Source organism: Spea bombifrons, chromosome 5 (genome assembly GCF_027358695.1).
Source record: "Spea bombifrons isolate aSpeBom1 chromosome 5, aSpeBom1.2.pri, whole genome shotgun sequence".
Taxonomy (NCBI): domain Eukaryota; kingdom Metazoa; phylum Chordata; class Amphibia; order Anura; family Pelobatidae; genus Spea; species Spea bombifrons.
Window position 1 is genome coordinate 29,582,881 of NC_071091.1, and position 53,348 is coordinate 29,636,228.

A 53,348-nucleotide genomic window follows, 5' to 3' on the forward strand; every position below is an offset into this window, starting at 1 on the left:
TGGACCCTTACGTTTGGTGGGCATACCCAAGCCCATAATACGCATATACAGCAAGCGGGAGGATCTTTAAACCCCCAAATTAACTTCTTTCACCCCTTTGTGACGGCAAATCCTTCGATGGGGCGTCAAGCACAGACCGTGAGTCAGAGGTAGTTGAAAACAATTTTAATAAAATCAATGTGGACCGTTCGGTATTTCAAATAGTGACCACTCTTCCGTGACCTGTTTGGGGAGATCATCTTATCACCCCAAGTCCAGCCCAGGGAGCTGTAAAATTGATGGTCTTCAGTGTTGTTGCAGCCCAGACATCCATCACTGCTCCCACGTGGCCACCTAGCAACACTCTTGAGTTCCGGCGAAGTTGCTCTTCAGTTATGGTAGACGGGAAGTCCTATCCTTGTCCTGCCTCCGGTCACACCTGCTAATTATAGTGCACCAGTTTAGCTATCTGAGATGTTGGGCGAGTACGATGTAGCTCCTTCATAACTTAGAGCTTCTTGCACTGCCTCCTGTTCTACCGGGGGTCTCATTACATATACTCCCCCTCGTCAAATGAGACATCACATACCATTCAGCTATCATATCCATTAAAGAACATATGATGGTTGGAGTAACCATATTAAAGATGGCCCTGCACTAGATTTATCCTACCATACCTTTCCCATCCTGCCTACATTATTGGAATTCAATCTAAATCAAGTTACCTTTTAAACTAAAATACGTGCCATTTTTGTGTATAATAACACAATTTCCCTGAGCATGTTTATGCTGCATAAATAGATAGCATGAATCACTTTGGCTGCAGTTGCTGGCAGCTGCTTTTGTTATATCGTTTCATGATTTCAAACAAATCCTGGAAGAGAAATATGTTTTGCTGAAAGTAAGGTTATGTAACAACATAAGAATTGTGTTTTTATATATTTTATACTGCTAATTTAAACTCGAACCCATGCTTTATTAAAGCTGGGGATGTGGAACATGTGTAACAGAATTTGACGTTGAAAGGTGGATCATCAATGCTGATTTAAATAATTTGCAAAAAAAAATTGTGGGTTCCTAATTCACTTCATAAAGGGAGAGCAAATCATCTTTAATGTCAATATTACTGTCACATCCACTCTGGATCAACAATATGTCAGTAATTACATCAAGAGATTAGTAAACTATCATCAGAGACACATTCACAGTGGGCTATTTGCCCAGGGCCACTGGGGGCAAAGGACTCCCACTTGCTATTTCACTATGTGTGGACAGTCACTTGGCTGATTAACATTCATGCAGCTTTGTGGAAACAAAAACTTGCTTTGTATGATAGTCAGCCTGGCTTTGTCTGCGGCCCCCATTTTGACCCTAAAATATGATTTCTGGGGATGCTAGTGATTATGGCTTGCTAATGCACTATATATTTATATATATCTATATAGATATATATATATATATATATATATATATATATATATATATATATATATATATATATATATATATATATATATATATATTGTGGTAAAGTGTATGGGAGAGTGGTTGATGGGATATATATCTCACCTGGTTACCTCAGCCAGGCATGGTAGCAAACCCAGGTGCTCTCAGGTGAGGCTTCCTAAGCTCGTTACTGGGGAGGAAGCCTTAAAAGAGAGGGCTGTTAGGTTTGCAGGGGGAGGAGAAACTGAATGAAGGAGCAGCTACAGCCAGCGCTGCAGCCCACCAGGTATGAAGCTTTACCCCATGCAAAACTTGTTACTTTGCTTTGCGCCAGACCTTAGGCTGCTAGAGAGGTATCCTGCTGTTTAGTTAGAGCCGGACAGGCTTATAGTTTGTTTTGTTTACAAGGTGCTCTGTGACTACAACATCTAAATAAACACGCTTTACGTTTGAAACCTGTGTGAATACTGTCATTGCTGCCCCATGCGTGAGCTGTCCCCTACAATATATATATATATATATATATATATATATATATATATATATATATATATATATATATATATATATATATGTGTCCACTGAATGCTTGTGCAAATATTAACCTGAAATTTTTTTAAGATAATTTTGGTACAGCCTCTCTCTATCTTTCATGGCTAATAAGAATGTATTGCCATGTTTTAATATACCATGTTTTAATATATTTGCTCGATTATAAGACGAGGTTTTTTTCAGAGCAAATGCTCTGAAAAATACCCCTCGTCTTCTAATCGGGGTCATCTTCTAATCAGACCTCAAATAGAGGTATGATTATGAGACTAAGATCCAGATCCCCCGCACCGCTGCAGGGGACCTGGATCCTCCTGTCTCCCCCCCATTTAACACCCCCCACACACACTTACCGGTGCTTCCTGCTGTATTTGCCGGGGCAGCGGGTTGACGTCTACGCGATCCGCGTAGACAACGTCCGCTGCAGCCGGAAGGAGGTGTGGCTAGCAGCGGGGGTTGTCTGCGTCCGTCACGCATACCTTCCCCGACTGTCAGAGATCAGAGTTCTCTGCGGCACCGGTGCGGGGAACTCTGATCTCTGACAGCCGGGGAAGGTATGCGCGACGGACGCAGACAAACTCCCGCTGCCAACTCCACCTCCTTCCGGCTGCAGCGGAAGGAGACGTCAACCCGCTGCCCCGGCAATACAGCAGTAAAATGGAAGCACCGGTAAGTGTGTGTGTGTGTGTGTGTGTGTTAAATGGGGGCATAGGGCATTTCTGGAATGCCTTATACCCCTATATGCCACTCTGGCACTTAGGGGGTTAAAAGGCATATTATGGGACAGAGTGGCATATAGGGAGGTATAAGGCATTTCAGGAGGCAGAGTGGCGTTAAGGGGGCATTTAATAGAGCACTCTGCCTCCTGAAATGCCTTATACCTCCCTATATGCCACACTGCCCCATAATATGCCTTTTAACCCCCTAAATGCCAGAGTGGCATATAGGGGTATAAGGCATTTCTGGAGGCAGAGTGCTCTATACAATGCCTTTTAACTCCCTTAATGTCACTCTGCCTCCTAGAATGCCTTATACCTCCCTATATGCCACTCTGCCCCATAATATGCATTTTAACCCCCTAAATGCCAGAAAGGGATATAGGGGTATAAGGCATTTCTGGAGGCAGAGTGGCACATAGGGGGTCAAAAGGCATACCATGGGGCACAGTGGAATATAGAGGGTTAAAAGGCATATCATGGGCCACAGTGCCATATTGGTGTGGCAAACCTGGGGGCAGATGTGCGTAACTGGGGGACAGGTTGGAAAATACAAGGAAATAAAAACAAAAACAATATTTTATTAAAAAAATAGTTTACATGAATTAACATTTACTGGTAAAACTTCTTTCCTTTAGGGTCGTCTTATATTCAGGCTTTTTCTTTTTTTCCTAAGTTAATATTCAGATTTTGGGTGGGTCATCTTATAATCAGAGTCGTCTTATAATCGAGCAAATACGGTAATACAAAGGATAGTGAGGACGAGAGACATATATATATACGTCTTAGATCAAAAAATGTCACCACAATCACAAAAACACTGCCGTTTCTGTTTGATGGACACATTAAAGTCCCATGCTAAACCTTTTTTCCCTATCTTAGGTAAAATGCAGGCCACAGAAGAGTACTTGAATAGTAGAATCACAAACTTTTCATCCAGCTAACCCAATTTTCATGATAATATGTAGTTTTCTTCTTAGTAATTGCTTTCTGTTCTTTCTCTCATTTTCAATCTGATCCTGTCAAGAATCCCAATTATCCTTGGCATCCACGCCTCTTGTACTTGGCATCATGCTTGCATTTTGTATAAATATGGTTATGATTTTGCTAGAACGTGAAGGCATTGCAAGGAAGATTGAAAAATGTAATAATCAGAGTTATATTTGGAAGAACTCAGCCTTTACGTGCCTAATCTTTGAGCAATGACAAATGCCTGTGTAAAGGAAGGAATCTAGACTGGGGATGTAATAAAGTCCTTGCTCAAACATAATGGCTTTATGTAAATTAACCTAGGATATAAAAATTCCTACAATACAAAATGTAGCACTATGTGCTCCTCCAAAAGATTCTTACAGCTATATAGCTGCCAATAGTTCAAAATCTCTTCAACATTCCTGAAACTCAGACTTACAACCCATAATCAGGTTGTTTCCGTGTACAATAATTATTAAAGAGTTGTTACTATGATATGTTCACACATAGGAACAACTCAACTTCCTTCATATTGGACTGACTGCACCAATTATAGTAGCCAGAACCAAAATAATAGACATTTTCTTAAATTTGATTCAAAGATGGAACATGCATGTTATACATAAGGCAAGCTGCAATACATCTTGAGTACCGTGTGCTTCAAGTACATATGAGGGCAGAAATGTATCTTAAAGCGCTGCCCATTGTTGATTGTTGAGGTCCAAATAAATAGGGTCAGTTGCAGTTAGTTCCCGGTAGTACAGATGTCAGTGTTAATTGTGGCTCTTGGTGAGCCTTCCAAATTCCATCTTTCCTCATTTCAAAATTAAGTATTTCTATTATAGCATCATGTCTCAGTATGCTTTCCATGCCATCCCTCTATTTCTGTGCCCCTTGATGTTTTGGCAGGTAGTGCTCTCCCAACCTACCTAAAGCCAATGGCATTCCAATACTCTTTTCCAACAAAATAGCAGGAGACCATATGGTAGTAGTTACTGTAGACCTTTCTTGAGACTTTGGAATCTGAACAGCGTGTTGGACCAAGTCCCCACTGAACATATTGTGGACTCAATGAAGCACTCTCAGCGACTCGAGAAAATAATTTACTAAAGAAAATCCCCAATAGGTTTCGTTGTGAGGTAGGTCCATGTTTACCCAGTTCAGCCATATGTCTTTTGCTGGAACAGCTGCCAAGGGTCCTTTAGTAATCATCAAATCTTAATGTTGTTTTGTAACAATTAGTCAATCGCCCCCTTATATTCCAAATGCTGTTACTGATTAAGTAAATGTTCATCCTCATTTATCGAGGGAATAGTCTAGAAGGTTTAACCCTTTTTACACTAGTAAAAAAAAAACAAATGCCTTCTAAAAGTTAAATAGCTGAATCTGGCTTGCTGGTTTGCTAACGTGTCACTGCATGAGACATTTTGTCTCAAAGCCAAAGCATTTAAAACTTAGACATATAAAAATGCTTCTTCCTTGGAGGTCTCACAGACATATACGCAGACTCACAAGAAAGCATGTATATCCTAATCGTTTTGGCTAGAGCAGCAAATCCCCAGACGTCCGCAGTGGTGCCATGCATGGATGATGGAACATCGACTGGAGAGTTATATTTATAATGTGTTGGAGCAAATTCATTAACAACAACTTGCCTGAAATAATGAGTCACTTATCTCTCCCACCAAATAAATAAATAAATGCATACTTTAATAAAAAAAGATACAGAGCTGAGAAACATTTACAGAAATTTCATATTAAAATGACATGTTTTCACATGCTAAAATGAATCCCACAGCATAGAAGTGTAAACAAAATTCTGTAATGCAAGCTAGCTCATTTCTGTAGCCAAATATATTTGTCAGTTCACCTATTTTTCCAGCGTAGTCTCATCAAGCTCATAAATGTTACACCCCATTCACCTTGTAGACTTCACCAGCGACTAAAGCTTCTATCTCTGTGTCCACATACAGTGCCTTGCAAAAGTACTCACCGTCCATTGGCATTTTTCCCATTTGTTGCCTAATCTGGAATTAAATGGCTTTGTAGAGCCACATTTTGAAGCAATTACAGCTTTATTATTTTATTTTTGTTCTTTAAGCAATGTCTTTTTTCTGTCCACTCTTCTGTAAAGCCCAGCTCTATGGAGTGTACGGCTAAAAATGGTCCTATGGACAGATACTCCAATCTCCGCTGAGGAGCTTTGCAGAATTGTCTTTGGTCTCTTCGTTGCCTCTCTAATTAATGCCCTCCTTGCCTGGTCCATGCGTCTTGGTGGGCCAAGAATATGGTACCACAACAAACCTTTTTAGCTATGAAGAATTAAACAATATTTTATGATGAGCTCATGTATGTCCTTGGAATACTGCTAAGCCCCTATTTGCATAGGGGGTTACACTATTTCTTGTCAAATATCTCTTTTTCCCTATGTGGATGTGCGCCCCATTTGGAAGAGTTGTATAGAGTATTAAGTATTGGAGGAAAGCTTATTTGGGTGCTGCTGCCTAATTAGGGAAAGTATTATTTATTCATTAACACCAGTGGTGCGTGTTTGCTTTTCTTGTGTTATTGAAATGTACATTAAGAAAATGTTTGACAATTATTACAATTTTAAAATCATGATAGGCTCTTTGTATGGCATGTTAACTATTTTTTGTAACTAAGTGCCAAAGATTATTATTAAAATTATAAAATTATAATTAAAATATGATACAACTAAAATTGCAGATCTCTATAGTAGCATAGGATTGGTAGGGCATAGAATAGTGTTTATTGGTCCTTCATTTCCTACTTTATAATGGATGAGAAGGTGATAGATAAATCTGAGAGGATGGCAGATGAATGGAACAGCCTCCCATCAGAAGTCATAGCGGCTAACACATTCAGGTAGGGTGACCTTATTTTATTTCTGCCATTCAGGGACACAGTATGGAGTGGATTACACACACAGATGTATAATAGTAATATATATATATATATATATATATTAGCCCATTTCCATTATTATAATTTACATAGTCATTACCAGACATGAGCAATTTCAGAGAATTAACCCCTCTATTATCAGACATTAGCAGTTTCAGAGAATTAACCCATTACCAAGCATGAATAGTTTCAAACAATTATCCCCTCTATTACCAGACATAAGCACTTTCAGAGAATTAACCAATCTGTTACCAGACATGAGCAGTTTCAGATAATGTGCCCCTTAATTACCAGATATGAGCAGTTTCAGAGAATTGATCTCTCTATTGCTGGATGTGAGCAGTTTTAGAGAATTAACCACACTATTACCAGACATCACACACACAGTAACACAAACAGACAATCACTCACACACACAATGGGGTTCTTACCTGGTGCCGGCTGCAGATTACACTGAACTCTGTGTGAATGAGGTACTCAACCAATCAGAAGACTCTATAGCGCTCATGTCATGTCTCCATTGTCACGGAGGCTGTCCAGGACTAGGCAGGACCGTCCTGGGCAATCAAGAACATGTGCTTACCATGCAGTAAGGGAGTTCAAACATGCACGGGGAATGCATAAAGCTATCCTTAATCTAAGACACCAGCAAGGACTGATTAAGACCCGAGTCTCACTTTAGGAAAAATGGGCAGAATGGATGGGCCAAAGGGTTCTTATCTGCTGTTTATTAAAAGAACTCCACCCCCTAGTGGTTCAATTGAGTCTTTTCAAAGACGGAACATACATTTCATCCACAAGGCATGCTGAACACATACATCAACAGCTTTACCAAGTCTATACATGCATAATGTGTGTACATTCAGTCAAATTGAAATTATTTAAGCTAGAATAACTCATGGGTACGGGGTGGGAGGTTTTATATGGAAGGAGATATCGCAAAAGTCCAAAGAGTTGAGGGGATCAGGTAAGAGGTGGTGGGGGGGTTAGTCCTCCTCCAGACTGCCATTGATGAAGTAGTCTTTTTGAAAAGACAATGACTTTACCAATTTACACAGGGTTATGTATGGTGAGCAAAACCTGGCTGATTCAGTCACTGATTCATTACACAGTTTTTTATAGGCTTCCTACAAATGTGAGTGGCAGAGAGAGAGCAACAGATTCAGAATGTCATGTGAACAAAAGTGCAAAACTACACAACATATGTAATGGCAATATGTCCATGGCTATAAACAATCAAGCTTTCAATGCAGTTTCCAAAGGAAACTCCAGGTGCACTAAAGAGATCTAACTAGATCAAAACATATAGGTGGAAAGTTTAAGGTCATGCAATTCCATGCATGTGCAATCTTTTTCACAGGGTCAACTGAGTTTATTGAAAGACAGAAGATACATTTCATATATCAATCAAATCAATAATCAACACACCTGGGAACTCTCCAGGTTTGACCCGGAGATTGCCGGGTGAGCGTTGCTCCTCCGGTTCGTGGGAGCAGGGTCTTGACACGCCCCGCTCCCCACCCATTTTTTTCTTTAAATGGGGGTGTTTCCCGCTGCCGTCAGCGGGAAGGCCCCCCCCCCCCCCGACGTCAGTGGGACCGCCTAACCCCTGTTTCCGTATCAGGATTAGGGGGTTCCTGCCAAACCACAAATATTCCTTAACATTATACATTAGGAACCAAGATTCTTCAAAGGTACCCTATGGGAATTCCTGGAAAAAGTCTATATATAACATAATATTTTATCTGGTTTTCCAGGGATCTCAACAAAGCCTGTGCTAAAGGACACTCTCGGAACAAATCTAGTCTTGTCTGTACTTCATTTTACAGGGGATTTTTTTCATTTGTGTTTTGTCTTAAGCAGTGTACATTTTGTAAATTTTTTGATGAATGAGTCATTGGCAAGGCCTAGAACCAGTAGTAAACCTATAGTATAGTAGAACCAACTCAAATCACAGATGTACGCACAGAAGGAAACAAGCTTGCAGTACTTAGAAGATGAATGCCAAATCTAAAAGCCGTTTACTTTTTATTTTTTAAAACCAAAATCTTTTCAGCACAATATTTTTGAAAACATATCTGTAATCGTATACTAGTGATAAAAATATCTAAAAAAAACCTCACCGTAAGTAAAGAAAAAAAACCAACATATATATTTATGTATATTTTTAGAATACTTTATCAAAATAGTCTATGGCCTAAATAAGGAACAAGAATAGAACTCAGGGACTGTGTTTATGTACTACATAAAGAGTGGCGCAGAATATGTGGAAACGTGTTCTGTGGAGTGACTAATCACGCTTCTCTGTTTGGCAGTATGATTGGCCAGTCTGGGTTTGGCAGATGCCAGGAGAACGTTACTCACCAGACTGCACTGTGCCATTTGGTGGAGGAGGGATAATGGTCTTGGGCTGTATTTCAGGGTAGGGCCACTTACTTCCATTGAAGGGAAATCTAAAAGCTTCAGCATCCTCAGACATTTTGGACAATGCTATCCAAGTTTGCAGGAACAGTTTGGGGAAAGCTCTTTCCTATTCCAGCATGACTGTGTCCCAGTGCACAAAGGAGATCCATCAAGACACGGTTGGATGAGTTTGGCGTAGAAGACCTTGGCCCTCACCTCAGCCCCATTGAATACCATTGGGATGAACTGGAACGGAGATTGCGAGCCAGGCCTTCTCATCCGACATCATGCTCTGCTGGATGAATGGGCAAAATATCCCGCAGAAACACTAAAATCTTGCAGAAAGCCTTCCCAGAAGAGCGGAAGCTGTTATTGTTGCAAAAGGGGAACCAACTACATATTAATGTCTATGTATTTAGAATGCAATAAAAATCCCTGTTGGTGTAATGGTCAGGAATCAATAATTTTGTCCATAGAGTGCATATCAGTTGAGGCCCAGCGGTAACTATGCCCTAGAGAGTAGGTAAATGTAATAAGCATCCACCTACTAAGGAACAGGAAAGTTTGCGCTAGTTTGTTTTCTCTTTCTACATTAGATAGGCAGGGGTTCTTTCTCACCCATTGTTTGTTAGAAGCACACACTTCAGTAGAAGGATGTTATTTTATGCAGACTTGATAACCCATTTGACCTAATTTTCTTCAAACCTTGAAAACCAACTTTCCATTTAATGTACCAGCCATTCCCATAACTTTGCATATAAAACAGTATCAACACATCTTTAAAATGTAGCAGTAGCGTCCAAGTGAATGAAATGGTCCATGAGGGAAACTAGTAATCAAATATCCATTTGTAATCCATACAAATTGTTTGACTAGACATAAAAACTGTCATGCTATCATGCTGAGCTATTATATATATATATATACACATTTAATGAACTGCAATAGGTACAATTTGAGAAAGGCGATATAAGTACCCATAGCACAATATAGAAACCTGTCAAACTTGCACCATTACACATAAACAGCTACTATGTGTAAAATTTTATTGCAATCACAGGTACCCAGCCCCACAAGGTAGTAGTGGTAAATTGACCTGATGTAAAGCTGTAAACTTGGCTTTTAAATCCACAGGAGATGGAAAATGTCCTCTAGTGTGTGGTAGTCTGATATAATCCCAGTTAAACTATACAAAAAAAATACCCAATAATAATAAAAAAAGTATTAAAACACACACGATGGTCTATAAACAGGTTTTTATTCATTGTCCATAAGAAAAAAATTCTTATGCTTTCTGAGTAGCCTGCTTTTGGAGTTTCTTCATTTCATGTCTGATGATCTTGTTTCTCTGTAAAAAGAGGAAGGAAAGTTCATACAAACCATAAATATTACAGACAATCTCTTAACAAGTAAGAAATTTAACTAATTCACATTTTTCTAGATTATAAAATCAGGAGATAGAGCCCCAAACCCTCCTAGCTGCAGCTCGTATTACTTGCAGCAACACAAGGATGAAAACCCAAAGGATATTTGAAGTGCACTCAGATTACTAAGCTCTGATACACATACCCAAGAGATCTATATAAATACAGTTAAAAATGGAAACTACCCTGGCTAACCCACCTTTCCATGAAATAGACCCAAATAATATAAACCGAGACTTACCATTTTCTTTGCCTTCATGACCTTGAAGCGGTCAAAGTCTGTCATCTTTGATTTCTGTAAAGGGGAAAAAATTAACACCACTTCAATTATCCTCTTTTGCCTCTGAAGTATGGTTGTCACTGTGTTCTTTATTATCACTAATAGAGATCAGTTATCTGCAAGACTCAATATAGAATCACTGACTGGTATAGCCTTGAAACAAATTTAGCAAAGCATGTTCTTCAAATATATATATATATATCGTATTGGCTCGGATATAGGCCGCCCCCCAAATATAGGCCGCACCCTAAAAGTTTGGTGCTTTTTAAAAGAAAAAGTTTTTTAATAGACATGCTGCCCCCCCCCCCGAGATATGCTGCCACTGTGTCCCCCCCCCCCCCGACTTACCAGAGCAGACTCCCATGTGTCTTGCGGGGGACACATGAAGTTGTATACGCGTATTGCGTAAATGTCCCCCGCAAGACACCCAGGAGTCTGCTCTGGTAAGTCTTGGGGGCAGAGGTAAAACGCATCGTGCGGACGGTCACCGGCTGCGGCGATGCGGGTAAACAGCCTCCGCTGCCGGGACATCTGCACGATGTGCTTTAACAACCTCCCGTGGAAAGTGCTGGCAGGGGAGGCTGTCTGAGCGTATCAGAGAGTAGCATACAGGTCCCCTGCACCGCTGCAGGGGATCTGTATCCTAACCCCGCTGCCTGCGTGTCCCGGGCGTCGGGCGCTAGACCCCGAAAGTGCGGCCTATATTCGAGCCAATACAGTATACACACATATGCACATACATACACACATATACTAGGACCACAGGTCCATACAGGTATTTTTTGTATGGCATCAGATCTGATCACCAACTCCTTAGAGTATTTGGCATTCTACATATAAGGGAATCATTACTGAAATGGGTCAAGATACATTCCACGTGAATTTCTGTGACACCACATCCAATAAAACAAACGACGGTTTGAGTGAATCAATCTGGCATTAATTAGCAAGCTTGTTTATCCTGTTACATTATTAGTCTATGTACATATAAGAGTTCACACAGTTAAGAACAATCCATTGTGGGTAGAAGCAATCCACTTAATATTTTGAACCAACAGACTACCTTCTCTCTGGCTTCAATTTTCTTTGCCCAGTTAGTTGCTGCCCATTTCTCGTTAATCTTTTCCTTCTCCCAAGCAACACGAACACACTTTTGACGAGCACTAAAATAGAAAAAAAACAAATTACGTTTTTGTGGCAAAATAAGTACAATGCTACCGTGAAATAAATTGCAGAACACAAAAGATTATTAAATGGGTCTAATAATCTACCGCTTATATAGCTATACTTAGATAACTGACCAATGCAATTCCAGTAACCTCAAGCTTGTGTCTATGGAAGAGCCAACATGACTGCATTTAAAAATGGATTTGTACGAAAAAGACAGATATCCTAGTAAGACCACATATACTCAGACTATAAGATGTTAGGAATAGATCACACATTGCTACAGGGAAAAAGATGCCAAAATTGGAACAATGCAACCCTCCCAAGATATCTGCCAGTAAGAGAAAGCCATATAACATACAATGTTTTCATTTAAAGAAAAATCTTTATAAAACTTAGGGGGGGTGTTACAAACCTCTTAAATTCTGATCCCCAATAAACACAACCTGCATTCTAAAGAAACCATCTGTCATTCCTACCTTTACAATCTTGATTTCTATATACCCCTGACAGAGATCTCCCCTCCTACTACCCCATTTGCCATTCAACCAACACCACTATATCAAACTGGTAAGTTATTGCCTATTAGATATTTTCACTGGCCCCTATAGTAACAGTGCTACATAATCTGCTGGCGCTATAAAACATACAGCTGCCTAAAGCTGCTCCCCTGTTCACAGGGACACGCTCACAAGCAGTCCCATCATACTTTCTTACCTGTGTGGAAACTTAATTACAAAGTCGGTAAGCTGCATGCACTTGAAAGGCATGGCCTGTCTTTTCACACCACTGCAGGGGCCATCTACCAGGGCCTGCAAGGAAAATCATAAGCAATTAGACTCATATTTCCAAATCTGAAAAGGGTAGTTTTACTTTAAGAGGCCAAGAGATCAGAGATTTGAACAACAACATTAGAGTTAAACTGTTGGTCATACAAAGAAAACAAAAGATACTAAGATGAGTCTGAAGACAGTTAACACTAACCCTATTTTGGTCGATGACATCAACGATGGCCACTAGTTTGCCAGCATGGGGACCAAAGGAGACATAGGCTATACGGCCAATCTGGACGTAGCGCTTGAACACCTGCAAGACAAGAGTTTACATGCTGTCACAGATCAAATAGAAAGAAGAGTGCCAAGACCATCACATTTAGACAAAGTATTCCGATAACATTTCCACCAGTGTCACAACACTTGAGAATCATGTTAATATATAAAAACCCAGGAAATTAGGACATTTATCTAATTCTGTATGGTTACTTTACTAAGCACATTCCAGAGCTGATGTCATTTGAATGATTAAAAACTTTATTTAGAATGAACAAGTCTCTAACCTCTGAGTCAGACTAAAGAGGCGCGTAGAAGAAAGCCCTCAAAGCTTAAATCTGCACTTTTCTGCTAATGAGGCAGAACAGTAATTCGCATTAATTGAGAGCTGTATATAACAAACCTCGGCATCTACAGAGATGGCGATATTAATGCTGTATATCCATCATCGCAGGGGGCACGACCACAGGATATACCGCTCATGGCAGCCCTGAGCAGCAGCCAGGACACGGAATGGGCAGTGCAAGGCTGCATACAGTGGCCTAAACACACCATGCTGTGATTGCCTCAAGTTGGCTGAGAGCGCCGTGTCCATCTCTCCATGTTTGGACTGCTATAGCTAGCGATGCTCTACGTATAGAGGAGGTCCCGCCGGCTCCATTCTCAGCCAGTCTCATAGGCCTGGAGCTGAGCACGGCTCCACGCGGCCCTGGTTGCCAATACCCGTGCAGGCACGTCGGCACTCTGCTAACTCTCGGAGCGCGACGGATGGCTAATGTAGTGTAAGCGCGATTTTAGCAGCTTTCTAAACGCGTTCCCTCCGCCGACGATGGAAAGCAGTTTCCCAAGCCTTACGGAGCCCGCTCTCACGCTACTCACCATGATGGCGTCGGCGAGCAGAAAGGAAGGAGCAGCTGTAGCGCTTTCCGGATAATCCTGTATGTGTGGCCAATGAGCGCGCGGGGATAGTTCACGTCACACCCCTCGGAGACTAATGGCAGAGAAGGAAAAGGAAAGGCTGAATAGAACCTCGGCAAAATGATTGGCGAAAAGGTGGAGACAGACTCCGGACACTAAACACAAGAGACTTAATGTATATCCTTGTCGCAATGGTAGGATGTAGATAGGCAGGTTTAGTTGAGTAAAAAAATGAAGCTAATTTTCTGTTAGTCTTATTTATGGCGCATTTTCATAAAATACATTCGTGTTAGGTTTGTCTATCTCTTTAGAATTGTGGAAAAAAACATTTTCAAAGCTTGTAGTCAGCTGCAGTCATTATTGATGAGGGCAAACTTGTTACATTCTCGCAATTAAAAATGCATTTCAGACACTTTAGCAGGTTCCTAACCTAGGGTGATTCTTCTATTTAGGATTATTACATTTATTTATGTAGTGCCAGCAGATTCCGTATACACATAACTTATACTATTTATATATCATTGGCATTACTGAACTGTAGAACAACACGGTGGTTCCTTCATTCCCACCAAGGATTTCGAGCTCCTAGACAGGAGAAGAAATAGGAGTGTAAAATAATGGTGACCACGCACCCAGTGAACAACATAACAAAATAAACGGATGGAAGATATTAAATATATATATATATATATATATATATATATATATATATATATATATATATATATATATATATAAGCTTGGGAGCAGGGCTCTCTCCACCTAATGTATCTATTTGTCTTAGTCTGTCAATTCTCGTCTTGTCATACCCCTTGAATATATGTATTGTATTAAGCGCTGCGTAAATTGTTGGCACTATATAACTAAAAGATAATTTTTATATATATATGCCTTCTTGATGTAAACTTTTCCTCAAATTCTCAAACGATGTGCAGCATAGAAATAAAACACAAATAAAATTGTCTAAACAATCTCATATAAGGAGTAGGAGAGCAGTTTGCTGTGTGTACAGCAAACCCTGCTCTGGTGATTATGTCTCTATTGCTGAGTATCTGCAACCCCTTGTTGATGAGCTTCCAAAAGTGGTGAGTTCAGGCAGACATTTCTTCCAATTATCATGCAGGATGCTGACCAACCCGGGGTTACAGATACTTAGCAATAGACACCTAATCACCAGAGCAGGGTTTGCTCTATGCACAATAAGCGGTATTCCTTATATGAGATTGACACATTTGCAGTGACAATATCATACTATTGGTTTTATTTGTATATGTGTTTTATTTCTATGCTAACACATTCTTTAAGAATTTGAGGAAAAGTTTACATCAAGAAGACATTTTTGAAAAAGGAAGTATATATATATATATATATATATATATATATATATATATATTTTCCATCTATTTACTTGGTTAAGTTGTTACTTAGGTGCGCGATCACCATTATTTTTCACTGTTTTATGAGATATTATAAGCTTGTAAGCTCGTTTGAGCAGGGCCCTCCTCACCTGTTGTCTCTGTAAATCAAACTGTTTTGTTACATACTACTTGTTATGTCCTGTCTACCCATTGTACAGTGCTACGGAATTTGATGGCGCTATATAAAAATTAAGTAATAACAATAAATAAGAATATTATCCCAGGTGAATCGCTGTACTTTCTGTACACCTCTAATCGAGGTTCATCTTTTATTCACTTGCGCTTGTATCACCCAGTCTCAATGAGGTACCTTCCTAGAGAGCTGCCTCATCGTTGCTCTTTTGGCAGTGAAGACCGTGGGCCAGTTGGTGAGATCCTCTGATACCCCTGAAAGGCCTACTGTTGCTACTCCCATGTGGCCAGCCTGCAATGTATTGAGGCTAAGCGCAATGAAGTGGCCAGATGGGTAAATTAGGCATGGTGCCCTGGACATGGCTAAACTCTATTCCCGTCCCCTCAAAAAAGTGTCACAATTTGCACACCTGAAATATACTCCTCCATCTTCCCAACAACAACTGAAGCCCAAGCAATCCTGCAAAATGTTGCTAAAAGATTTCATATATCTCTACTTCCACCGAACCTTCAGCATTCACCCTCCCTCCCAACATTCAAGAAACATCTCAAAACTCACTTCTTCAGAGAAGCCGCACCATCTTAGCTGCTAGAACTTCCCTGTCACTGATACAACCACCTCACTACCTCTCATCCTTTCTATGTGCCTTATACCCCCCCCACACTACCTCTCACCCTTTCTATGTGCCTTATGTTCACCCCATTCCCTCAAGATTGTAAGCTTGTGAGCAGGGCTCTCTCCACCTAATATATCGGTTTGTCTTAGTCTGTCAATTCTCATCTTGTCATACCCTTGAATATATGTATTGTATTATATATAAATAAAAGATAATTATGATAATAAATGTTTGGGAGCATCCTAGCCAGCCCCAACTCTGGCTGCTGCATCATTCTCAACAAAGCCTTTTTTTCCAGGTAAAGAATGCATATTAAAGTAATTACAGAGTACTTTAGTATGCGTTTTTCATGGTGGGTCTGTATGGGTACGGCCATCCTTCACCTGCCCCTGTCACCTAGTTACCTCTGCTTCTTCACGTTTGTGGTCTTGCGCATTCTCTGCGATACTGAGAAGTATGAAGTAGAGTGTTAGCCTCGCTTCTCATTCCTAAAGACAAAGAGACTTCTCCTTTCTCCGGACCCAGCACATCCTCAGGGCTACATTGCGTGTATCATGTGTATGTAGACTGCCATTTGTCGTAAAACTGTTCTGTTTGTTAGAAGCTACTCCCATTTGTACCACTAGGTGTCTCCCTACCCATTCATTTTGATTGTACTCTACAGTTAAGCAATGTATTTGTGTATATAGATGAACAGAATGAAAATACCGTATTGGCTCGGATATAGGCCGCCCCCGTATATAGGCCGCACCCTAAAAGTTTGGTGCTTTTTTAAAGAAAAAGTTTTTTTCTTTAAAAAAGCACCAAAAAAAACATGCTGCCACTCTGTCCTCCCTCCCCGAGATATGCTGCCGCTGTCCTCCCTCCCCGAGATACGCTGCCGCTGTCCTCCCTCCCCGCGATACGCTGCCGCTGTCCTCCCTCCCCAAGATCCGCTGCCGCTGTCCTCCCTCCCCGAGATCCGCTGCCGCTGTCCTCCCTCCCCGAGATCCGCTGCCGCTGTCCTCCCTCCCCGAGATCCGCTGCCGCTGTCCTCCCTCCCCGCGATACGCTGCCGCTGTCCTCCCTCCCCGCGATACGCTGCCGCTGTCCTCCTCTGCCCCCCCTCCTCGACTTACCGGAGCAGACTCCCGGGTGTCTTGCGGGGCCGACGAGGGACATCTACGCAATACCGGAAGTTGCATGCGCGTATTGCGTAAATGTCTCCCGCCGGCCCCGCAAGACACCCGGGAGTCTGCTCCGGTAAGTCGGGGGTGGGCAGAGGTAAAACGCTTAGATAACCTCCCGTGCCGGCACCCCCCCCCCCCCCGTGGGAAGTGCTGGCAGGGGAGGCTGTCTGAGCGTATCGGGGAGAAGGATGCAGGTCCCCTGCACCGCTGCGGGGGATCTGTATCTTAACCCCGCTGCCTGCCCGGCGCCCGGGACTGCATGTCCCGGGCGTCGGGCGCTAGAGCCCGAATATAGGCCGCACCCCCACTTTAAAAACTTAAAGTGGGGGAAAAAAGTGCGGCCTATATTCGAGCCAATACGGTATTTAAATTACTTATTCTCAAAAAAGTTAAAAATAATAGCTGATTATTCACACATTATATGTCCTTCTACAGTATTGTTATTGTTATATTGTCATGGGAACAGGTCTAGTGTTGGGTGACAGCAATGTGTATTAAGGGTTGTATGAAATGACTATGATGTGTTTTTAATGAGCATCCCTAATCATCTTAGTTTTAAAGTATTTCTGTCCACCACTTGCTGTGTTCTGCAACTTGGTGTCCATATTTAATGACGATGACCTCAGGGGCAGATTAACAATGGGCCATTTGCCCAAGGGCCCTTAGTGGAATTTATCTAATTCGGTATGCTTACTTTACTAGGCACATTTAACCCCTGTGTAACCTGACCGTCTTTTAATACCATTCGTGACAATCGTTAAAGTACAAGTACCGTATTGATATTTTATAAGGGAGTAAAATGCCCCCTTAAACAAATGTATTATTGTTCAACTTTTTTTTTTTACATTCTCTTGTAACTGGATAGTTTACAGGAGTCTTTGTGATTTTTATATTTTATTACGTTTTCATTTATTTTTTAACTATTTTTAATTTATGTTTTATATTTACAGGGCTCCATTGCCCTGCATTGCTCATTGTTGTACTGGCAATCAGCCTGCAGAGGTCTTGGAACCTTTTTGCTCTTATCGGTTCCAGGGCGCTGTCATCTTGTTAAAGGCATGCTGCCTTCCAATATGACACTTGTAATAATACATATATGACAAGATTAGAATTGACAAACTAAGACAAACCCATACATTAGGTGAAGAGGGCCCTGCTCACAAGCTTGCAATGTTGAGAGTTGCTGACTTCCTTCCTAAGCTCTTTTCAGCAGCAGATCACAAGGCACCCCTGAAAATTATTTTGCATTGCAGCAACACTTGCTAAACGAAGAAAGTGATCGTCTATCACTTTCTAAGCTCATTTGACCCCATGACATGCCAGGCACATCAGTTGTCCTAAACTGTATGTTTTTCTGTGACATGCATGGCATGTCAATTGTTGTTTTAGGGAGCATTCTGAGCTATCTGTATTGAAGACATTTTAATGATTTTTCTCTGAATTTGTAAAGACAATCTTGTACTAAACATCCTCAGAGGCTCATACATCAATGCCTTTTTTCATTCAGTTTTTCATTGTAAGAACATTATGCTTTTGTATGTCTAATTAGATTATTTGTGCCCGACCTAGCTTGGAAATACATTTATTATTTGTATTGCCCATTTCCTTTTTAAATCTGCAAATATCTAACTGTATCTGACACATGGGAGCTATAAATGAAATGTGCACAGACAATTCTGCTCACAGCAATTCTCAAATTATACCCAATCATATCTTGTGTGTGAAATGCATTAACAATTTTCCTGCTTATCAAAAAAAGCCCTATACGGAAGGTGTCCTACTAGTGAATCACTGGCAGGGATGTAACTAGAAGTCACAGGGCCCCAGTACAAACAATGACCCCCCCAACTTCTCCAAGCAACATGTCCCACAGTGCCAGCATTGTCATCACACCGCTTTTCTGTGCTATTTTAGCCTCAAACAAGTAGCCCCATACAGCTTGCCCCTTCTAACTTAGCCCCCAAACAGCTTGCCTGTGCCATCTTAGCCACTAAACAGCTTACCTGTGCCTTTCTCCCTCTGTGCAGACTGATCCAGCATGCAGGAAATGTATTTTATGTTACTTCCTGCATGCGGGATCAGACTGCGTGCAGGGAGAGAGTGTGGGAGATCATCCAATCCTTGTTAACTGCAACCAGCAGATTTTAAAAGGGTCCCCTAGAGTGGCGGGCCAGGTCATAGTTGCGACCTCTGCAACCATAATAGCCCCGATCACTGGATATTTGTTTTTTAAGTTCTGCTGTCTTCATTAAATGCACATGTAAACATTTTCACACAATGTATCCAAAAATAGATGGGCAGATTGATGGGAAATAAAATAACAAACAATATTACAGTCTGTACTTATGTAACTACTTGGTGAATGCTAGCGTAACATTGCTATTTTTCTTGTAAGTGATAAATAGGCTTTTATTATGAATCATTGTGCATGTCATGTATTGTAAATATGTTAACACAAATAAATATACAGTTTAGTAAGAAATAACCTTTTATTGGCCACATTGTTCCCAATCTTAGAGTGAATCGAATTCTTGATATGGGTCCTTGCTGACTTTGGCTAGGCAAACAGTAAGTACATTTTACGGATACGGCCTAGGGAAAGCTGCAACATATGACATGGTTGCCTGTTCTCTCATGCATGGCTCGTCTTAGCAGGGGGCACTGGGCAAAGGCATATTTTTCCTAGGGGGACAGATGTGAAGTTGTGGCATCTCTGTGCAGTTTTACTAGTGCGAATTGCCCTTTTGTGACAGATATCACTATACCCCCTTTGCTCTATGATGTTCCTCCTTTCTGATTAATCAGAATGTGTTATGTAAACATACTATAATTGTGAACAAAGGGTATTCTTGCCTGGGTGCTATTTTGTCTAGAACAATACCTGCTCTCAAATAAGTCTAATTGTTAACAATAAAAATACACATCAAACCCTCTGTGGAGGAGAGACTCTAGAAGTCCAACGATGAAAACTAAGTACCATCTCAGCTTAGTTTTCTACTATTACAGGTTGCAATTATAGCTTAGAGAGGACTATCTGAACTTTCCCTGTTCTAAGTTAAATACAATTTTCATTCAAGACCATCATATACAATGTCTCATTTGACCCTATTTCACTCTGGAGGCATAGGGGTTTATTCACTAAACTTGGAGTTGACAGCATAGTTAATTTCCTGAATTCCATATGTATTTTAAAGGGATGTCACTGGCAAAGTTCTCTCCAGAAAGGGTTGAGCTGTCTCTGCATTACAGCATCAGTGTTTACAGGCCCATCCACAATATCATGATGCAGAATAGCTCCCAGTAGTTGCAAATTCTACTTCTAACTCATTAGTGAATAAACCCCCTAGGTCCTCTTAAGCGGTTTTTAGCTGGTTAATGAACTTTAACCAATCACCTGAGTTCCTGCCATGTCCAGCCACAAAATAGATTCTTTAAATGAAGATCACTGAACCTGACATAACATTACAGGGATTTCAGTAATTTATCAAATTGTCACAGTGCAAAAGAGCTGCTCACAATCAAAAATTTTATAATATCTTATGGTCTTGTCATTGGGTAATTTGTTATCTAAAACATGAGTACGCTTGTGTTCCCAGGTGAGACATCACCTACCTGATTTTACTGGGTGTATATGTATATGATTGATTATCTCTTTTACTATGCATTCTCAAACTTTAGAACCATGCAGGCTACACTCTCAACACAATGCCTGTTCCACTGCCGTATCTATGGAGATGTTGTGTTCACAATAAAGTCTGTAATGTTTTTATGACATCATAGGATCACAGCTGAACCTGGTCAGTTGGAAGCTTTGGGTGGCTGCGAATGTGTACTTCTGTTAGACCAGCCATGGTGCCAATTTCACTACATGGAAACCGGGATGTTTTTCATGGAAACACTATTCAGAAGAAAATTAGTGGACCATCCATGCTTTTATCCATTAAAAGAATTAGCCAATTAGCCACACCTGACCTTTTAAGCCCAGTAAGCATAATTTCCCAATATCACTACAGTAACTTGATAAAAAAGAGGAAGATGCCAATTGATCATCATTTGGTCGAGTCTTAATAAATATGAGATACCTAGAAAATATTTGAAAATGGGACAAAACCATAACTCACACGCGTATAACTTAATAATAATGAATGTGATACATTTAGAAAATGATATTACCTTTCAAGTGTTACTGCTTGAAGCCAGGTGCTCCCTATGTCATTTATGGCCTGTTTGCTAATTGAAGTAATTTCTGCATTACATTTTTTATGTTTGGCAGCCCTGTAGCTTAATCTATAGCTTTTTTAAATGCTAGGAAACAAGCTATGAACTGCTTATATGAATTATGTTCTGTAGCACTGGACATGAATTCAGGCATTGTACTGGTAACATAGATTTTGTTGTTTGGCAAATAAAGCAGTCTTTGTGGGGCAAATATACATATAGCTAATTTATTAGCAAGTGTATATGTAAAAATGTTCACGGGTGCTGGTGGCTTAGATGTTTAAGTTTTACTTAGTTATATTGTAAGGAGGTTTTACTTTGAGAAGATAGTAGATAAATGGAACATCAGAAATGCTAGAAGCTAATACAGTAATGGAATTTAAACATGCGTTGGGTAGGCATAGATTAGATGGGCCGACTGGTTCTTATCTGCTGTCAAATTCTGTTTCCATGCATATGTTGTCCCCTACTAATTAATTTCTCCCACCATCCTTCATTATATCAACACTCCCCATCCACTATTTGCAGCACCCCTTCAGTTACATAATTCTCATACCTGGGAACTCTCCGTGTTTGATCCAGAGATCTCCGGGTGAAGCACCGATTCTCTGGGTCAACACCCAAATCCTCCGGGTCGCAGGAGCGGGGTCTTGACATGCCCCGCTCCCTGCCTATTTCCCCTTTAAATGGGGGTGTTTCCTGTGATGTCAGCGTTAACACAAACTGACAGGAGTGGGCAGTCCTGGCCGCGTCCCGAAAGGTAGCCAGAGCCTAGAAGTTCCCAGGTATGATAATTCTACTTCCTACAATCAAATTTGATGTTATTCCCCCTTTCCCCCCATCTTCCCTTTTGTGTTAGGTGCAGTTCCTACTCCCCTTTTTCATGTCCATCTTTCATTTTGATCTAACCCATTCCCTTTTAATTTTTATATCCTCCATTTATTTAATTCTGATTAAATAAATAGTCTGATTTGAGCTTCCCTGGCTGCTCAGTCACTCCTTGCGCTGCTGTTCAGCCCATGGTCTGCTTTGGTCTCATTGGTACCTGTTTATTTAATCATCTCCACCATTCTCCACCGCAAGGGTTGCCTAGCAACACTATGAGCTTCAGTTAATGTAGGCCGGCAGTGGAGGTGACAAAACAAACAAGTATAATTAATATAACAAACAGTTATAATTACATAATGGGACTTTCTTGTAAAATTGGTGCAACTATTAGATGCTAACAATTTCAATTGACTATTTAATTTCCCTGAGACTTCACAGGTTATCTTGGTATGATCCGTTGCCATAAAACCATACTGACGCAAACTATTCATTTTTTACAAATAATAGGTAATTTAAAAGGTAATTTACATAGTAAACTGCCTTTAAGAATATAATTGCCAGAAAATATTGCACAAGTTATATTTATAATTATATCTTATATCATATATTTAATTTTAGCTTCCTTTTCTGGTCTTTCTCAGTCACATCTTGCTCAGTTTTGCTGGACTGTTTGTAATTACGGGTATTTAACATCGCACTAAGCCATTTTAAGCAGAATAGTCCATCTCTTAGGATTCCTGAATACAGTAGGGCTGGTTGGGGAAATAAGAGGTCCCCTTACTAACCTGCATACCTCCCTGACCTAGGTTTCCTCACACTCATACATCTGATACTGAGCAGAGCTGGCCTTAGGCGTTGTGGCGCCCTGTGCGGACTACTCCTCTGGCGCCCCCACTCACTACCCCCCCCCTCTGCCCCTTCAAACTACCCGCCCTCTCTGCCCCTTTAAACTACCCCCCCCTCAAACTACCCCTCCCCTCTACCCCTTCAAACTACCCCTCCCCTCTGCCCCTTCAATGATGTTAACATCATCAATGATGTTAAAGTTTAAAAAAAAAACAAAAAAAAAACGATGCTTTAATCTAAGTCCCGGTCAGGCGCCCCTGCAACCATGGCGCCCTGTGCGGTCGCACAGGTCGCACACCCCTAAGGCCGGCCCTGATACTGAGCCCTGGGATGTGATGCAGTTGCTGTAAATAATGTGCCGGAAAGGGGACATGGAAGCCTGTGCCAATGAACGTACAGATTCTCCCTAGACAACTAGGCTAAGCAGGATCTCTATCTAGGTTGTTGTGTCTATCTGGTTCAGAGAAGCACTTAAGATTTTTTACCGCAACCATAAAGAGAGATCATCTGTATGTCTGTGTGGTTTGGCTGTGAAGACAGGAAGAGTACAATGGCTGTATTCTTTCCCTTCATTTATAATCCTAGTAACTAAAGGGCATCTAAAATGTTTCATCATTGGGTTATTTTTTCTACTTAATCATCGTTATAGTTTTCCTTTATGAGAGCAAATATCCCTTTTTTATACTCTTCAGTGAATTGGTATACAACCTGAAAAAGTAATAAAATACATGAATGCAACTAAAAACCATACGTTATGGACAAAATCCCTATTTCACAACACCCTAATACATATTTACCACCAATTCAATCTTAGGAAGAGCCTCTTAAAAGGCACTCATCACTCACTGATCAGGGTGGCCCTTTTTCTCACTACAACGGGGGCACTTAAAGGTTGGTCAGCTGAAATATCTCCAAACAGTATACAATACATAGTTTAATAACTTGTTGTTTTTTTCACATGGATAAACTGGAAAATGTACCATTTCTGAATTCCAATTTTATTGTAATTATTTTTGGCTGCATTAAAACCATCTACCTCCAATGAGTTCAACCCAGCCCTGTCTGAGCAATGTCTGAATATTTGCACTGGATGTCTGGCATTTATGTTTCATTGCTGTTTTCTATCAGCTTGAGCACATTAGCACTGATGGGTTACCTCTTATGAATGTTGACAGCAGAGGGAGGTGTTGCTCACATGAGCAATATTTCTGGAGACAGGAGCGCCTAATAAATATAACTGTTTGATGTAACAGCCTACAGAAGGAAAGTATCTTCCAAGGATGTGTTTAGTAGCTGATATAACACCTTTTTCATGTGGAGAATTTTCTTTTAAACTGTCTTCATAATTCCTCTCCACAGGATGGAAATTTATTCTGGTCTCAAAATTGGCAGCTATAATCTATAAGGCTTCGCAGTGAAGCACTTAATCAAAATCAGGAAAATGCCTGCGGGTGGGGCAGTAAGATTCTTTTAATGCGATTACAGGGCACATTCATTTATTTGCTATTAGGTTAATTTACCATCAGACAATGTACATTGTACCATGACATGAACCATAAAAATACAAATAAAGATAATAAATAAATAAAAAATCTTAACCCCCAGATCTTGGCTGCATGTTTGATAAGCACAGCTCGGTTTGCATTTTTCTTCCCTTATATAAAGATTAGACTGGCTCAAGATTACTCAATGCATGTCCATGCGCCTTCCGTACCAGTGTCCCTGAGGTCAATCTGTACAAAGAAACGTTGCCTGAACACACCTTTTGTAAACACAGAACATCTTCTTGACAAACTGTACAAAGCTTAGAATGCACAATGCTCTTTAGACAGACGGCTGTCTTAGCGTCTCTGTGTACTAATCAAGAAGACATAGGTCCGTGCTTTAGCTTGTTCACAACAACCATGCTTGACTGAATAAATAGTCTTAGCGTGCACGGATTAGCAAAATAAACAGGAATATCAGACACAGTACGGATATCGTTGTAAACAAAAAGAGAAGTCCTGCAAACAAGGAAGGACTCAAAGGCAGAATTATAAGAGGCCTCTCTGCAGGGATCATGTTGGTGAGATTCAGCATGTAGCCAAGTGACCAAGCTATGCTGCTATTACCAACCTGCCAATCAGAAAAAAAGAATTAGTGTTGCAGTAATGGACAACCATGTCATGTGCACTTCAATCATGAAAGATTATTTAGCAAAACAGAGGTGTCATGTAACATTTTTCTTGGGTAATATTGGAGAAATATTTATTCCTGCTTTAATAATTTAAGGATGTTTGTTAGTTTTCAGAAGATGTGGGAAGTAACATTGTGTTTTCTTCATACTTATTAAATGAAAATATATATATGCTAACATATAAGGAACGTAATCCTCAAGCATTGCACCTATTTACCATCATAAATATAACACAATTACTTGCTAACAGAAAAAAATATCTAAAATCTGACAAAAGAAAATGAGTACATATACACTCTTGAACTATAAAAGTCATGACCATCAGCCAGTTTATCACAGCCAAATGGTCATTGACAATGATGATAGCTCCAGTTAAAATAAAGACGATATACAAGGTATATGCTTTTCTGACTTTTACACCTAGGATACGTAGAATAACACAGAAAACAGAGGTTGAAAGATCTGATATTTTACTGTGGTCCTTATTTCTATACTAACAGTCTCACTCACCTCCTTCTGGAAATTAATTTGTGGCCAAGACTCAGTGTCAAATTTATATCCATGAGCCAAGAGATAATAGATGAAGTTAGCAGAAAAACAATACGATCTTGCATATGTTTCATCAAACCTTTGTAAAATTTGTGGGAGCTGACACAAAAAAAGAAAAGATTAATGGTAGATATTACTCAAATGTATATAACAAACTGTATCACGTATAATTGACATAACTGAATCTAGAACTAAAAACCATCTATAACCTATGCAACTTTTTTTCTTTAGTTAAGTGTTGAAGTTATTAAAAAAATATATACCTATCCTCAGCTTCCCATGATCCCTTTGTGCACAATGCATTGAAATCCTACTGTCAGACCAAAGTTGTAACGTTATCTTAGCACTTACGGCCAACTTATGGGAGTAAAAGATGCCAACTCTGTCCAAATGCCTATACAATGTAGTTTCTATGTCTTTCTATTGATATAAACATGTTTCAGCATACACAGTACTTATATTATGAATACAATACGAACCTTGCTCCATTCATGAGTACAGAAGGACCACATACTTGAGTTGAATTCATTCAGTGAAAAATATCCAGTAAGATTTAAGGCACTGGCTGTATAGTAAAATCCTGAGAAGGCCTAAAAAGAAATCCGCAAAGTTATGAATACAATTAATGTTGGAACTCAAGCAATGAACATAATTTCTATGTTAAACAACAACAATGCCTAAAAATCAGACTACATCAATTCTGTTTGACAATAAAACATCTGCAAAAATCATTTTGCTTTGGGAACAGGCCATTCTTTCCATATTAAAATGTATTTTTTTTTAAACCCACTAAGTTCTAGTTATGGTTGGTGGTCTTATAGTTGCTCAAAGATTACATCCAAGATGCAGTAAAAACAAATATGCTCCTCAGAATGTTATTCTGTCTAGTAATTGTGTTGCTTACCGCAAATTTTCCTTTCACCTTGGGCTGGTAAACTCCATCAAATGAACAGTCATGTTCACCATGGCATGCAGTGAAATTAAACAACATGGCCACCTTTTCCATACACATGCCGGGATTTCCTGTCCCTTTAAAATGGATCAGTTGATCTGGGTTGTAATTTGCCGGACGGAACCGAGCAGCACACAGACTTCCAAATATATGCTTCGTTGTTAAATTCACCATGTAATTGAGAGGGTAGCATGGATTTTCAACATAAACGTTTTTAGGGGAATTCTGATGAGGAAAATGACAAGGTAAAAGACAGTTCAGTTTCGAGGATTATTGTGCTGGGCATGACATTATGACAATAACTGATATGGAAAATATAAGTATTGATGTTTTGTCCTCTATTAGGACCAACATTTTTGAAGTCTCCAAACACTTCTTCTACAAACCTTGTGCAAATAGATTCATGTAACATGTGATAACAAATCAGAAACCGTATAATCTCAAACATATATTATATTTTCTACCTGGGCTAATGATGCCAAAAGTCTTTTTTCAGATTCATCCCTTCCATAGCATGGAAAGCTGTGAGTGTAGACATTATATTGATAGCCATATAATGTCACTTCTACTGTGTTGTTTGGGTTCTGCTCAGACTTCTCTGGAATAAAAGATATTTGTGTAGATGCTCCTCCCAGATCCAGAGCTCCAGTTGTTTCAGCTCCGTAGGGTCGTACCCATGCTCTCCAAATATTTTTCTAATTGAATACGAAAAATACAGTAACAGTCATGCTCCACGAAGAGATAATATGAATTTATTCATTCATTACCTAACTTCACTCATGACTTGAAATAATTTGGTTGTATGTAACCTTTACTGTGAACCAGAAAATATAAAAGTGTTTTATAAAAATAAAAGTATGATATCCTTTACCTCTATTTCTTTTTCCCTCCATCACCTTCTCTCCCACCATCTTCCTTTCTCTGGCTACACTCCTCCACAACAGTATGTACAAAGAGCTTAGGAAGCGATCAACCAGGGGGCCAATGTAAAATCTCCTGAGAGCAATCGCAAAGGCCACAGTGGGAAGCATCCTGCCTCTTACAAGATGGGGGCACCTAGTAAAAAGGAAGAGTTCCAGAGGGCCTGTCCAGACCCTCCTGAGAACTGTGAACTATGAGGTACTGCAGCCAATAATGAAGGTCAATTCGGCCCAGCTTATTAATCACCATGTGATCAGTAAAATAAAAAATAGAAATTTTGAAATAGTTAAAATATTTTTTAAAAAAGTAATAAAATTAGAAAATAAAAAGACTCCAGTGATATCACCATGGCACCATAAGGGGAACCATCCAGCTGCAAAAAAATGTAAAAACATGTTTATTTTTATCAGCAAAGTCCTATAATTGGCAATCTATCTTCTCAAAAATCCTAGCAAGGAAAGTGATAAAAAACCACCATTTGAAATACATTGGGGTGTTAAGTTTTCAAGAAATGTATCGTTTGATGGGGAAAAATTCCTAGCTTCAAAGATATACCAAATAAGACCTTGGCGCAGTATGACCTGATGTCAAAGTTCCAAGTTTAAATTTGCACACCTCCCAAATGTGGCCTTTTAGCTCCCAAACAACGTGACAAACCTATGCATGGGTGCAATCACTGTACTCAGTAGATGTTGCTGAACACTAATTAGTGTGTTGGTTGGAAGTGACATATATCAAGAGCTGTAAATGCATACTTGAAGTTCAATACACCTACATAACAAAATGACATTTACATATACTGACACTGAGTTGGGGACCCTGCCCTTCTGTAATATATAGGGAATAATAATTTGCTGTTCATTATGTAAATAAAATTAACATTCACACAGAATTGCAACTACTCCTTAATGTGCAGAAGCAACATGTTGGTGAAAAAACTGCAATTATTTGCACCCACCTCCAAGAAGTTTCCCATTAAATAGTTGACAGTGATCCATCCATACACTCCTTCTTCCTGACCAGTTATGATGTGCGCTCCTTTAAAATCAAAGGGTTGTGTTTGGAAGTATTTGTGTATACTGGTAAGAACTCCTTTGGCTGCGCTTTCATTTTTCAACCTAAGTTCATAAGAAATAAGTTGCTGAGAAAATGTAAGAGAGCATTTTAGAATATATTGGGAGAAATACTACTACATATACTGCATATGAACTTGAACCTTTTCCCCATCTATTCCCACAATACAAAGTCTGAAGTTCTCATTACGTTTCTCAAAAACAAACGTGTCTTGTGTTTTTCAGAGCTAAATGTCATAAAGGTGATGGAGCCGCCAAAATTCTTATCAGGATCTTTAATTAGATCAATTACTCACCTGAGAAGTCTCATTCCTGCAGTGGCTCCCAAATAAGCTGGGGTGCTATTTTGCTGACTGAGGGGGATAACGTCGCTCACTTTCTTCATGCATCCATCAATATTCAGGGTAGCTTTATCAGGATCATTGGCATAGCTGGATATCCCTTGCCCTAAAAACACAGTCTGTATTATGTTCATAATTTCAAAGCAGATTTAAATTTGGTAGAACTGGTTATGTATTTGGCTTCCCACACTTCACCTGACAATATAGACATCATTTTAGAGGCTTATACATATTGTCCAATTTCTCACACGGAAGACACAAATAACTCTACTCATGTGGTAATCACTGCTGTCTTGCAAATCCTTTCAACCCGACAGGCCGGGGAGGGCTACCAAGGGGGTCAGTGGGGCAACTGTCCCTCGCCTTGCCTCAAAGATTATGGGCCACTACCTGAAGCTCTTCAAAGTGTCTTCTAGCAGTTTTATGTATGGCCACCAGGATGTCTAGAGTAAGGAGGAAGTCCAGTGATGACTTGTTGCTTCTATCTTTTAATATTACACACACCTTTTATTTGGTGTTCTAACATGACAATGGTAATTAATTGCTATCTTTTCTTTAGTCTGTGCCAATTCCCCTTTTTTAACCCCTTAAGGACAATGGGCGGTCCCTAAACCCATTGAAAATAATGCATTTTGAGCCTGTACATGTACGGGCTTTGTCATTAAGGGGGTTAATATTGGTTTTAAAGGTGCTTTTCCACTTACACAACACATTAAATTAGCTCTATCTAGCATGCTGAACCTTATGAAATGTTTTTATTTTATTATTGGCCTTGAAGGTTTACTCAACATAAATCAAGCAAAATGGCAGTAAGTTTCCATGGCAGCATCTTACCAGTGCTTGCTTTTGTGTCACGTGACAATTAAGCATTTAATAAAAATAAATAATGCATAATTTGACATGATTTAAGTTTATTTCTGGGAAGGGTTTAGGCATTTAACAGCATTAGGAATGCTACAAACGTGTTAATTCTTAAAAAAAAGATGCTCTGGGATAGTAGTTTAAAAGTGCATGATGTCAATGTAACTTGTTGATAATTTAAAATAAACCTGTTATATAGCACCATGGGATTAACGTCATAGAAATTGCACTACAAAGTATACATTAGCACTACAGAATATGATGGCGCTAGATAAAACAATAAATAATAATAATTAGGTGAAACAAAAGTGGATAATTATCCTGCAGAAAACCAAATGTTGGCTGCGATCAATTTTAATTCACAGCTAGGGATGCTCTGCTGCATATCAACTCAATTAAGGAAATGTCCAAATGAAAGATGTGTTCTTACCGTTCACATTGCATTTGAAGGTCTGGTTCACCACACCAGTATCATTTTCCTTTTCGGCAGGCCACTGATACACATATACGGTAGTTCGAGAAGATCCGGCATCCAGTACTATGCCGTACTGAAGAAAGAATGCAATTAATATTAATAATATATATTAATGAGATCAATGAGATGTTGAGATCCATCTTCACCTTTATACCAATACTAACTACTTGCAAAATTGTGACAGCGTTTAGCATAACAAAAATGTATGCATTAAAACTACTGGTAACATGTACAATCAGGGTAATTATTTTGGAGAAAATCCAAAACTTTACATCAGACAAGCTAAATCTGTGGCAGAAACCAACACAGTTAGCATATCTAATCAATCTCTTCTCTTGATAGTATCTCCCTTCTCCTTGGCCACCCAAAGGCTACCCAACCTGGAAACCCAACAATGGGTAGACTAACAATCGGGAGAGATATGTTAATGGAGCGGAATAATCATTCAGGACTTGAGAACACAATTAAATAGGTTTACTTTGTGTGCTGAAATGTAATGTATTTGATTAGGGAAACTAAAATTATATCTCTAATTACCATGCGGTTAAATAATTAGCATTGTGCATCACTGAACAATTTGCTTGCTATCACCCTCCTAAACTTGTATGCACGTAGGCCCTGGGTTTACCGTGCTATAAGGAAAGCGATTCCTTTTAACTTATGCCATATTCATGTTCTACAAAACCAAAGTCAATGGGCCCAGGTGAAATAGGAGCTGTTAGAAAGTACACTATAATCTCAACCAAGTTTTCCCAACTTACCTTGAGACCTGGAGACAGAGCTTGTTCATTGTTGATTTGAACATATGCGATTGCAATGATAACAGACACACTGATCACAAGAAAAAGGACAGAAACTATAAGGGGAACTTTAATTTTCAAAGGCATGCCTGCACCCTACAATAGATAAACAAAGCAAATGTCAATTAAATGCATTTTATTTTTTTATACAAAAGCAATTCATGTTGTTTCCCTTTAAATTGACATTTACAATACCAGAGTTGCCAGCTACACTGTTTACCAAAAACACCCCAGTTTCCAAGTACCTGTCCCTTTATTTGCAGCCTCTGTTAATGTTGTGATAGCCTTTTTTTTATATAACAACAAATGTGTATGAAACAAGCACTGAACATGTTCAAAATGGCCGACATTGTGTTTGCCTTTGAATTCCAGGGAATGATTTACAGATAGCCGTTTCTATGATCAGTAAGATGTAATGTTACTCATTAACATCAAAGGCCTAACTAATATGTTACTTATCGAATTAGCCTCCTGTTCACTGCGTATGTCAGACACAATCAACACAATAGGATATAATTACATAAATTTATCATTTTGAGAACAAAAGAAGTATGTGCTTGTCACAGCTGAAACACTGTATGGTATTATACAGCATATGTCCAATTATATCGTAGTTAAATATTATTGATGTGCATATATCACGTTAATCCAACATATTTTACATTCAATAAATTTACAGTCAAAATGTAATCTTAACAATTGGCAACAGGCCGATAGCATAGGCCCGAGCATAGGGGTGGCAGTGTCCCCGCTGAAAAACCAGGGGGCAAATAGTCCTCTTGGGCAATCAATTCAGCCCATTTACACCAAGGAGGCTGTGCCATCCTTAAGGCTTTAAGTCATGTGTGAAGATGACGGCAGGTCTAGGGCAGCCCCAAAGGTAAATACATCACTGAAGATAGAAAGGATGTATAATACTGACATTTCTAAGTCAGGGGGCACCTAATAGCCACCTAATACCAAGTTAAGTTGTTTTGATTACCTATGGGGGGAAAGTAAATTTTTTTCCCCAGTAAGCGTTAGATTTCCCTAAGACCAAACTCTACATGAATCTTAATAAATTGTGCATACTGGTACAATGGTCATTTTAAATCACCAGTAAAATAAATACATCTCAGAATGTTTCTATGTACATGCCATAAAAAAAGTAAAAGTAAAGAAATAAATGTGTCTAAATTTTATGTTGTTCCCAAAACAGTTTAATTGATTAAACTATATTAAAGGAGAGCTTTTTAGTGTTGCTATGGGAACTGCAGAGAATATCTGCTTTCAATGCCTCCCACTCTGGTGATGTCAGCTGTACATGGGCTTCCTAAAATACCACACTTCCCCACTTCTCTCCTCACACTAATTCTTCTTTTCTGAATCACACAGAAGTGAATGTGTTGCCACGGTCTTCAGATCACAGTGGGTGGCACGGAGAACAAAGGAGTAAAATCAAAGGGGAGAGCAAAAAAAAATATGAAAAGAGACTTAGGAAAATAAGAGTCAATGTAAACAGTCACTTCTATGTCAGCATGTAGTAGGTTTACTCAGAAAGTATTTAAGTTAAGCCCTTTCCCCCCTATTTTGCTTGAAATACGATTTGAGGTTGTTTTTGGGGGGGGGTTAAAGTTAAATGTGTGTTGTAGTACAAATAAGAATGATGTTCTGGAAGTAAATGCTTAAGTTGTCTGGACTTGGCTGGGGAAAGAAAAACTGTGTTCAGTAGCTATAGCTTATTTTGTCAGAATAGTACTACTTTATAATACCCAAAACAGGTGCAGTTTGGTATTTTCAATTCATTTTCATAATCATTGTTATGTTTTTTGTTTCACATTTTATATGTAATTAATTAGATTTTGTATTGAGATGTGTGGAGTCAAGGTGTTATAGGAAAACGAAATTGTGGCCTGTTTGCTAACCTCGAGTCTTGGAGTTGGAAACGATTGCTCTAACTAGTAACCCTCAAAAGGAAATAAAAAATAACAATATATCAAATGTCTGTAATATATATACATTAAAATGTTGTTTGTTTTTATTAATGTATTCTGGACATTGAATAGCTAGCCCTCTACCTCTTCCATGTTGGTTACTCTGGATTTTTCTCTGTAAAAAGATGCCCAAGGAACTTATTGCATAATGAGTTCCACAAAAGTTAGGTTGGGATTAGATGAGCCATTGAAAGTAAATTTACCCAACACACAGGGTGTTGAGTATAAAGATTTAAAAAGTGCTGTGAACTGTGGAAACCAATGTCAAGGCCCAATCATCAGGCCTTGCTATGGCGGTAGGCCCATTTTTTAAACTTAGTACCAGAATCACTTTTCATAGTGAATCCCTCATAGATGTCTAAGCTTGCAAGTAGGGCCCTTCGTATCTAATATAATGTTTTGTCTTTGTCCGTCAATCATAGTTTTGTATCTTTTGATTATATATATTTTAAGAAGTGCTGCATAAGTTGGCGTTATATAAATAAAAGCTAATAATAATAATAATGTTTGTAGGCAACACACTGGTTAGGATTATTGCTTATAACATTGTTTTTAGTTATTATCTTTGTAATGCTTATGTTTGATAAGCCTAGTAGACATAGGACAGTCTTACTTCTGATCTAGCGTTAAAAAGTTTTGGTCTAATGACAAAACATTATTAGAATACCTATAATGCCATTAGATGACTAAATATTGTACTAAATATTAAAAGTCAGACAGACTAGACCAATGACCCGAATGACAACGGACGAGAATATCGATCTGTTATAAGTAATGTTTGTAACGAGGGAGAGGGATGTTCTATTTTGTTAAATTATATGTTGGTGGGAGTGTTACAGGGTCACCGTACCCAAGGCTTGGTAGCTCTGTTTGAGGGCTGAGGAATCACCAGTCAGTACCCTCATACGGATAGCTCCTGCTATCCACGGATCAGTCAGACCACAATTTGTGCAGTAAAACAAGAACAACTTTTATTACAAACACATGAGGGGATTTATGGATACAATGGGGTTCCCCCACCTGTGTTACCCCCCCTGTAGTGAGGCTGCCATCTGGGCATACAGGGCCGATTAAGAGCTCCAGCCAGGTTACAAAGCACCCTCACACAACTAAACACTTTGTGTAAACTGCCCCCAGACAACCCGACCTAGAGTTCGTGGAAGGTCCAGGGCAAATCCAGTTAACTTGGCCCTGTGACAGGGAGGGAATTTGTTCTGAAGTTGTTTCAAAATGTAAACCTCTGGCCTGTTCATTGAATATCATGCTCTTTAACCATTTGGATACATGTGGGTCAACCACACTCAATGATAGCCATTCCAGTTACACCATGCAGGAAGAAACGTCCACAATGAGATGGTGGAGTTTCCTTTGAGTTTTTGAGACCAAACAATACGAAACTTAGTGGTGAGGACCATATTGGAACACAACACTCTCAAGACAAAATCAAAGGGTCCTACCCAGGCCCGGACTGACCATCGGGCACACCGGGCATTTGCCCGGTGGGCCGGGCCGCGGCAGGGCCGGATTGACTTAGGGGCTGATGGAGCTGCAGCTCCAGGCCCCTACTTTAAAATAGGCCCAGTCAGGACCGGGCTGACTGGGCCCCTTAAGCCCGCCGCAACTGCGACCGGGTCCGCCACTCTAAGGGGCCGGGAAGCCCCCACCAGGGCCAGGTTTACGGGAGTGCGGCCGCACAGGGTTTTTTTTATTTTACTTTATTTAACAGCAGGCCCTGGTGGGGGCTTCCCGGCCCCTTAGAGGCGGACCTGGTCGCAGTTGCGGCGGGATTAAGGGGCCCTGCGTTAATGCGGCCGTAGAGGTCTGGTCCTGACTGGGTCTATTTTAAGGTAGGGGCCTGGAGCTGCAGCTCCATCAGCCCCTAACTCAATCCGGCCCTGCCGCGGGCCCGGTCGCAGTTGCTGCTTGCTCCGGCAACAAGGTAAGTAGGGTGAGGGTAAGTAGGGTGAGGGAGGGGGGTCTAGTGAGAAGGGGCAGAGGGGGGTTAGATAGTGAGAAAGGGGGAGAGGGGATAGATAGTGAGAGGGGGTACATATTGAGAAGTGGGGAAGGGGGTACATAGTGAAAAGGGAGAACATAGTGAGAAGGGGCAGATAAGATGGGGAGAAGGGGTAGTGTGAATGCGTATGGGAATGAATGAATGTGTGGATGAATTGTGTGAATGCGTATGACAATTAATGAATTCATGTGTGGATGAATTGCTTGAATGATTTGTGAGACTGCATTAATGAATGTGTTAATGATTTGCGTGAATGAGTGAGTAAATACAAAGATGGTACATGAAGGGTGGGCTTTAACAAAAAATAAATAAATAAAAATGGGCTGCTCAGGCTTAAATGCCCGGGCCTATTTTTTGTCCCAGTCCGGGCCTGGTCCTACCTACCAGTGTTACTTTTGTTTTGTAATAGAAAAACCAGTTTAAGATAACAGCGTTTATTGTGTAAAAAATTTACCACTGTGACTCATGTTAATAATTAAAAAAAAATGTTTACAAAAATGTTTAAACATAAAAGTGAGACAGATCTACAGTATTCATACAACCAAAATGTTGACTCACTTCATTATGAGTAACCAAAACTCAAGAAGTAATGTAATTACTAACATTTTCAAATATGATTGTTTTCTTGCTATTTTTCAGCATTCCAATTGTAGGCTTTTGGACAAAATTAGGAGCAGGATAATTCTGCATGTAAACTAAAAGTCTTTTAGAGGTCAGATGTGGGTGATAATATGTAAGGATAACCAGGTTTCAAAATATATGGTCATCCCACATATTTACACAAAGCAAAATGTTAATTATGGCACAAAATAGCCTTGTAATGGCTTCACTACAAAATTCTTCTTTGAGAAACATAAAGATTTGTCTTTAGCCAAATAATCCTACCTGTTAATAATGTAGTTTTCACAGCACATATTTTTTGTCAACGTGCAAACATATTCAAAATGATGAATATGTTTTATATTGGATGCAGCAGCAAGAAAATGGAATAGCTAATTAGGAAAAGTATGAGAATCCATATATGAATCATAATCAGGTGCTTACAGACATCCGCAAAGACATCCTGTGCCAGGTTTCCAGATATAACAAAATGAACCTGTAAACACCGGCAAATATTGCTTAGAAATGATGAAGACTATAATGCATGTATGTTTCTATTATCACATGGAAAATATATGCATTCATGCACATCTTCTGGAACATCAGCAGCTATGGACTACAACTCCTATATTTTTGAAACAGGCTTATGGGAGTTGAAGTCTACATCAGCTGGATTGCTTTATCCAAAAGCCTAGCTAATCTGCATATTCAGTATTGCAGTTTCTGTGGATGGCTGATCATAATTATGGATTAAACTATAACAATATATCATAGCTATATCAGATATAGAGATATTGCTAGCATACGGCTTGCCAGATGTTGGCTGCCCTTGAAAGATGTATATTGCTTGCCTCAACCAATACACATTCCTAATGCAAAGAGTATTTTGTAAAGGCACAAAACAATTGTTTAACATTCTTACCAGTCCTCCAGCTTTATGATCTGTAACCAGTCTGGAACTGATAGCTTCTGATGGAAGAGCACTGCAGCTTTTTTTAAGAGAGCTTAGAGATGAAATACATTGAATTTCAGCTGGGTGAGCAGAAAGACACACAGCAAGCAGCGGGGTAATGATCCTGGCAGGGATGTGGAAATGAATGAGAGCAGTGATGGTATTGTGTTCTAGAGCTGGGGCTTCCTATCTAACCACACCTCCCTCTAGCAGGGGAGTATCAAGACATCACAAAAGGAAGGGGGTTATAAAGCTCATTCCTTAGCAGGTAGGCACAGAGCAAGTCTGGGTAATAAACACATTCCTCAACAACATAAAGTGCTCATATTGTCAGCAACCAGATGTCTCTTAAACAGAGACACTGACATGTAGTTGTGCAGTATGCATGAAACTTGGTCACCATACTAATCGGTCCCAAAGAGATTATAGGAGTTCCAACAGGAAAGCAGCTGTCCATGAGCGGTGATCTGGCTATTGCACCTCTTTGTCTAAAGGCTGTCTTGTACAGCTGGCAATTACTTTCAAGGGTTCCATGTATAAAGTTGATATAGAGGCAAAAGGTGATCATTGTTGACAGGGCCGGCCCGACAATGGAGCCGAGTGAGGCAACTGCTCCAGGCGGCACTTTTGAAGGGGCGGCAGTTTTGAAGGGGCCGCCCCAAGCCCTTTTTTTTTAAAGCGGAAGAGAGAGAGAGGGGCACCGAGTGGTTTTCGCTTACCAAGTTGTCAGTACCTGCTCGGCGCCCCTCTCTCTCTCTCTCCTCTGCGACCCCTCTAGCTCGGTCTCGGTGCCGTCTTGTAATGCTGAGTGCCGGAAGATGATGTAATTTCCGGCGCTCAGCATTACAAGCCGGCACCAAGACCGAGCAGGGAGACTCGCCGCAGCACTGCTGAAAGGTAAGTACAAGGGGGGGGCAACAGGGTAGATAATGGGGGGGCGGCAGGGTAGATAATGGGGGGGCAGCATTTTAAACTTCGCCCCAGGCGTCATTTTGTCTTGGGCCGGCCCTTGTTTGTTGACCTTATTTGCATGCGCCTACCGAGAATCCCTTGTGGTTGTGGCAGCACCATGAGATTTCTGAGGGAACAACAAGCCTTCTGGCTTGTCTGGTGTCTGTGGATTTAATAATACTTCTACTACCCCCACAATATTATAAGACTGACACCAATGGCAGCCTTCAGATCTGCAGATAAAGGACATTTATTGGAACAAAAGGAGAAAAGAAACATGATTTGGTTTATACAGCACATGATTTGTGCCTACCTTGTGATATATATATAAAATATATGTAAACTAATATGCTTGGAAGGAAAAGCCAAAAGTTGATCAAAAATAAGGCAGAATCAAGCTTGGATACGTTAAAGTCAAGCCTTTATCATTATAGCCTAGAATTGTAAAATTGGTCACAAATAAGTGAAACATAGTTAAGCTTGATACAAGTGATTTTCTGTTTTAGAATTGTTTGAGTTTAACAATCTTTGTACAAAGAATGTTTATTTTGTAACACAAAGAACTCTAATGCAAATATTTCACTCAGTTAGCATTTAGCAGACTCTTATAATACAATGATGCATAAACATATAAATTGGCACAAAACATACAGAACTACAAACAGAATTTGATTGGCAATGTAACTTGTGGTGTAATGTGTAAAAGTTTTGATTATGTAATGGCAGATAAGTTCTAGCTGCAAAGATTGTAAACTTCTCTGAAGAACTGTGTTTTGAGGGTTTTCTAGGATATTGAGAGGGAGAATGAAAGCTGGAGGTTCAGTAGAAGTGAGTTCCAGAGGTATGGGGCAGCAAGAGTGAAGTTTTGTAAGCAGGAAAAGGAAGCTGTAATACGTGAGGAGGAAAGCTGTATGTTATGAGAGCAGAAATGTATGAGGGAGAAGTTTCTTAGATGGCTCTGCATGTTAGGATAATGTTTTTAAATGTAAGTTCTTGAGGTAGTAGAGATCCAGTGGAGGTCTTCATGTGGGAAGCAGAAGAGCATACATTAAAGAGCAGCAATACACTATGGGGTGGCCATTTCAAAATTATTTAAACAGGGCTGGTCCAATATGGGTGATATAAGGTTAAGCTCCAGGCAAGGTAAGGGTGTAAGGGAGTGAGGTATGAGGTGTTATTTATATGGTGAGATGTGATGGAGTGGGTATGTTTTAGTGTAAGTGTGTTATTGTGGGTGTGTGCCAGTGCACGTGACAGTTACTGAAAGGGACAGTGAAAGGGCCAGGGTGAAGCTCAGCTGTACCTGCTCCATGGGCCAGAAGGTGCAAGTCCTTCCCTGCCTAGGGGCAAGGGTATATGGTAGATGCCACAGTGCAGTTGCATCCAGGGCCATGGTGTTTGAGATCCTTATGCTATAGCATCTATCAGGAGCAGTAGGATTTCTTCTCATGGGGAAGTCATTAGATATACAGACCTTCCATTCTTTTTTCCTGAGGCTTTCTTTACCTTGCCAGTTTTTGGTCACTGTGATTTTATACTCAGGTCTGCCAGTCAACTACCAGGAAATAAAGTCCTCTTAACCTCTAGCCCCATCACTAGTAAGGGATTAGAGCAGATAGAAGGGAAAAAAATTGGGAGCTGTCTTGAAAAAGATTGGGGGGTCCTTTGCTTCTTGTACTGTTTCTGTTGGCTTTCATTTTCCTAGTAAACTAAGCATTTCAAAATACAACTTTAAAGACATGTTGGCAATACTATAAGTGGTAGCGTGCTAAGTTAATGTTATTATGTTATATACACCTATAGCCATTAATATCATGGTACACGTCATCTAGGTAAAATATCAGCTTATTTAGAGGTATTTTAGATAATTCCGTGCCTGTTTAAACGCAGTAGCTGAAGTGTTCATGTTCCTTAATAATTACACTGCCAGCTCATGGCGTATTCTGCTAACTAGCAATGGTGAGTGGGCGATATTCTACTAAAGAATAATTTGGAGCAGCAACTACCATATTAATCTGAATAGAAGAACATTCCAAATATATCTGACAATTTAGTTTTAGTAAAATATTAACTGGTCCTATTAGATGCAAAACATGAGAAGGCAAGTGTATTTACATATGTAGTCCCTGACATGTTTTTACCAGTGATACTTGTTTTTTCAGGGACTAGCAGTGAAGCAAGCTGTACCAGTTTGACAGTGTAACTGCAGATGTTCCACGGCAATGTCCAATACAGGAATGTGTTTGTACAAATATCACATCTGAAATATGTTTTCCTGATAAGATCATTTGTATTATGCATAGAACCTCATATCAAGCTTGTAAAATGGGCTTCATGGAAATTGGTAGGGGGTCTGGAGAACACTTCATAAATTTAATGCTGTCAAAAATTGCGGAAGACACAGCTGAGTCAAAATTTAGGGATAAAGAGGTAAAGCCCGACATCAGGAGTTACCTTTATCTTTATCTCCCTAACTTCCAGGAGAAGATGGGGTCACGTAATGTCACAAGCTGCATCAAGCACAGGCTGAGGTGTGTGTGTCTGCCTGGGTGTTTTAGTGTGTGTATCTGTACATTAGTGTGTTTGGGTATGTTAATGTATGCATGTGTGTCTGCCTGGGTATGTTAGTGTGTGTCTTTACTTTACCTGACTCTAAAAATCCAGAATACCCCATACACAAAACATAAATACATAAGGACTTTTAACACAAATGCAAGTAAATGCACAGCATTAATCATATCATCACATGAAATCAACACACTTGATTTGAGATTGAATACAATTAAATTCAGAGCAGAAAATTATTGGATTGATATCCCTGATAAGTTATTTTATTGGCACTGGACAGTAATCTAATAATGTTCATAACATCTTGGTTTCTAAAAAAGGTCGATTTGAATGGATGCCAGGAACCATAGTGACCAGTATATGCAGACGGAAGGCGTACTGGCGTGTTCACCAAGCAGACAGTTAAACCAATTGAGAGGGATAACTCCTGTACACTTTAATATTGTATTTCAATAGCGGTCATTGCACTTTGCTGGATTATCCCCGAAGTGCCGGATATATTGAAATATAATTTTGTGGTTTCTCCTGACTGCTACTTGAGAACATACATTTAATTTAATTTGCCTATTTCCTGACATATCACTCATGGGATATCGATGCTGAACTATTATTAGAGTCTTGTGCCCCCATGTGTAATTGGATATCCAAGAATCACCCAAGCATTTTTCTTTTTACAAGGGAAAATCCCCTTCAATGTTTTATCAACATTAGTATTCAGACTACAGAAGTATTCCAATCTCATCTAGGAGCTTTCATGATAACAAGCTGCTGTTACTACAACTGACCGCAGCAATGATCTTTACAAAGGAACAGTTGAATAAGAGATGTTCCAGGAGGCGGGCTGCATTTTTATTACAGGTATGTTCAAACACAAAAGGGATCATGTGGCTGTATGAAATATAAATTGTAAGAAACGGTTACAATAAGATAACAAAACACTTCACACCACACCTTAAATTAAATCCGACCAACCGCATCTTACTCAGTTCACCCCATTTTTAGCAAAGGTAAGGCAACATCAAGAAAAAGACATGTAACCCCTTAAGGACAATGGGCGGTGCCTAAACCCATTGAAAACAATGCATTTTCAGCCCGTACATGTAAGGGCTTTGTCATTAAGGGGTTAATAACATTTACATTACTTTTCTCTCTTCTTTTTTATTGCAGTTAACAAACTTTATTCTTACATTACTTAAAGGGGAACTCACACAGTTTTGTTATGTATGTGGCATATTTACATTGTCAGTTGGACCCACAGAAATGTGTGCTAAATAGGTATCTTGCAAGAAAAACCTTTGCATGGGTGTTCCATTCTTTTTGGATTTATATGTAGTATATTCAGTGTTCCCTACCTTTGTACACAGGGCCGGACTGGAGATGACTAAACAGTCCTGGCACTAAGGCCAGAGGCCCCCAAATGGTATATGTGTGGCTGCCACCTGGATATGTCCAGCTACACACTGCAGGACATGATCTGCTGCTGGAGTAGCAGTATGTGCCAGATGGCCAGTACACGCCTGGTTGTGTTTTGCCTTTCCTAGGGATGGACAAGCGCTGCACATGATGCCACAGTATTGTTGCAAAAACAAATTTTGCCTCTTCTGTGACTTGGCTTGTGTAAGGATGCCATTTGTAGCATAAATTGTATGTGATTAAATTCTGATCTTCCTAGAATTTGGGGTTCAAAACAATTGGGTCCGGCTCATCCACTCATACCCACGCATGGCCGGATTGGGGGGGGGTGAATGCCACAGGAAAGACAAAATGTGCTATTAAAGGAGGAGGTGGAAAGTGGGGTTGACCGAGGTTACGTAACGTTACATGACCCCGCAGTAGTAGTGGGGAAGCTTGCACTGCGAGTAAGTGAGTAGCCTATGCGTGGATCTTTATGTGTGTCTGGGTATGTTATTGTGTATGTGTTATTGGGTATATCAGTTGTGACAAACCCTATAGCATGAGGGCCATACATGTCACTTTTAGGGGTCCTAAGCACAGTCCTCTAGGGCAATCAGAGTCAGGAACAATAGTTTGAAGCAAAACAGTGCTTTATTTTTAACCACTCAAACCCCAAAAACCAAATCATAAAAAGAAAACCTAGCTCCCAATTGGAGCCCTCTCTAACTGAACTATGCTGGTCCAGACTGACCAGCCTAATCACCCACTACCTCAACCTCCCAGCCAGACCCAGCTACGCCAGGCTCTGGAAAACCTCCCCCAGACAACACACAAAATGTCCAGGCAGGTGATGCCTCACTTGGCTCCGGGATGGTCCTCTTGTGCAGGGCCTCTCCTTGCCCTGGGAGCTCAGGGAAACTTCCTCTTCCCCCAACAGTCTCCCTGAGTATCAGGCTCCAGGGGTTTTTAATGTCCAGCACCTGTGCCTGATGCCGGCCCCATAGGAATCCCGGACCGGATCCTGTGGACTTCTTGCCTCCTGGAAAACCCGGCATGGAATTTCCACAAAATGGGGAAATGGAGCATTGGCCCACCCTGCTCTCCAATTGCTCCACCCCAGGGACCCATATGTATAATTTGCATAGCAGCTGTACCCAGATGCCATGCCAATCAACTCCCTGGGGTTCACAGTCTCACACAGTGTATGTCTTGGTGTTTTGGTGTGTGTGTCTGTGTTAGTCTGAGTGTCTGTTAGTGTTAGTGTATGTCCCTGCATGGTCACCAAAGTTGTTGCATATCCACTGCTTTTTGCGGAGAATCAAATCCATATACATCTGACCATTTGTTGCTTAGGTCAACTCCAGATGGCTTTAGAGATGCTAATCAGTCATAAACACCAAGTAAGTGATCATATATAAGTGACTATATATATGTCCATTATAACTGTAGGTAAATACCAGTACTTGCATGAAGTTACTATTATGTAACTTTTTGCAACAAACATACACATTTCTTACAAACATAGGACAATCATAACATTATATAAAACAATTTCCCATTGTAAGTAGGAAAAAATCCACTCATCTCTGCACCTGTGTATGTCCAGGGGTACAGGATTAAGCTACATCTGATCATAGGCTAAGTATAGCATAGATTAACAAGAGCAAACTAGGCTTCCTATAACCAAATAAAGAGCAGATTCAAAACCATATCAAATGGACAGTTTTCCATTACTGGGCAATGACTGGTGGTTTTTGGACTCCTAAATGGATTGGAAGTCTATGACTCCCACATCACAGGTATTATTAGTTAGACTTACCCAAATTATCTGTTTGATTATTCTTCTTTACTTCATTCCATAGGAGCCTCAAACATGTATATTCTGGGGTCTCAGATGCTTCTAGGTATACCATTAATGTACTAAGTGTACTTTTATTACATAGCATTAGATTAAGTAAAAAATAATATACATATTCTACAAATATTTCAAACATTATATGTCTGCCTTAGAAAGGCCTTATTTATATGAGCTTATGCTTCAAGGCATTCACTACTCTTGTATATGCTTAACTAGGTGACTCTTAGTCAGTGGAACAATGGCACTTTATTGTACTATTTTAAAATCTCTTGTTGAACTGAATCAAAGTAAAATCTATCTGCAATATATTCTATATTACCGTATTGGCTCGAATATAGGCCGCACTTTTTTCCCCCACTTTAAGTTTTTAAAGTGGGGGTGCGGCCTATATTCGGGGTCTAGCGCCCGACGCCCGGGACATGCAGTCCCGGGCGCCGGGCAGGCAGCGGGGTTAAGATACAGATCCCCCGCAGCGGTGCAGGGGACCTGTATCCTACTGTCTGATACGCTCAGACAGCCTCCCCTGCCAGCACTTCCCACGGGGGGGGGTGCCGGCACGGGAGGTTATCTAAGCGTTTTACCTCTGCCCACCCCCGACTTACCGGAGCAGACTCCCGGGTGTCTTGCGGGGCCGGCGGGAGACATTTACGCAATACGCAAATGCAACTTCCGGTAACGGTACCGGAAGTTGCATACGCGTATTGCGTAGATGTCCCTCGCCGGCCCCGCAAGACACCCGGGAGTCTGCTCCGGTAAGTCGAGGAGGGGGGGCAGAGGAGGACAGCGGCAGCGTATCGCGGGGAGGGAGGACAGCGGCAGCGTATCGCGGGGAGGGAGGACAGCGGCAGCGTATCTCGGGGAGGGAGGGCAGCGTATCTCGGGGAGGGAGGGCAGCGGATCTCGGGGAGGGAGGGCAGCGGATCTCGGGGAGGGAGGGCAGCGGATCGCGGGGAGGGAGGGCAGCGGATCGCGGGGAGGGAGGGCAGTGGCAGCGTATCGCGGGGAGGGAGGACAGCGGCAGCGTATCTCGGGGAGGGAGGACAGTGGCAGCATGTTTTTTTTGGTGCTTTTTTAAAGAAAAAAAACTTTTTCTTTAAAAAAGCACCAAACTTTTAGGGTGCGGCCTATATACGGGGGCGGCCTATATCCGAGCCAATACGGTATATATAATATAAACCAATATTAAATAACCTACTTCTCCTTTTGGGAAATACATTGGTGTGGATACATGTTACATATCACCACTTTCATATACTAATAATAGGAATAAATTGACAGTATTGTATATCCTCAACACACCATTATGTTAGCAATCCAGTAACAGCTCACACTGTAACTTCCTTTTCTTTGTGATGTGTTTTATTTATTAACCACTAAAAATCTGAACGTGAATATGAATTACAACCATACATTTGGGAAAATACCGTATTTGCTTGATATTAAGACAAGGTTTTTTTCAGACCGAAAAATACCCCTCTTCTTCTAAGAGGTCTGACTATGAGACTAAGATCCAGATCCCCCGCAGTGCTGCTGCGGTCACTTCCACCAGGGCTTCTATCACCGAGCGCAGGTGAAAGCCCGAGCAGCAGCGGAGGTTGTCTACGCGCATACCTTTGGTCGATGGACACAGACAACCCTCGCTACTGCTGGCACTTCTGCCTGGGCTTCTATGACGGAGCACCGGCATCACATGACCTTCCGGTGCTCAGTCATAGAAGCCGCGGCGTAACTAACGCCGGCCTCCACCCGCTGCCCCCACTAGACACCAGGGAGTCAGAAGCACTGGTAAGTCGGGGGTGGGGGAGTGTTATATGGGGGGGCATAAGGCTTTTCTGGAGGCAAAGTGCCCCATGATATGCCTTTGAACCCCCTTTATATTTTTCTCAATCATAGCTTTTATAAAAAAATTTTTTTACATAAATTAATAGTTACTAGTAAAACTTTTCCTGTAGGGTCCTCTTATATTCAGGCTTTTTCTTTTTTCCTAAATTAATATTCAGATTTTAGGGGGTCGTCGTATAATCGAACGGTAGTTCCTGTTCTAAACAATTGTGGCGACATCTAGTGGAGAGGTGGATATAAAACAATATCCGATAATATACTGTAAAAAAGTCAAATACCTCCCTGATCATAATTTGGTACCTAAATGGCATATATTAGGTGTTACAGTATGCGGCAATGATTTGGCAACATTTATTGCATAATTTCAGAGTGCTCTCACTGACCCACATCTTCATTATACTCAAAGTAGCTGTAGTGTATCTTCAGCTGAAAAAAAATCTGATATTATTTCAAAAAGTACAAATAAACCTTTGCGTTTGTTATGTATTGAGAAAAAAGCATTAAAGGAGCAGCTTGTATTTTTTTTCTCAAGCATACGGACACTGAAATATAAAAGATAACCTCAATGGTAGTGTTACTATTGTTTTTAAATTGATCAACGTTATTGAAACCTATTAAGAGTTATTTAAAAGGGAAGTCCCACACAAGTTGTGGAAAGCAAGCAAACTCTTCACTTAGATAAGGCAGACAGCATGTATGGCATACCGCTGAGACAGTGAGCCATGTGCCAATAGGTAATTTGTCCTTATAGTACTTTAAAAACTAATGTTGAAGAAGCCTTTTAAGTTTCAAACTACCAATGCTTGATTTTGTGTTGCATGACAAACATTCCCTAAACCAGGGGCGTACTTAAAGTATTTGGCCCGTGGGGTGGGTCCTGTATGTGGCACCCCCCTACACACACAAAAAATAATGTTGGCAAGAATATTTATTTCACAGATTTGTAAACTGTACGTCAACTAGAAAACAACTAGGGGGGAAAAACTAATTATTTACTTATAAATAAATAACATTTATGGTACAGCATAAGTCCTATCACTATACACTATGCCAGACATTGACGTGGAAGGCCTCTGCCCCTAAAACAGCCTGTCTGTGCCACCACTGCCCCTAAAACAGCCTGCTTGTGCCACTTCTGTCCCCCCCCCAAATAGCCCACTTGTCCCATTCTGCCCCTAATCACTCTCTCTCCTGCACACCCTTAGCTCTTTTGCAGATTTCACTGGTCCGGGGGCAAGCCAAGCAGCACTTGGGCTGTGCAGACATCTATGCGGCCCAAAGACCGCCTAACGGTGGCCCGCAGCTTACTGCTGTGGCACTCGCACACTTTGTGAGGAAAAGAGCACCCCCCCTGCTTAGGTACACTACAGCCCTAAACAATTATGAATGAGGCATCATTTTACATGATTGTGATGAACAGCACCTTTAAGGAGATTTATTGGGTTAACATAGAAAAAGATGCCACACCTCGCTCCCACGACAAGATTGAGGATGTGAAAGGTAAGAATGTGTATATATGTGTGTGTTTGTAAGCATGTGTGTGTATGTATGTGTGTGTGTGTATGGGCAAGTGTGTGAAAGAACAGTATAGGTATTTGTAAGCCAGTGTGTGTACATGCATGTGCATATATGTGTGTAAAGGCAGTGTGTATGGGCAGTCATGTGCCAGGGCAGTGTATGTGTATATGTGTGTTTATGGGCAGGTGTGTGTAAAGTCAGTGTGTAAGGGTCCTGAGAGGAAGGCTAACATTAGATTTTGTTTTACATTAAACCCCCCTTGGGCATTCTGTTCCCTTCCTTCCCTCTGACTAAAAAAAACTATAACCATCAGCATCCCATCACAAAATACATCAGCAGTTCCTATTTACTGTGCGACAATAAGACTAACGGTATTTATCCCGGTTTAAATTACTGCTGCGTGCGCTTTAATAGCCATACAGCGCTGGTGACGCGCATCATACAACGGACGCCCTATTTTGCCGCCTCGTTATTTCCTTTCCCTGTTAGTTTCTGTCACGCGTGTCACGGCAGTCATCTGAGCTGCAGGCGGTCCGCGGGTGACCCGAGCAGCACCTTCCACTCTATTCCTATTCACTAATCACCCTCCCCGCCGTGTGCACACGCTGCGCGCCCCCGGGACCCGTCTCTATGACAAGACTGCTGGTTAGAAAGCGCTGTCCATCATATTGCGCGCAGCTGGCGACATGGAAGCCAAAAGCAGTGCCGGGCTCCAGCCCGGGGGAGACACCTTCTATTACTTTGCGTACGGGAGCAACCTGTTAAAAGAGCGGATCCTGCTGGACAACCCGACGGCATCCTTCCACTCCGTAGCGTTGCTGAAGGTGATTCCAAAATTCTCAACATACATCATTGGCTCCGTAAGCCTGCTCCTGGACCATGCGGGGATAATGGGTGGGGGGGGGGGGGTATTCGGGGCTATATACATTCCCAGCCTTTACATTACAGTAATAAGGGCGGCCCGTCACTTATGGTGCAACGTTTGCCTTAGTGTCAGGCACTTCTTTGTATTTTATTCTCATATGCACTTTATATGCTGCCTGGGACTCTTGGAGCAGAATGACTCAGCACTAGGCTGCACAGCCTATTCTTCTACCTAACAGTAAGGCGCGCATCACACCTTTTAAACGCAAGTATCCTGCCACTAGCTAACTGTGATGCTTAAAACTACAACCCCCATGATCCTCTAGTGTATTAGCTGGTTATGTGAGTAAACTATGAGTAAGTCTAAGAACAGCCTGTCCAGAAACAGAGGTGAGTCCCATTGATGAAGTATTTTTTAATTCACACATATTTTGAATTAAAAAATCAAGAACACTTATCAGTGCTAATCTCATATAAATAAAATTGTATCACTATACCGATTCTATTTGTTTAGGACAATATACATTGTTTTTGCTATAGTTACATTTAGGTGGCAATTCTATACACAGCTTAAAGCTTAAACTTTCAGGAAACATACCTGGTATATTGTTTCATATATTGTTGCTTTTTATAGATACTTTGTTCCTTGCATCCGATCACATGATATATGGGGGGGAGCACATTTTCCCCTCCGATATTTTATCATAAATTCCAAACCGAACAGTAAAGTAACTTTGTCTGAATAATTTTCTTATAAGGCCCTCTTAGTAAATGTACCCTATAGATGTGGCGATAATTCACTATGCAAGGAGTCTTTAAGTTAGGGCCACCCAAGATCTTCCTGCAGCAACTCACTGGGGTTGGCTTTTCATAATGTATAATAAAGTCAATGAGCTTAACCAGAACTATCCTGGACATTCATATAGGAAGGAGTTTAACTCCATAATCACCCTAAAGACGCAAACTCTAGTTAGAAGATAAGTATGCCCATGAGTATGCCAATCTCTTGCCGCTTTTGGCGCACCTGCTTCTGGGGACTATAACTCCAATCACTCCAATCACTCTCATCAGTTCTGTAATGCCAACAAAGCTCATTGGCCCATTTTTGTTTTAAAAAATACATTTATTTAAATAAATAACTGGTATTTTTTTATTTCTATCATTTAAAAAAAAAAAATATTGGGGCAAAATACTTTTTTTCGTGGGGGGGGATGCTTTTAGCCTCACTGTGCCTGACCCCAGCATGGTGATCAAGCTGTTTTACCAGCATGCCAGCTGGCTGTCAGCATCCTGCATTGTACATCACCTGCCCCCCTACAGCATCTGTTATCATGGTAGCAAGCAACGCTCCTCCAGGAAGGGAAAAAATGGCTGCCAATCAACTCAGGAGGGGACCTTATAGTGCCACCATCTGTGGTACATAGCGGGCACTCTAAGGGTTAAAGCTGAAAAAGCATAGTTTAGAACTTTGTTCTAGGGGAACTTGTAAATAAAGTTAAGCGTCTCTATCTTCTAACATGAGTTAGATTAACCTTTGAAGTGTGTTGCTCTTTTGGAATTCAAATGGACACAAATGGACGTAAATCTTAAGTCTTTGTATGAATCGTATGCTTGTAGAGATCTTAAGACAGGGAACTTTAGTACAATATACTTCTGTAAAAAAATGAAGGTTCTCAACACCCAATTTTTGGGCTCTCTGGCCAACAGAAAAAACTGATAGCCATACATTGCTTTAAATTTGACAGTCTTGCATTTTTGAATATTTGCTAAAATTCAAAGCCAAATATCTCCTTTACATTAGTGGAAGCCATACGGGAAGCCTTGGTCTCACACTCTATGCACCAATGATTGTATGCTTTAGTATGTAGAGATGTGGATTAAACATTTGGCTTTGGACCTGCGCTGTTATCTCTCCCCTTTGCTTGCCCTGATACCCCATTCTGTCCAACAGGCTGCTGTGCACGTGGTGTCCACTGGCCACTGCTGGGACATGCTTCCAATGCCGTGTTCATTCATGCACATATACAGACACATAGATTGTCAAAAAGCAGCCATCAGATGAGTACCGGTAATTTTGGGTGGGGATAATGATGTGTTGTGTGTAGCTGAGCATTAACAGAATATGTTTCCATTTTCAGAATTTCAAGCTTGCTTTTGGCAGCCACATGGGCAACAAGAACTCCAGATGGCATGGAGGAGTGGCTACTGTAGTTGAGAGTGAAGGAGAAGAGGTCTGGGGAGTTGTGTGGAAAATGAATATTTCTAGTTTGAATTCTCTGGACATGTAAGTGAAAACCTAATAGATTCTAGGTGTTGGTAGCTATAACTGCCATCAATGACATTGGAGTGCACATCCAGCCATAGGTGTCGAGATCCATCTACTCAACGTACTTAATACAAGGTAAAAGCTATGTTGCTATTGTCCCATTGTACAGCACTACGGAATTTGATGGCGCTATATAAAACAATTAATAATAATAATAATAATACGAAATACACACATTAATATATCCATAGAATTACGTTTTATTTGATGGAATCTGGTACTACTGATAACTAAGGCTTACGGTAATTTTAGGCATTCCTATACAAGTCCTGATATAATTTATTTCTTGACTTTTATATATTTGTGGCGTTTCTTTTATGCAGACAAGAGGGTGTTCAAGAAGGCATTTATGAACCAATAGAGATTAACGTCAAGACAGCAACAGGAGATCTCACCTGTCGCTGCTATCAAATGAACAAGTGTGTTTATGGACTCACTTCCCCCCAGTATAAACAGGTAAGAATATAGACAGCGAGAATCTGGAACAATGTCAAAGGAGAATCAGCTCCTAACGATAAACAATTCTACAACAATTAATTATTTTGTATGTGCTTATGACAGAGATAATTATCTTAAAGGAATGTGAGTAAATAACACGGATCCAGTATAATCACTTGCTGCTGATGTGTGGCTCTGCATATGCATAGTGTGTATATATATATATATATATATATATATTCTTTCTTTTGTAAGACTTGTGAGTGCCATGTTTTGTGGAGATTTATATAAATAAAGTAGGCTCTTGTGAATGTTGATACCCTCTTGACTTGTAACAGCAATTTCATACAATGAAGAAATAACCCATTATGATCAGACCATTTATTTTAATCAGATACAGTCATATTGGGCTCTTCTATAAAGTGTCCCCAAGTATCACATCAAGTGTACGTTTGCTGTTCAGTTATGAGATTCATTTTGCCTTTGTTGAAATTCACGCCTGATAGTAGCTGGTATTGCTAATGGCAAACAGAGCAGCTTAGAATAAAAGTATTCTGATGAAAATGAGCCATGGGCAACGACGAGCACGGACTGCCATGAAAGTTTACCTATGTGTAGAACTCCACCAAGCGACAGTTACATTGCAAAAACATCTGTCTGCAAGCAGGCATTGCAGATAAAAATATTAGAAGGAATGAAAGTGGCATTTAGTTGTGCTAAACTGCATCATACATTGGTGCAATCATTTCGTAATAATGTATTTCTTTGTCTTTATTTTATTTACAGGTCATGTGTATGGGAGCAAAGCAGAACGATTTACCACCACAATACCGGAAGATGCTGGAAGACATAGAAACCAACAATTATTCAGGCCCTATACCCATCATGGAGAAGTTAAAAGATGCAATCAGCAGAATACATAATGAGGGATCACGCAACGTATAATGGCAAGCTTTAATGGAAACCCCAAACAGATCTTTACATTTGGACTTTTTGAGAATCTAGGACAATGATCATAGCTGATGCAAACCTTTTTTAATACCACAATCCAATTTTATAATATCATAGAAACATAAGACATCATTCTAACCCCCGTAACACTTTCGAAAATTACAAAATCTGTTATTACCATAGTTAGCTTCTGCTATATGGTAACACTGTACAGAATGGTCTTTTCATTTGTACCACACCTGGACAGGTTGCACACATTGTAATCAGAGAAATTTAGGTGCTCATTATAGGGCTTCATTATACGCAGTCCACTGCAACCCTTGTAACTTGTGATGTTGAGATCACTTAAAAATTGCAGGTCGTCATAATTAACTCTATAGCAGCTATACCGAAAAAGTAAATGACAGAGCTACATTTGGGCCTGCCTTGGTAAAGCAGAATAAGGAACATGTAATAACTTCTGTTTGTTACCCAAGTGGTGGTGGGGATTCCTGGGGTTTGTCTATCTGGGAATCTAACAATTGATAAGTACCCAGAACACACCAAGGTTATCCTAGGATCTATAACTGGGAAAACAGATTATACCCACCTATGTTTCCTTAGGAATGTTACCATTAAAAAAAATTCTCACTGCCACATCTTTGACAATTGTCTCTTATTCCCATCATGTGAATAAATGATCCAGTTTGGTTCCCTTTTTGGTGACCTACTGGTAGGAACAGTCTGGGAAGGACATCCCTGGAAATATGTGAATGACAATAGTCCCATTGTTGTGCTATTTGTGGAGTCCTAGCTTTCATATGTTTCATTCACTCCTCCCCATGATAACCACCCGTCACCACCAGAATAAATGCCCCCACCGCATTTATCATACTTCCCCAAATCATTATATTCCAACAAAGAAATCACCCAAGAAGGTTGGAAGAGCAAAGCTGAAATATAGATTAAATATAACACAAATTACATTTAATTGACAACCTCTTAAATGCATATGTGGGACTCTCCAATTCTCTCCTAAAAAAGATACGCAATGTGTCAACCTTGGTTCCCCCAAGCAATTCCCATTAAAACCCCACAAACCATGGTTTAACGCAATATATACGTGATTTCAACTTACCAATAAATCAGTCTAATTAGCTGACGCAAGTCTTTACCAGACAAAGGCAGAACTTAATAAAGGAATATTTATTACAAACGAACAATAGTCACATGATAAACAGATTATTTACACCAGATGAAAATAAAAAAAAGGAAAAATGAACAGAAAATCTATAAAAAGGAGAAGTGAACAGAAAACCCAAGTTTTTCTGTCCGTAGGGCTCCAGCAATGAAAGATGGCAACTTACTTAAGATTAAATCTTGGCCCCTAGTAAGAACACTAGACATGTTTCTGGGACCCTAAGTAATGTCCCCCTTGCGTTGTGGAACAATATCAGTCCAAATAGAGAATTTAGATTTTATTCTGTCTCCTTAACTCGCCACAAAGATAATTCTTGCATCATTTATTTCTTTATTTTTTGCAATTTAAAAAGTCCATAGATATGTCACACTTGCTACTTATGCTACCACAGAGCTCGCAATTCCTTCTACATAAAAGGAATTCATGTTGTAAAACCTTCTGACATCACATTCCTATACAATCACGTTAACCCCTCTCATGCTGAAATTGGCCATACCATCCCTACCAGGTAGCAAATTCATGTATGCACCACACAGTCACTAATCATGTTTATGAATTATGATGAAACCTAGTATAAATTACCATTTCAATTAAAGAGGTGCGCCATGTCTTTTTTCTGGTAGATATCCTTTAAATGTTGGGACTTGGTCTTCACATCCACGCAGTTACAAGTTTGTTAAAATGCAGCACAACGAGGATGGATATAAATAT

At 40.3% G+C, this 53,348-nt stretch overlaps 3 protein-coding genes across 3 annotated transcripts; 1 reads left to right on the forward strand and 2 right to left on the reverse strand.

Annotated features, from left to right (window-relative positions):
• Positions 1-10,231: 10,231 nt before the first annotated feature.
• Positions 10,232-13,901, reverse strand: RPL14 (ribosomal protein L14). The gene is made up of 6 exons (XM_053467978.1): positions 13,790-13,901; positions 12,846-12,947; positions 12,579-12,673; positions 11,758-11,857; positions 10,656-10,709; positions 10,232-10,338 (listed from the first exon to the last, which is right to left on the reverse strand). The coding sequence occupies exons 1-6, from the start codon at positions 13,790-13,792 to the stop codon at positions 10,276-10,278; spliced, it is 417 nt and encodes a 138-aa protein (XP_053323953.1). The 5' UTR covers positions 13,793-13,901; the 3' UTR covers positions 10,232-10,275.
• A 10,607-nt stretch (positions 13,902-24,508) lies between these two features.
• ENTPD3 (ectonucleoside triphosphate diphosphohydrolase 3) lies at positions 24,509-36,827 on the reverse strand. The gene is made up of 10 exons (XM_053467793.1): positions 36,717-36,827; positions 31,166-31,300; positions 30,360-30,477; positions 29,024-29,174; positions 28,613-28,772; positions 27,198-27,428; positions 26,686-26,958; positions 26,261-26,371; positions 25,743-25,880; positions 24,509-25,171 (listed from the first exon to the last, which is right to left on the reverse strand). The coding sequence occupies exons 2-10, from the start codon at positions 31,289-31,291 to the stop codon at positions 24,983-24,985; spliced, it is 1,497 nt and encodes a 498-aa protein (XP_053323768.1). The 5' UTR covers positions 31,292-31,300; positions 36,717-36,827; the 3' UTR covers positions 24,509-24,982.
• A 10,527-nt stretch (positions 36,828-47,354) lies between these two features.
• On the forward strand, positions 47,355-51,636 carry GGCT (gamma-glutamylcyclotransferase). The gene is made up of 4 exons (XM_053467469.1): positions 47,355-47,702; positions 49,881-50,026; positions 50,392-50,524; positions 51,293-51,636. Exons 1-4 carry the CDS (start codon positions 47,565-47,567, stop codon positions 51,449-51,451), a joined length of 576 nt encoding a protein of 191 aa, XP_053323444.1. The 5' UTR covers positions 47,355-47,564; the 3' UTR covers positions 51,452-51,636.
• The last annotated feature ends 1,712 nt before the right edge of the window (positions 51,637-53,348 follow it).

What these genes read in the sequence shown, in the direction of transcription:
- RPL14 (XM_053467978.1), bottom strand. An exon ending in AAATTGAAGCCAGAGAGAAG is followed by an intron (nt 10,710 to 11,757) that starts GTAGTCTGTTGG and finishes TCCCCTTTACAG; the next exon opens with AAATCAAAGATGACAGACTT. An exon ending in TCATGAAGGCAAAGAAAATG is followed by an intron (nt 10,339 to 10,655) that starts GTAAGTCTCGGT and finishes CTCTTTTTACAG; the next exon opens with AGAAACAAGATCATCAGACA.
- ENTPD3 (XM_053467793.1), bottom strand. Translation starts at nt 31,291, where the DNA reads ATGCCTTTGAAAATTAAAGTTCCCCTTATAGTTTCTGTCCTTTTTCTT. An exon ending in TTTTGGCATCATTAGCCCAG is followed by an intron (nt 26,959 to 27,197) that starts GTAGAAAATATA and finishes TTTCCTCATCAG; the next exon opens with AATTCCCCTAAAAACGTTTA. An exon ending in AAATTAATTTCCAGAAGGAG is followed by an intron (nt 25,172 to 25,742) that starts GTGAGTGAGACT and finishes TCTGATTGGCAG; the next exon opens with GTTGGTAATAGCAGCATAGC.
- GGCT (XM_053467469.1), top strand. Translation starts at nt 47,565, where the DNA reads ATGGAAGCCAAAAGCAGTGCCGGGCTCCAGCCCGGGGGAGACACCTTC. An exon ending in AGTTTGAATTCTCTGGACAT is followed by an intron (nt 50,027 to 50,391) that starts GTAAGTGAAAAC and finishes TCTTTTATGCAG; the next exon opens with ACAAGAGGGTGTTCAAGAAG. An exon ending in CTTCCCCCCAGTATAAACAG is followed by an intron (nt 50,525 to 51,292) that starts GTAAGAATATAG and finishes TTTTATTTACAG; the next exon opens with GTCATGTGTATGGGAGCAAA.